The 72,089-nt window shown below is 36.8% G+C and overlaps 1 protein-coding gene across 2 annotated transcripts; it reads left to right on the forward strand.

The window, feature by feature from the left end:
- The first annotated feature begins 18,873 nt into the window (after positions 1 to 18,873).
- On the forward strand, positions 18,874 to 58,042 carry LOC116892758 (vomeronasal type-2 receptor 116-like). Of its 2 annotated transcripts, none has more exons than XM_032894635.1 (6): positions 18,874 to 19,094; positions 32,611 to 32,905; positions 33,254 to 34,080; positions 38,603 to 38,786; positions 40,284 to 40,407; positions 57,114 to 58,042. In XM_032894635.1, the coding sequence occupies exons 1-6, from the start codon at positions 18,874 to 18,876 to the stop codon at positions 58,040 to 58,042; spliced, it is 2,580 nt and encodes an 859-aa protein (XP_032750526.1). The 2 variants fall into 2 exon arrangements, with proteins under 2 accessions (XP_032750526.1, XP_032750527.1); XM_032894636.1 differs by having other exon boundaries at positions 33,254 to 34,039; positions 38,571 to 38,786.
- Positions 58,043 to 72,089: the final 14,047 nt, after the last annotated feature.

Here is a 72,089-nt window from a genome sequence, read left to right on the forward strand (position 1 = left end):
TGATGCTTGCATCTATGATTCCTGATATTTTTCCTAGGTTTTCTATCTCCAGGGTTATCTCCTTTTGTGGTTTCTTTATTGTTTCTATTTCCATTTTTAGATCCTTGATTTTTTTTCAATTTCTTTACCTGTTTGGTTGTGTTGTCCTGTATTTCTTTAAGGATGCTATTTGTGTCCTTCTTAAAGCCCTCTATCATCATGATGAGATATGATTTTAACTCTGAATCTTGCTTTTTAGGTGTGATGGGGTATCCATAACTTGCTGTAGTGAGAGAACTGGGTTCTGAAGATGCCAAGGAGCCTTGGTTTCTGTTTCTTATGTTCTTGTGTTTTCCTCTCTTCATCTGATTATCTTTAGTGCCTGCTGTATCTGTCTCTGACTGGAGCCTGTTCTTCTTTTGATCCTGGTTGTATCAGAACTCCTCAGAATCCAGGTATCTTTGTGATTCTGTAATTCTGGGATCCCATGATCCTGGGATCCCGAGTATGGCAGTGCTCCTGGGAGTCCAGCTGCTTCTGAGATACTGAAGTCCTTATGTGACCAAGCTCCTGAGGTCCTGTTGTATCAGAGCTCCTGGGAGTCAAGCTTTCTCTGACTGTTGCAGTAGTGTGTGTGTGTGTGGAGGGGTGGGGGCCAGAGCCCTGAGTTTGCTCTGGAAACAATACAGGCTGTAAGGATATGCCTCTGGGTGGGTGATGGCTTGCATTTCCCTGATTCCTATGTGGGTCCCAGTTATGCTGGGTGTTGGGGAAGATGTTCGTGCCTCAATTGTGCCTTGAGTGTGTCAGAGCTCCAGTGGTCCTGGGTGTGTCTGATCTTTGGGAGTTGAGTTTCCCTCTGTGATTTGTGTTCCTGTGATCCTGAATCCAGTAGTTGGGCAGGGATTCCCATCCCTGGATCTCTTGTGACCCAGTTACTTTTGGATGTTGGGGCAGATACAGCCTCCTCACCTAGTTCCTGGGCATGCTAGAGCACAGCTGGGTGACAGGCTTCCTCTGGGTGTTGGGGAATAGTTCTGGGACCAAAGTGCCTAATATCTGCTCAGGAAGGTACAAGTTCGGCTGGAAGGGGCACATTGCTTTTTTATTTTTCAGATTAATGTGCATTTCTAGTATCTCTGACCTTTTAGTAAAAAATATTTTATGTTCAGTGTTGATTTATATGAGTAATAGTCAAATTTATTGGCTTCATTTCTTTTTCTATGTTTACTTTCACTGACTTTAATGTTCAGTATTCCTGGATTCCTTTTGCTTGTCAATTTCTTTCTTTATGCTTGATAATGTAACTTGAGTCTTGAATTGTTCATTTATTCAATTTGCTGAGATACCACTGGATTTTGACCATATTGAACATAAGTTCATATTACAGCTCTGTAGTTCTCTTTCTGTGCATTGATTGATATTCACATTTTTTCTTCTCCTGAGAAGATGTGTGTGATGTCTATCAATATCATATCTCCAAGGTAATCCCCATGTTTTCCTTTTGCTCCACCTACCTCAAAGCACATTAAACATACAGACCATGTAGGTAGTATTTTCCTAATTTTCACATTCTTCCCTACATATGAGACAGGATATTTGCGTAGTAGTTTCCTTTTTGCCCACCCCACTCTCTGATAGCGCCATTTTTTTTATGGATATTCACAGACGATTATTATTTAAATCATATTTTATGTTAAACCTAATGTTTATTAGTTTGACTAGTTGTGGTCTCCATGGGTTTGATTAAAAAATTAATACTGTGATTGTGGCAACTGAAAACTCAAAAGTGAATCACATACTTATGAATGAGTGCTGAATTCACACAACTGGTTTGCACAGAAATAGTAGCACATTGTTAGGGAAGAATTTGAGGACATTCTGCAAGGTCTCTACTATGTTTAGGGAATCCAATATATTTGAATATCCTTGCCTTAGCTTATGAATCTCCCATGTTCAATTGTTTTTTTTTGTTTTTATGTGTTTTGTTTGTCGTTTTGACCATACTATTTAAACAAGACTTATAATTCTTTTTGGTTCCTATTCTAGAAAATAAGTTGCAAGATTCCCCACCCACACACCTTCCTGTTAACACCTATGCCAGAAACCAGAGCCTGGTGTTGACCCTCCATCCAGCCCACAATCCAGTTGCAGCTCAACTCCCCAGGTATTCCTGGCACACCCTGCTCCACAGAGAAGACCCAAACCCCACTCCAAAATCCTGCATACTGGGACTCCCCTCCACAAAAACCAGGGAAGCAGTAAAGGAAAATCGACAAATACAACATATAAAGGCAGACTTATTAGAATTACACCAGACTTCTCAACAGAGACTCAAAGTCAAAGATCCTGGAAGATGTCAGAATTCAAGAGAAAAAAATGCGCCAGTCCAGACTACTATACTCAGCAAAACTCTCAATTATCATATAGATGGAAAACCAAGGCATTCCAAGACAAAACCAAATTTAAACAATATCTTTCCACAACCAGCCCTACAGAGTATAATAGAAGGAAAAATCCAATACAAGGAGCCAAAAGACACCCAAGAAAAAGCAAGAAATTAATCTTTCAAGAACCAAAAGAAAAGAAACATACAAACATAATTCCACCTAACAAAAAAAAATAACAGGAAGCAGCAATTGATATCTCTCAACATCAATGGACTCACCACCCAATAAAAATTATATGGGCAACAGTCTGGATACATAAACATGATCCAGCATTTTGCTGCATACAGGAAACATACCTTAGAGTCAGAAACAGACACATTACATCAGGGAAAAGATTGGAAAAAAATTTTCCAAGCAAATAGTCCTGGGAAACAATCTGAGTAGCCATTCCTATTATCCAACAAAATAACTTTCAACCAAAAAGTTATCAAAAAAGACAATGAAGGACACCACATAATCATCAAAGAAAAAACCCACCAAGGTGAACTCTTAATTCTGAATATCTATGCCCCTAAATGCAAGGCCAATCCACATTTGTAAAAGAAATGTTACTAAAGCTCAAAGCACACATACCTACACAACAATAGTAGATTTCCACACCCCACTCACCCCGCAATGGACAGACCATGGAAGTAGAAACTAAACAAGAGACAGGAAACTAAAAGAGTTATAACCAAATGGTTTTAACATATATCTCACAGAACATTTCACATGAAACAAAAGAATATACCTTCTCCGCACCTCATGGTACCTTCTCAAAATTGGCCATATACTAGAATAATAAATAAACCTCAACAGACACAAGAACAACAATTAATCATGTATTCTGTTGGATCACCAGGATCGTCTTCAATATGAAAACAACAGAAAGCCCATATAATGTGGAAGCTGGGAGCAACTATATACTGAATGATAATGTGGTGAGGGAGAAAATAAAGAAAGAAATTAAAGACGCTAGAATTACTGAAATGAAGGCACAACATATCCAAATTGAGGGACACAATGAACACAGTGCTAAGAGGAAACTCATACCTCTGAGTGCCTCCACACAAGAAATTGAGACTACACCTTGTGCAGCTTTATAGCTCATCTGAAAGCTTTAGAGTAAAGAAGCAAATATACCTGAGGAGTAGATGGCAGGAAATAATCAAACTGAGGGCTGAAATCAACCGAGTAGAAAAAAAGGACTATACAAAGAATCAGAAAAACTAGTTCTTTGGTCTGGTTCTTTGAGAAAATCAACAAGATAGATATACTCTTAGCCAGACTAGCTAGAGGGCACAGAAACAGTATCCAAATTAACAAAATCAGGAATGAAAAGGGAGACCTAATAAAAGAAATTGAGAAAATTCAAAAAATAGTCAGCTCCTACTACAAAACTCTATAATACTCAACAAAACCCAAAAACCTGTACGGAATGGATTATTTCTAGACAGGTATCAGGTACCAAAGTTAAATCAGGATCAGATAAAACATCCAAACAGTCCCATACAGAACACTACTTAATTTTTTCTATAAAGCCTCAGTTACACTGAATGCTAATCCACAAAAAGACCCATCAAAGAAAGAGAAATACAGATCAATTTTTCTTATGAATATTGATGCCAATATACTCAAAAATTCTCACAAACCCAAGGAAATAAAAACAGTAATTAGAGGTCTCCCAACCAAAAAATCCCAGGGCCAGATGGTTTTAGCACAAAATTCTATCAGACCTTCAAAGAATATCTAATATTGATACCCCTCAAACTATTCTACAAAATAGAAACAGAAGGAACACTACTTAATTTTTTCTATAAAGCCTCAGTCACACTGAATCCTAAACCACAAAAAGACCCATCAAAGAAAGAGAAATACAGATCAATTTTTCTTATGAATATTGATGCCAATATACTCAAAAATTCTCACAAACCAAATTCAAGAACAAATTAAAACCATTATCCATCATGATCGAGTAGGTTTGATTCCATGGATTCAGGGATAGTTCAATATATGGAAATTCATCAATGTAATTCACTATATAAACAAATTCAAAGGAAAAAAACCCACATGATTATCTCATTAGATGCTGAGAAATCATTTGACAAAATTCAACCCCCTTTCAAGGTAAAAGTATTTTTTTTAAAGATAGATTTATTTAGTTATATGAGTGCTCTCTTTGCATGTACACCTCCACGCCAGAGGAGGGCAGCAGAACTCATTGCAGATGACTGTGAGTGCGAGCCACATGTGGTTGCAGGGAATTGAACTCAGGACCTCTGGAAGAACAGCCAGTGCTCTTAAACGCTGAGCCATCTCCCCAACCCTGGTAAAAAGGCTTAGAAAGATCAGGAATTCAAGGGCAATACCTAAACGTAGTAAAAGCAATAAACAGCAAACCAGTAGCCAACATCAAACTAAATGCAGAGAAACTTGAAGCAATCCCACTATCAGGGACTAGACAGAGCTGCCCACTCTCTCCCTTCCTATTCAATATAGTATTGGAAGTTCTAACACAGAGCAAGTAGACAACAAAGAGATAAAAGAGATACAAATTGAGAAGGAGGAAGTCAAGATATCACTATTTGCTGATAATATGATAGTATATACATAAGTGACCCCAAAAATTCTTCCAGAGAGCTCCTACAGCTGATAAACAACTTTAGCAACGTGGCTGGATATAAAATTAACTCAAATGAATCATTCACTTTCCTCTGCTAAAGGATGAGCAGGCTAGAAAGAAATTAAGGAAGAAACACACTTCACATAGTCACAAATAGTATAAAATATCTTGGTGTGACTCTAAGCAAGCAAGTGAAAGATCTGTATGACAAGAACTTCAAATCCCTGAAGAAAGAAATCAAAGAAGATCTCAGAAGGTGGAAAGATTTCCCATGATCAGGGATTGGCAGGATTAATATAGTGAAAATGGCCATTTTGCAAAAAGCAATCTACAGATTTAATGCAATCCCCATCAAAATTACAACTAATTTTTCATAGTTAGAAAGAGCAATTTGAAAATTCATTTGGAACAACAAAAACCCTAGGATAGAGAAAGCTATCCTCAACAATAAAAGAACTTCTAGGGAAATCACCATCCCTGAATTCAAGCTATACTATAGAGCAATAGTGATTAAAAAATGGCATGGTATTGGTATATAGAGAGGCAAGTAGATCAATGGAATAGAATTGTAGACCCAAAAATGAATCCACACACCTATGGTCACTTGATCTTTTACTAAGAAGCTAAAACCATCCAGTGGGGAAAAAGGATTTTCAACAAATGGTTCTGGTTCACGTGGCAGTCTGCATGTAGAAGAATGCAAATTGTTTCATTCTTCTCTCCTAGCAGAAAACTCAAGTCCAAGTGGAACAAGGACCTCCCACATAAAAACAGATAAGCTGAATTTAATAGAAGAGAAAGTGGGAAAGAGCCTCAAATACTTGGGCACTGGGGATGGCTAAGATTAAAAATGCAGGTGCCAGCAGATATTGGTGAGGATGTGGAGAAAGAGGAACACTCCTCCATTGTTGGTGGTAGTCCAAGCTGGTACAACCACTTTGGAAATCAGTCTGGCAGTTCCTGAGAAAATTGGAAATTGTTCTACCTGAGACCCATCTATACCACTCCTGGGCATATACCCAAAACATGATACAACATATAACAAGGACACACATTCCCTTATGTTCTTAGTACCCTTATTTATAATACATACAAGTAGGAAACAACCCAGATGTCCCTCAACAGAAGAATGGATACAGAAAATGTGTTACATAAACAATGGAATACTAATCAGCTATTAAGAATGAGAACATCCTGAGTTTTGCAGGGAAATGGATGGAACTAGAAAATATCATTCTTAGATAAACCCGTTACAAAAGAACGTACACAGTATATAATCACTGAGAAGTGGATATTAGCCCCAAATCCCACAATGCCCATTATACAACCCAGAGAACACATGGAGCGTAGAAAGAAGGAAGACCAGGGTGTGGATGCTTCAGTTCTGCATTGAGGGAGATAAAAAGGAGGATGATTGTGAGAGGTGGAGGGAAAGGACATTGGGGAGGGAGAAAGAAAGGGGATGAAATAAGGGTGATAGCATAAGGATCTGTAGATGTGAGAGAGCTACAGAGGGTTTGGAAATCGAACAAAGTATGTAGCAGGGGGGATGAGGAACTGGGGATAACCACTGGAGCATCCTGGACACCAGGGAAAGGTGAGATTCTCAGGACCTAATGGGGATGTCTTTAGCTGAAATGCACAGAGAAGGGGGAGATAGATCCTGTAAAGACCTCCTCCAGCAGATAAACATGGACCCCAGTCAAGAGATGGGGATACCCATCCATCTCAAAGTTTTTAACTAGAAATGTTCCTGTCTAAAGGGAGAACAGGGACAAAAATTGGAACAGAGATTGAAGGAAGGGCCAGCCCAGGACTGCCCTATCTGGGGACACATCAAGTCTGCAATCCCCAAATCCAACAGTGTTGCCGTGGTCAAGAGGTGCTTGCTAACAGGAGCCTAGTGTGGTGGGTCCTGAGGAAGTCCAGCCAGCAACTAACCAATGCAGATGTGGATGCTTGGAGCCAACCATCAGACAGAGCTCAGAGAACCTGGTGGGGGAGCTGGCAGAAGGACTGGAGGAGAGGAGGGGGATTGCAACCCCTTATGTTGTTAGAAAAACAACATAGGCTGACCTTACCACCCAGTTCTCCCAGAGTCTAGACCACCAACAAAGGAGTGTATCTTGAGGGATCCATGGCTCCAGATTCATATGTAGCTGAGGATGGCTTTGTCTGACTGCAACGGGAGGGGAGGCCTTTGGTCCCATGGTGTGTGTGTGTGTGTGTGTGTGTGTGTGTGTGTGTGTGTGTTAGTACCCCAGCATAGAGTGATGTTAGCGTGATGGGGTGGGAGAGTGTGGGTGGCGGAGCACTCTCATTCAGGCAAATTCTAGGTAGGAGGGCAGATATGCAATGTGGGACTTGTGGGGGGGTAGCTGGGTAGTGGGATATGAAGGGATGGGAGTGGAGGGGGTAACTGGGAAGTGGGTATCATTTGAGATGTAAATGAGTGGAAAGATTAGTTTTAAAAAGAAAATAAAAAGAAAACAAGTTCCGATTTGAGTGTTTCTCATTTACAACCCCAGTGGCATAGAATAGTGCTTTTCTCCAGTAAAAAAACAGGGCATCAAGTGGAGGGATGGGGTTGCCATCTCACAGTCAAAAACTTGGACCCAGAATTGTTCCTGTCTGAAAGAACTGTAGGAAAAAAAATGGAGAGGAGCTTGAGGAAAAAGAAGTCCAGGGGCAGGCCTAAATTGAGATCTAGCTCAGGGGGAGGCCTGAAGGCCTGACACTATTACTGATGCTATGTTGTGCTTAGAAACAGGGGCCTATCATGACTGTCCACTGAAAGGCCCAAGAAGCAGCTGAAAGAGTCAGATGCAGATATTTACACCCAACCAATGGACAGAAGCTGGTGACCCCTGTGACTGAATTAGGGAAAAGCTGGAAGAAGCTGAGGAGGAGGGTGACTCTACAGGAAGACCAGCAGTCTCAACTAACTTGGCCCTCAGGGATCTCAGACACTGAGCCATCAACCAGGTAGCATAGATCAGCTGATATGAGACCCCTAACTCATATACAGCAGAAGACTGCTGGGTTTGGATTCAGTCAGAGAAGATGCACTTAACCCTCCAGAGACTTGGCACCCAGGGGGTGGGGAGGTCCGGTGGGATGGGGGGGCTTAGGGGCAGGCCTAAATTGAGGACATCCTCTTAGAGATGGAGTGGGGAGGAGGTGTGGGATGTGGAAAAGTTGGAGGGTGGACTGAAAGGGGAATAAAGTCTGGAATGTAAAAAAAAATTAAAGAATAAAATAAACAAATAAATAACAACCAAAATAATAAATATTATTGTTTCTAAAATTAAAAAAATATAGTGCCTTACATGTCAGAATTTCGAAATATAATTTGAAATTTGGAAGGCTATCACAATTTCAGTTGAACAACATACAAAATATCCTCAACATGCAGAGCAGGGTATGGCTCTGAAGTCTTCAAAGTCTTTCTAAGCTAAATTCCATGATGCTCCAAAGTCATGAGATCTTTCTAAAATGTTCCCCTTCTCAATCTCATGGTCAGACTTATAAGCTTGAATCTTCTGGGAAAGTGTTTCGGTTTGTTTCTCTTGGTTCCTAGAAATTCAGGAACCTGCTAATTCAAGCACCAAATCTCACTTGTTGTTCCTGATATAGAATGTCACAGATTATCACAGGCAGGAGGCCAGAACTTGGCCAGGGGCATGCAGACCAAAAGTTCATGGAGGCAGGAGTCATGAACAGAGGGAAGAAGTTTGTATTGTTTTCAACCTTGGTTAGAAAAGTTTTATTTATTTTTTTGCATGTGCACGAATGAATACAGAATTCACACAACTAACTGTACCCTGTCCCAGAAGAATTTGAGGCCATGCTGCAATACTTAGAAGGATTTTGGGTTCCCAGTAAGGACTCTGTTATATACTCCCTACCTTAGCACATCCATCTGCTATGTTCTCTCTTTTTATTTTTGTCTTTGTTTTGTTTTTATTTTTGTTTATGATCTGTTTTTGTCTTTTCCCCCCTCATACTACTCAACCCAAACTCAACTGGATAGTGGTTAATGCAGAGGCCTATAGCTGATCAAAGTAGTCTTGTTTGTTCACCCGAACATGTGTCATCTATACCAATCTCCATCTTACAATTCACTAAGAACGTCACAGAAGGGGAGTTGGAAAGAATGCAAGAACTGGTGGATAGAGAGAATCACTGTGTAATTCTGCCTTCTAAATATAACATGATTGCTGCCCAATTAGTATGGTTACCTGAACAAGGTCAAGCCAATCCATATTCCAGCAGGAATGGAAGACAAAGAGCCTCTGTGGTCACAAGTATGTCAGAGGATCTACTGACAGCTGATGGTTCTTGAGGATAGAGAGTTACTCTCAGTTTGCAATAAGACTGTTGGTATGCTTCTTACCCAGTAGATGTTCACATACCCATGTGCATATTTAAACAATAATTGGACTCAGAACTTATTAATAAAATTAGAAAAAAGTAGCTTTGAAATATGAAAGGGCAAGTAGGGGTATATTTGGATGTTTGGTGGGAAGAAATGGAGTATAAAATTATACTATAATCCTCCAAATAAAAAGAGTGATTTATAATGTTTAAAGAAGATAATGCAGTTAAGTGGGAGGAGATGGAGGGGGCATTCTATGAGGTTAGAAGGAGATAGTGCTGTGTGGATATAATCAATATTCATATTATAATGTATGGAGATTTCACAATATAAGAAAATATTGTTGATAGAGAAATTAACAGATAAATCTGAGATGGTCTTTTCTACAGATTCCACAATTAGGCCATGACCAGAGGCCGAGATCACAGATCAGAAATTTTATGAGTCTACAAGGTATGTCCTTATAGATCACCCTTTCTACAATATTTCAGGGAATGTTACTCTCTTCTTGCTTCTTATCATTCAATTGGATGGATATATTTATCAGATTTATCTCAAGATAACAATGTTAAATCAAACACAGCATGAAAGATCGAAGTCTGTATTAAAGAGGTTTCTGTTACTATAGCAAATATACTACAGTTAAGATAATCAACTAATAAAAAGAAAAGTGTTGGTCCTGGCAATAAGAGTTTTACAGGTCTCAGTCCTGGTGGATTGTGGGTTTATTGATATGTTCTGTTTCCTGCATGCAGGAATGTAAGAACAAAGGTACTTACCTCCTAGCCAGTAAAAAGAAGATTACAAAGTCTCTAAGTACCTAAACCCCTGCCTATGATATGGCTCCTACAGTAAGAATTAACTAGGCTCTATTTCTGGAATGTCTTTAGTATTTCCAAGAGTGCAAATTATGATAGGCAGTAGTTTTTCATGATGATACCTAGATTTTGAACAATAAGGACCAACCTGCAACATGCTTCAATATGAATAACTTTGAAAATATAATATAATTTCAAAATCATATTTTGAAATTTATTTATATTATTCATGCCCCTTAATTTCAAAAACTAATTTGATTGTTTCAAGAAACTTCTACTGATGTCACATGAAATTTGATCCCACATATTTATTGTAAAAATTTGTCCATGATAATACTCTCAGCATTCTTTTTCAACTCAAAACTTCCTAACATTATATCAAAGAGGCTCTTATTACTACATAACTCTGCAAAATAACAGCTGTCTCTAAGAAAATATTGTTTTACCAACCTGTCTCTTCAGAGCACCTTAATTTCATTATTCTGAGACTTGTAGATGAGGGGTTTCAACATGGGGACTAACATATAGAACACAGAGACACCACCTTGTTCTGGTCTGTGGAATAGCTGGATTAAATCATATATACGAATGCAGCAGTCCCAGAGAACAAAGTGACTGCAGTGAGGGGAGGCAGGTGGAAAGGCCTTGTATCGGCAAGACAGTGGAGCGCATCTTCAGGATGGTGATGAGGATGTAGGGTATAGGGAAATGGCTATGATCAACACTGTGATCACAAATGATCGAGCCAGCAGAAAATGAATCAAGAATCAGGAGGACACTGTTATCAGAACAGGTGAGTTCAACTAAAGGAGTAAATCACAGAAAAGTGATTGACACTATTTGACCACAAAAGAGGAAAGAAACAAAAGGAAAATACTAAAAGGAGGAAGCATTAAAACCCACCAATATAAAGACCCTATACAACTGGATACAGACTTGTAGACATTTTAGTTGAATAAAGCAGGGGTTGCAGATTGCCACAAACCATCATAAGCCATGGCAGCCAGAAGGAAACATTCAATAGCACCAAAGAAAACAGCTGAACCAAGCGGATGCCACATCCAGTGTAGGGAGAGATACTGCTCCTCCCACCAGGAAGTTGACAAGCATATTGGTGTGACAGAGAAGATGAAAATGCCTATGTCAACAGAAGCCAAAAAAAGTGGCTGAGGAAAAGTACATGGGGTGATGGAGCTGAGAAGAGACTCTGATGGGAAGGATGGTGCTGAGGTTCCAAGACACAGTCACCAGGTAGACGTACAAAATGATGATAAAGAATGACTTTCAAGGACTGGCTCATCAGTTAAGCCCAATAAAATGAACCCATACTGCAGTGGCCCCATCCTCCGGAAAGCCATGCAGCAGTGTAGTTCCTCTTCAGACAAGGTTGTGATGGGAGACATTAGAGGAATAAATTCTTAAACTGCTTTTAACTTTCCATTAATACACAAATAATACCCAATTATATATTTAAGGTTTTCAGTTATCCATATTTATTTGCTTGTAAGGGTGGTCTACAATTCACAAAGTTTGTTAGAGGGCAACTTTTACCTAATGTCATTTTACCAAATATGCCTTAAGAAAAAATAAAGGTGAATATTGATTGGAATATTTTGTTTGATTTGTTTTGCATGTAATGTAGCTTTTGCATTAACTATACCTTAAAGACGAAATAAAAATAAAGTATTGTTTTAGAACAACTAAAATAAATCAAAAAAGTATGTTAGTAAGATGAATGCATTGAACTTATAGAAAATACTTGACTAGCAACTAATATTTTACATGCTTCTTAAAATAGGCAAAAACTAAGAATTATGCATTATACAAATAAGTAATTCATGAAATTGCAATAGTTTCATATATTTAAAAAATTTTACATTTCCTAAAATATTATTTTCATCTATATTTTAATAACTCAGAAGAGATTATTTCACTTGCTTTTCCTTTACAAAACATCCAGTAAAATCAGAATAAGAACCCTAACTCTGAAACCCACTGCTTAACATCTGTGTAATAATAAATTTAAATAATAATAATAATATTAGATGCCTATATACCAGAAATGATTGGAATTTGTTTTTGTCAAGTTTTATTTTAAATAGGTATTATGTAACAATTTCCTATCTGACTAAATTTATTATTCATGCACGAAACTATATAGGAATCTTAAATTTATCAATAAAAATGTCTAATGTAAATTAGTTAGATATTTAAATATATTTGAACCAGAAAATGTATTTAACAAGTAATATGAAATATCTATGCAACCTCTATGAAAACTGTGGCAGATATTTACCTCATAGCTTCTAACAGAATTGTACAGTATGTGTATTAAAACCCGTTATGTCTGGCGTTGAATGAAATGTTTCTACAGCAAAACCCTTTGCTATGTTGAGCCAATCAATAGGTTTGGGAACTTGTTGTGGGAATGGTTTGGACATTGAAAAAAATGTAGTCTAGAAAGTCTGCCCTTGGCTTTTGTGAGAGCTTGCAGCTGCACTAGTCTTGAACCCTAAGACATTCCTCACCAACCTGCAGTTCTTACATTTGATTATGCCTGAACATGGTCAAAAAAGGACTGAGATTTGTGTCTTTGGTCTGTTCTTATGAAGAGTAAGACCAAGATAACTTTAGTAACTGGAACCTTTTCCAGCCCCAATGAATGTTGTATGATGTTTAAATAAAGTGACTAGAATGAGCTAGCTGGGTTATCAGTCTTCCCTGAGAAGGCTGTACTCTCTGCTTCTTCAGAAAGTGAAGACTTAGCATCTTGGTGAGGCTTTACTCCCTCTACTGCCGGCAGTACCTTTGACCACCATCAACCAACACAAAGCAGCCAAATGTTGTGGACCAGAAAGTAGAGGGAGTCTGGATAACAAACACCTAAGACCAACATCAATCAATACAGAACATAAGCATTTTTCTCAGATGATAAATAAAAAACATTCAGCTAGATTTATCACAAAAAGCCAGTGTCCTATCTTTTGAAATGAGAAGTCATTTATCTTCAGTGACAAGTCAAAATTGTGTGATTTATGCAGTCATCTTTTTTAGTTTTTGTTTCCTTTGGGGATAAATCCCTGAAGACACTAAAGACTCAAATGTGAATTCAGAGTTATCATGGAATATGATTTCCGTGGTAGAATGCTGAGTGATTCAATTCACAAGTAAGAATAACTAAGTTTCTAAGAACATGTCAATTCTCAAGAGGTCAATTTATTACATTATTTTCTCTGGATGTTCATGCAGAATAATATAGGATTGTTTACTATAGCAAATTTTCTTTCCTAAACAATTTGTTCTAAGTTTACTGATACTTGTGGTGTGTAAAACAGTACTAAACCTCAAGTATCAAAGCTAAAACATAGTTTCCATTCATTCAATGTGTATTTATCAATAAGTATTTGAATTGCTACTTTAGCATATATGCCATCTATTATCCCAGAGAAGGCGAAGTAGATCTTTTATATAAAGTCAAAATTTAAATAACATTTTTGTACATTTCATTTCAAAAGAAGGGAAGTCATGAATGTCTTAAAATTGAATAACAAAGTAGAATTTAAAAAAGACTCAGGTGCCTTCCTAGAATAGGAATACAGTGAAAATGTCACCCTTGAGCATCGCCCTGATATAAGTAGGTCATAGGATAACACTAATTTGTTAGACAAAGGCTTAATTGTACTCTCGTTCTCTTGATAATTTCAGATCCCTTGTAGTTTTAAATTGTAGTATTGGTTTTAACAATCACTACTAAACTACAACCCATATTTCTATCATCTTCTCTTTATACTGAGAATTATACTAAGCATTTTTCATATAGTGAATCTTCACAGTAAGTTAGGATATAGGTGCTTTTCTTATTCTCAGTATTCATTTGATAGAGGTGAGACTTAAGCACTCAAAGAATTTGTATACTGTGATTCTGACCCCTATATGTCTAGTGGTATATTGATACCTATAATCTATAACAATCTTTTTAATGTCTACAGCATTATATTATCATTCTGAAAACAAATATATTAATTACAAATTATATATGGTCAGTAACACCTTACTTGGCAGGACTTTGTTGGCAAGCAAGTGGATAAGTAATGAGCTAATAGCTTTAGACATCTTACTAATTTAGACATCTTACTAATTTATCCTATCCATTTTCAACATAATAGTGAATTACTATGAAAATAAGGCAATCAACATAGAGGGAAAAGTGGCTGAAATGCAACAAAATCTACTGACAAAGACTTGACTGAAGGAAAATTGGAAGCTTTAGTGTTTTATGGTATAATCAGGTAGCTGGACTATACACAATGCTGGGCACATGGTAGGCCTTAAGCACCAAGAGGAATGGACATCATTCTGAATTCAAGGAGTTAGAATATATTTTGGAAAAAGGAAACATGCAAACATTAAAGTTCTACACGAATTTTGCCTAAATAACATGGCAATACAATTCATGACAAAGCATTTTTGTTGGTACATGCTAAATTGAAGCTAAAAAAGTCTAGTAGGAACAGTTTAATATGCCCTGGAGGAGTCAGGAAAAAATTAAAAATAAATCAAAACTGAATGAACAAACAAAAAGTTCTGGAGATGATACATGATCTAAAATGGAATAATTCTCCAGTGTCTAAATTTATTACAAAGTGCCTGTCACTGAAGAAGGCATGTTGCACACTGACTTGTGTGGCATTTGATAGATTGAGAAGAACCAATCAGAAAAGAAACAGCTTCAAAGATTGCTCTTAGCCAATCCATTAGAAAGAAGACATGGAAGAAAGATGAAGCTTGACCTAGTTAAAAACAATCTGGATGCAGATCATTGTTTTAAGCCACTGAGTTGTGGCTTTTTAAGGTGTTAGGGAAGAAATAATTGAGCATATTTATTTTTGGCAAATAAAAATTCAAATTCCACAAGATAAAAAAAGCTAAGCTACCATTAATTTTGAAACCAAAGGGTAAAAATAAATAAACAAACCTGATTTTTTTAAATCTTTTATTGGGTTCTTTATTATTTTTATTTTTTTAAAGTGCAGCTGTTGTCCTTCTCCTAGTCCCCCCTCTTCACAGTTCCATATCCCATTCCTCTTCCTCCCTGTTTCCAAGAGGATGTCCTCCTACCTTCTCTATGCCTTCCCACTCCCTGGGATCTCAAGTTGCTTGAGGGTTAGGAACATCTTCTCCCACTGAGGCCAGTTGGGGTAGTCCTCTGGTACATATGTGTCGGGGCCTCAGACTAGCTCATGCATGCTCCCTGCTTGGTGGCTCAGTGTCTCAGAGATTTCCAGGGTGCAGGTTAGTTGAGACTGCAGACCTTCCTCTTCCTATGGTGTAGGCCTCCTCCTCAGCTTCTTCTAGCCTTTCTCTAATTCAACCACAGAGGTCCCCAGCTTCTGTTCATTGATTGGGTGTAAGTATCTGCATCTGTCTTAGTCAGCTGCTTGTTGGGCCTCTTGGAGAGTAGCCATGCTAGGTTCCTGTCTGTAAGCATACCGTAGCATCAGTAATAGTGTCAGGCCTTGGAGCCGTCCCTTCAGCTGGGTCCCAATTTGGGCTGGTCACTGGACCTCTTTTCCTCAATCTCTTCTCCATTTCTGCCCCTGCAGTTCTTTTAGATGGACAATTTTGAGTCAGAGTTTTTGACTGAGGGATGACAAAACCATCCCTAAACTTTATGCCCTGTCTTTTTTTATTGGATATTTTTATTTACATTTCAAATGTTATTCCATTTTCTGGTTTCCTGTCTATAAGTCCACCCTCCCCCTTCCTCTATAAGGACATTCCCCCTCCCCAACCATCCCCCACTTACCGTCTCCCAACCATGATACTCCCTTACACTGGGGGATCCAGTCTTGGCATGAGATTCTCCCATTGGTGTCCTACAAGGCCATCCTCTGCTACATATACAGCTGGAGCCATGGGTCTGTCCATGCGTAGTCTTTGGGTAGTGGTTTAGTCCTTGGGAGGTCTGGTTGGTCGGTACTATTGTTCTTATGGAGTTCCAAGCCCCTGCAGCTCCTTCAATCCTTTCTGTAAATCCTCCAACTGAGGTCCCATTTGTCGATTTTTCATCTTAGAGAATAAGCCATTTGTGTTCCAATCAGGAAAATTTCCTCAGTGACCATGTGTTCAAGATTCTTCCCCACTCATTCTTCTATTAGTTTGACTGTATCTGGTTTGATGTGGAGGTCCTCAATTCACTTGGACTTAATCTTTGTACAGGGCAATAAGAATGAATCAATTTACATTCTTCTACATGTTGCCCTCTAGTTGAACCAGCACCATTTGTTGAAAATGCTATATTTTGTCCATTGGATGGTTTTGGCACCTTTTTCAAAAATCAAGTGACCATAGATGTGTGGGTTCATTTCTGGGTCTTCAGTTCTATTACACTGTTCTATCTGCCTGTCTCTGTACTAATACCATAATTTTTTTATCACTATTGCTATGTAATTCTGCTTGAGATCAGGGATAGTGATTCCTGCAGATGTTCTTTTATTGTACACAATAGTTTTAGCTACCCTGAATTTTTTTATTCCAAATGAATTTGCAAATTGTTCTTTCTAACTCTATGAAGAACTGAATTGAAATTTTGATGGGGATTGCATTGACTCTATATATTGCTATTGGTAAAATGGCCATTTTTACTTAATCCTGCTAATCCATGAGCATAGATCTTTCCATCTTCTGAGATTTTCAATTTCTTTCTTCAGAGACTTTAAGTTCTTATAGTACAGATCTTTCACTTGCTTGGTTAAAGTTACACCGAGGTATTTAATATTATTTGGGACTATTATGAATGGTGTAGTTTCCCTAATTTCTTTCTCAACCTGTTTATCCTTTGAGTAGAGGAAGGCTACTGACTTGTTTGAGTTAATTTTATACCCAGGCACATTGCTGAAGTTGGTTACCAGGCTTAGTAGTTCTCTGTTGGAACTTTTGGTGTCACTTAAGCAAATAGTGATATTTTGACTTCTTTCTTTCCAATTTTATCCCTTTCATGTCCTCTTGTCATCTGATTGCTTTGGCTAGGATTTTGAGAACTATATTTAATACATAGGGAGAGAGTTGGCAGCCTTATGTAGTCCCTGATTTTATTGGGGTTGCTTCAAGTTACTCTTCATTTAGATTAATGTTAGCTACTGGTTTGCTGTATATGACTTTTACTGTGTTTTGGTGTGGGCCTTGAATTCCTGTTCTTTCCAGGACTTTTATCATGAAGGGGTGTTGAATTTTGTCAAATGCTTTCTCAGCTCCTAATAAAATGATCATGTAGTTCTTATCTTTGAGTTTGTTTATGTAGTGGATTACATTGATGGTTTTCCATATATTGAACCATCCCTGCATCCTTGGGATGAAACCTAGTTGATCATGACTAGTTGAACATGATAATGTGTTCTTGGATTCAGTTTGCAAGAATTTTATTGAGTATTTTTGTGTCAATATTCATAAGGGAAAGTGTTCTGAAGTTCTCTTTCTTTGTTGTGTCTTTGTGTGGCTTAGGTATAAGAGTAATTGTGGTTTCATAGAAACAATTTGTTCGTGTTCCATCTGTTTCTATTTTGTGGAAGAGTTTGAACAATGTTTGCATAAGGTCTTCTATGAAGGTCTGATAGGATCTTGCACTAAGATTAATTTATCTTATCTGGGTGTGCAGTTTATAACCTTATCAATTGGTGGTGAGTTTATTGTTTGGATATATTGTGGATTGAGAATTTAACATATGAATCTGATTGTTTGGTTGCCAGAAAAATAAAAAAAAAGTAATCTTCCCTGGAGGTGGTCCCTTAACCCTCCATATTGTCAAAAGACAACACCACATGATATAGCCCAGATGCTGATGCGTTTACTGTAACGTAACTCTCCCACAAGTTTTTTTTTTAATCTGTAGAAATAAAAGAGTATAGCTTTTGATAAATTACTAATAGCTGTACCCATGGCAGGGCAAACCAAAGGATGGAATAAGTGCAGTAATGCTGAAAAAATAACATAGAATGATGGGAGAACAGGAAGAGTGTCCAAGAGTAAGCAGGGGAGCCACATGGGAGGTACAAGGGGTCAAGGGAGTCAGGTTCTTGAAGTCTAGTTGAGAAAATGGCCTATCAAAAATGCCAACAGCCTAACATTATACAGTTTGCACTGTGTTTTTACTATTAAACCCCAAATGGGGCCTACACAAGACAATACATTAATTTTGCATTGTTATACCTACAATGGTTTGTTTTAAGCCCTTTCATTTTTACTCAGTTGGGCTAAGTAACCTGTGTATAACACCTATATTTTTTCATATGAAATATTTCTTGCTTCATATTTTTAGCCAAATCATCCCAAGAGGAGTTTATCCCTGATCTCTTGCTATTTGTAGTACTGGCTGAAATCATAATGCCTTTGGCTACTGAAGAATAGGAACAAACATTTTCCAAGTTGTTTTTCACCTAAATACAGGACCTCAGATGCAGAGACAAGAGAAAGAAATAGTTTGGAAATACCAAATGTCATCTAGGAAGCAACAGAAAAACCTTGTAATTAATAGTGTGACAGCCTCACGCATCAACAAATTTTAAACTCACATGCTCACAAACTATGACTTGAACATATATCTACTGGATACTTTTTGATCTGCATCAAGCAAACCCATGTAGTAATAGGATGCTCTCTTGGATTTTTATCCAGTTGCTCTTACACCTTCCTAATTTTTTCTGTGCCTTTATAACCTTTAATATCAGTAAATGCTATTACCAAATCACTGATGCTTTTCACCAAAAAGGTGATGTGGTTATTGGTGCATTTTTCCCAATTCATACTTACTACACCGGGAACAAAATTCCACATTCATTTCTACCATACTATTATGTGGACAATTACCTACAGTAAGTATACTGTTTCATTTTTTGAGTTCAGAATTATCATAATTTAGTGGGTGTACTCATTAAACTTAATCCTTGGGGTTTTTATTGTGACAATTTTTATATTAGAGATTCTAATTTTTTCAATTTTATTTTCTTTTTGGTTTTTTTCTTCTTTCAAATGTGAAATGAGTTAGTGATTTTGACTTTATTCATTTTGCTTTCCTCAGTTGATTTGTGACTCTAACTATTAATTCCTGTTATTTCACAATGTCTAAAGAGTTTTAATTTTTATGAGTTTATGGAAACATGATTTAATCTAAATCTGACCTTGTTTTTCATAGCATTTCTGAACTCCAGATTTGTACTTGTGATATTAGATGATATCCCTGAATACAATAAGTTGCCATTGTTATTGTAATATTTAAGTGAAGAGGTTGTCTTTTATTATATGCAGTTGATTCCAGACTTAGGTAGTCACACAGTTGTAAATACTTCTGTTCTCCACAGATATTTAACTTATCTCAAGTTTTGTTATAAATGTTTGTTTACTAATTTAATTTTTCTTCTCACCTTTACTTTATTTACATTTATCTTCCATTAGTTTCAATTATCTGTTCCCATTTTTATGGATGAGTTCCCCAAAACATAGTTACTATAAGGGTATTATCCTTGGGATATTTCTTAGCTTGTGTGATATATTCCAGATTAATGGATAGTGTCAGACAAGTCTGAATGAATTAGATAGAAATATTAGTGCATGAAGGAAATGAGAAGTGTTTATCCTAATTAGAAATTCCTATCTTAAGAAGTCCTTATTTTATTTGTACTGATCCAGGAAGTAAGGCCCTAAATAGAGTAATAACACTTGTAAGTCTCTATAAGCATAGCAAGAAATGTGTTGGGTGTCATCAAATGGTAAATGACCAAATGAAATACATGTGCTTGACAATGCTATATATTTTGTCAAAACTTAGTTATGAAGTAATTAAATCAAAGATAGTGGAGGAGAAAAATGTTAAGATTTAAAAGTGAATTGAATATTTTATTATTTTGACAGATTTATTTTGAAAATTTGTAACAGCATTTATGGCTATCTAAGATTTACTATTTGGATAAACTTCAGTTATTCTAATTTTTTATAGCAATAATATTTCTAAAATAACATCATAGTTTTCTTATATGAATAACAGATGTGGCAAGTTTGGATGTTGAGTGAGGCCTTTTCTACTCTATCATAATAAATGCTCTGTATGAGTTCATTTTTCTTCTGCTCTTTATATCAAGTATTCATGCACTACTGTACATTGGTATATGCTTGACATTATATTGTGCAACATCAAGCCCTTTTCTGAAAAGATTATATTTTCAGTTATGTGAGCATTAGTGTCCAACTAGTTCACTATTAACAAGAGGAAATTTTTCCAGTCAAAAATGTTTATGGGGTCATAGATTCAGAAAAAAAAAACAAACAAACTAAATTTGTGACAGAAATATAATGGATTTTATTAAACAGTATCAACAGAATTATCTTACAAAACTCATTCATTACATGCAATTTTCTAATATAGCATTGGACACAAAAGGCATATATTCCACAAAAATGAGAATCTTTTTATCCTTTTCATTAATCCTTTATTTACCTGATTGGAATTTTCTATGCATTTCAAGGTATGAATATTTTTTATTCTCTTCAATTCGTATTCCTTACTGGATTTCTGAGCTTAAATGCATTCCTTTTAGTTATTAAGTTTACATAAATAATATTTTTCTTTAGTCTATCATAATATAATAGGTGAATAGTGAGCATTTTTGTTTTGTAGAGTGTTCATGAATAATATGTAATAAATTTTGAGAGAAAAGTGGCTTTTACCATTGACATATTCATGGGAGAGTATTTTCACACTTGTTATCACATTCCATTATTTGTGTATCCACATACTTTTGATGAAACTCACATTTTCATGTGAAAATAAAACTGTTAAAATAAATAATCCCATTCTACAGTGAGTGTGCTAAGATCAAATTCAGGATCTCTGAACCAACAGAATGATCCTACACTGGTTAGGACATTTTTTGACCAATATATTGAATACTTTCATTGATCCATCTAGTATAATTCCAAATCAATTTGAGAATTTCCTTGGATGTTTAGGAGGGTGAGGTAACTTCATTCACATCAATTAAAATATGTGTTTAAATTTATACTTCAAAGTGGATTTCATCAACTATATAATCATATCTTATGTACGTTGCTTGAGAAAAACCGATGTATCAGGGTTGGGGATTTAGCTAAGTGGTAGAGCACTTACCTAGAATGTACAAGGCTCTGGGTTCGGTCCTCAGCTCAGAAAAGAAAGAAAAAAATAACAAAACCAATATATTGTAAGAATACACTCCTTGACAATTCAGATTTAAATAGACTTTATTATTTCTTTAAGTTTATGTACCATTATGAGCAATTCACCATAGTAATAGATAAACATCTATGTTGATAGGTTATTTTAAAATATTTTACAGTGTCATGTGTTTCTACACATATTTCACATTTTATACTTATTGTTCAAAGTACATGAAGGTTCTCCTTTGATTAGAAATTATCTATATTCAGTCCCTGAAAATAATACAACTTTATTACTATTTTCAATTGCAGAAACATTTAAAAACAAAAATATATACAGTTAAACAAATGTGGATTACAATTATACCAGATTGAAAAACCCATATAATTTCCATTGCAAATTTTTTCAGAATTTCCAATGTAGACAATGCCATCTTGAATTAGTTCTACTATGTTTTACCTTATCCATTTTTGCAAGGAATATGGCTCCAATCTTAACTATACTATAAATCTGTGTTTCAGTTATGTGGTTTTTCAAACATCAAAGAAAACTGGATTTGAGTGTTCAGTCATTTCCTCCATGGCATTTAATTTATATTGACTATAATGTCCATTTTTGGTGTCTCTGATGTTTTAGCCACTTGCTTTCATTCTGGTCCAGTTTGTGCTTTTCATTGGCACCCAGGTTTTCTTTATTAGATACCTTTTTCCATAGTGTTTTTTTTTCCCTAAGGAATGTGTGATCAGCAGAAGTATGTTTCAACAAAGCCAGAATTACAAGCACAAGCCTCTTATAAGTTATACACTAACCTTTATGGTGTAAGTGTACTCTGCGAGATCTCCCTGAGATAAGTACTGATGGCCCTTATTTGTCAACACTGGAAGGATTATTTTACCATTCATCTTATAGAGATATATGTGTGCATCAAATGAAAACATCCACTAACATATCAGATCTTTGTAGATTTGTAGACTTGTAAAACCTAATCTAAGCCAAAATATATGTAAAAATTGAATTATGTAATAATTCATCTTATTTTATTGCAATTGCAGTAATAAACAAAGAGTGATATTTTCTAAGTATTTGGTGAAAAATTTATGCTGCAAAAATGTATTAAAAGGATTTTTTGGTTTCTAATGTTTCCAAGTGTTTTGTCTGTATATTGTGCAGTCATTATAATTCTTCACACAGTTTTAACAATTCCCAGTAATTTACTTTTTCTGAGCATTCAGAACATTACATTTAAATTTACTAAATCTCTTATTTCTTGACATATTCAAAGAGTTGAAACCTCAACAATTATATACATTCAAAAATGTACGGCACTTTATATATATTAATAAAAATGAATTTCCATTCAGTAATTGAGACACAAAACTCAAATTCTCTGTGGTAAGGAGTGATAAATAATCAGAGTACAATAGTTTTGTTCCTATCATAGTTTTGTCTTTTATTGAGTGTGCCTACCATTCTTAGCACAAATATTCTATTACTTTTTCCTTGGTCTTACTTAAAAATTTGTCCTGAATGAGAGTCTATTTATGATCCTGAGAATTGCTCTATTTTATTTAACTCACATTTTTCCATCACATCTCTGCTTGAATAATATGTGACAGGCTCCCATGCTGTTAACCACTCCCCATGGCTTTTATCATTATAACTTTAATTTTCTAATAGGGAGTTACTAACGTTGAAAGTTTACTCATCTTTAGATTTTTCAGAAAAAAGTCTAGTGAAATTGTTTAGTGTTTAAAAACCTTTTTAGTCTGTATAATTTCATTTGCACGTATACTTTCAGGGTTGGATGCTTGGTATGAAATAAGAAATTGGTGTATGCTTATAGAAGAATAGTATATCTTGGGAATACTATTTCATAGCATTTCTTAGTTACCTACAAGTGTGTGTGGGTGTGTGGGTATGTGGGTGTGTGTGTGGGGTGTCAATAGAGTTGAGTCCTCCAGTGAAATCAAAAAATTCAGTGAATTTAAAAATAAAAAAGGTTTTTAATGGAGCAAAGAAATGGGCAAATTAATGCAATTTTACTATACTTTGAGAAAAAGAAGTAAAAAAAAGAATTTTCATTACAAACATTTTTTACATACAAAGTGCTTTGAAAACTGGTTATGCAAAGACAAAATAGAATGTGTTTTATTAAAGTTTGAGCTTGTCATTGCACTATTTTTGGAGAGATTTTGCTCCTCTGATTTCGGTAGTATAAAGTACAAAATAGTGAATGTTACTCAATTATATACATGTGCAGAATTTTCAAAAATCATTGGTATCTTTAAATGTGTATATATATATACATATATATACATATATATATATGTATGGGAAATAATCATGTATCATTTTCTCACAATTAACCATTCTATTTAATATGTTTCCATAGGCCAATGTTATTTTTTAATATTTTAAATTTTAATTTTTAATTTTTATGTGCTGATTTTCTTTTGTAACAGTTTTTATTATTTTATTTATTTACATTTAATAGGTTTTACATTATTTACATTTCATTATCCCATTTCCCAGTTTCCCCTCTGGAAACCCTTATACTTTTCTCCTTCCCACTGCTTGTATGATGGTGCTCTTCCACTCAACTACCGACTTCCACATCCCTACATTGGCATTCCCCTACACTGGGCCATTGAGACTTCACAGGATCAAGGACCTCTCCTCCTTTGATGTCCACCAAATCTATCCTCTCTAACATATGTGGCTGGAGCCCTGGGTCCTTCCGTGTGTATTTGGTTGGTAGTTTTGACCCAGGGAGTTCTGGGGGATCTGGTTGATTGTTGTTCATTCTGTGGTGTTACAAATCCCATCAGTTCCTTCAGTGCTTTCTTTAACTCCTCTATTGGTGATGCCCTGCTCCGTTCAATGGTAGGTTGGGAAAATCCGCCAGTGTATTTGGCAGGCTCTGTCAGGGCCTCTCATAAGACTACTAATTTAGGTTCGTATCAGTAAACACTTCTTGGCACCCACGATAGTGTCTGGGGTTGGTATTTGTATTTGGGAAGGATCCCCAGAAGGGCAGTCTCTGCATGACCTTTCCTTCAGTCTCTTTTCCACATTTTATCTCCTTATTTTCTTCCTTAAGTATTTTGTTCCACCTTCTAAGAAGGACTGAAGCATTCACACTTTGGTCTTCCTTCTTCTTGACCTACATGTGATCTGTGAAGAGTATCCTGGTTATTTGGGCCTATACCCACTTATCAGAGAGTGCATACCCTGTGTGTTCTTTGCTGACTGGATTACCACACACAGGATAGTATTTTCCAGGTCTATCTATTTACCTATTAATTTCATGAAGTCATTCTTTTTAATAGCTGAGTAGTATTCCAATGTGTAACTGTAAAACATTTTCTGTATCCAATCATCCATTGAGGGTCTTCTGAGTTGCTTCTAGCTTCTGGCTATTATAAGTAAGGATTCTATGAACATAATGTAGCACATATCCTTGTTATATGTTTGAGCATCTTTTGGGTATATTCCCAGGAGTGTTATAGCTGGGTCCTCAGGTAGTACTGTCTAATTTTCTAAAGAACTAACAGACAGATTTCCAAAGTGGTTGTACCAGTTTGCAATCACATTAACAATGGATGAGTGTTCCTTATTCTCCACACCTCACTAGCATATGCTGTCATCTGAGTTTTTGGTCTTATGCATTATGCCTGATATTAGGTGGAATCTCAGGGTTGTTTTGATTTGCATTTCCCTGGTGACTAAAGGTTTTGAACATTTCTTTATGTGCTTCTTGCCCATCCAATAGTCCTCGTTAAAAAGTATTTGTTTAGCTTTGTACTGCATTTTTAATAGGATAATTTGATTCTCTGGAGTCTAACTTCTTGACTTCTTTGTATGTATTGGATATTAGCCCTCTATTGGATGTAGAATTTGTAAAGATCTATTACCAATATGTTGGTTGGTATTTTGTCTTATTGACAGTGTCCTTTGACTAACAGACGTTTTTCAATTTTATGAGCTTCCAATTATTGCTTGTTAATTTTAGGTCATAAGCCATTGGTGTTTGGCACAGGAAATTTTTTCCAGTGCCCATGTGTTTGAGGGTCTTCCCCAATTACTTTCTATTAGGTTAAGTATATTTGGTTTTATGTGGAGGTTCTTGATCCACTGGGACTTGAGCTTTGTACAAGGTGATAAGAATGGATCTGTTTGCATTCTCCTAACGTGCTGACCTCCAGTTGAACCAGTGCCATTTGTTGAAATTGCTATCTTTTTTCCATTGGATGGTTTTACTTCCTTTGTTAAAGATCAAGTGACTATAGGTGGGTGGGTACATTTCTTGGTCTTCAATTCTATTCCACTGCTCTATCTGCCTGTCTCTGTACCAATACCATTCAGTTTTTATCACAATTGCTCTGTAAGACTGCATGAGGTCTGGGTTGCTGATTCCCCCAGAAGTTCTTTTATTGTTGAATATAGTTTTCGCTTTCCTAGGTTTTTTGTTATTCCAAATGAATTTACAAATTGCTCTTTCTAATTCTGTGAAGAATTAAGTTTGAAATTTGATTGAGACTGCATTGAATCTGTAGATTGCTTTTGCTAAAATGGTCATTTTTACTATATTAATCCTGCCAATCCATGAGCATGTGAGGTCTTTCCATCTTTGGAGATCTTCTAGGATTTCTTTCTTCATAAACTTGAAGTTCTTGTCATACAGATCTTTCACTTGTTTGGTTAGAATCACAGTGAAATATTTTATGTTATTTGTGACTATTGTGAAAGGTATCATTTCCCTAATTTCTTTCTCAGACTGTTTTTCCTTTGAGTAGAGGAAGGCTACTGATTTAATTTTATACCCAGCCATTTTGCTAAAGTTTTTATCAGGCTTAGTAGTTTTCTGGTGGAAATTTTGGAGTCACTTAAGTATACTATTATATAATCTGCAAATAGTGATATTTTGACTTCTTCCTTTGCAATTTGTATTTCTTTGACCTCCTTCCCTTGTCTGATTGCTCTGGCTCTGACTTTGAGTACTATGTTAAAAATAGGGAGAGACTGAGCAGCCTTGTCTAGTCCCTGATATTAGTGAGATTGATTCCAGTTATTCTCCATTTTTTTATGTTTGTTACTGGTTTGCTATATATTGCCTTTATTACACTTAGGTATGAGCCTTGAATACCTGATCTTTCCAAGACATTTATCATGAATTGGTGTTGAGTTATGTCGAATGCTTTCTCAGCATCTAATGAGAGGATCATGTTTTTTTTTCTATTGAGTTTGTTTGCATAGCGGATTACTTTAATGGATTTCCTTTATTGAACCATCCCTGCATCCCTGCAATGAAGCCCACTTGATCATAATGCATGATCATTTTGATGTATTCTTGGATTCAGTTTTTGAGAAATTCATTGAGTATTTTTGTCTTGATATTCATATTGGAAATTGGTCTGAAGTTCTTTTTCATTGTTGGGTCTTTGTGTAGTTCAGGTATATGTGTAATGTGGCTTCATAGAAGGAATTGGGTAGTGCTCCTTCTGTTTCTATTTTGTGGAATAGTTTGTACAGCATTGCTATGAGTTCTTCTATGAAGTTCTGATAGAATTCTGCACTAAATCCATCTGGTTCTGGGCTTTTTTTATTGGAAGACTTTTAATAATTGCTTCTATATTTTTAGGAGGTATGGAACTATTTGGCTGGTTTATCTGATCCTGATTTAACTTTGATACTGGGTATCTATCTAGGAAAATAAGGATAGGGGGTATATGGATAGGAAACTGGGAAAGAGAAAAACATTTGAAATGTAAATAAAAATATCCCACAGAAAAGATTCCTTATACCTGAAAAAAAGAGAAAATCTTAACCGTAATAATTTATATCTATAAGCAAATCAACATATTTTTCATATTCTCCATAGTTTCATTTTAGTCCTAAATCTACCCTCTGTGCCCTTATCTTTCTACCCATGCAATTTTAATACTGTTCTCTTCATTCAAGCACACTTTTCTGGTTTGCAAATACTGTTGAGTTGGTACAATTTGAGAATATGATTTGCTTACCATAGATCAGATTATTGAAGAAAGTTGACTCTTCTTAAAGAAGTTATCAAGTTGGAATATTTTTCAGCTTCGAGTAGAAATGGCTACTGTAGACTTGTGTGTTTGAATGCTTGGCCCATAGTGAAAAGGGATATTAGGAGGTTTGGCCTTGTTTGAGTAGATATGGTCTTCCTGAAAGAAGCCTCTTAATAGACCTTAGTGTGGTTTACAGGTCTATAAAACAAAACTCTGTCCATGGTCTTCATTTCTGCTGCTTGTGGATGAAATGTAGACCTCTCATCTCCTTTGCTAAGATCATGTCTGCTTTGACACTACCATGTTTCCCACCAAAATAAATTGGATAAAACTTCTCAAACTATAAGACAGCCCCAATTAAATCTTCGCATACAAAAGAGTTCCTATGGTCATCATCTCTCTTCACAACACTAAAACAAAACTATTATAGAAATTGTTGCCAGAGATGCAGGGATGGGGTTATTGTTATGATAAGTAATGTTTCATTTGTTTATGTGTTTGTTTGTTTGTTTGTTTAGAGATATATTGACGTTGAATTTGGCTTAGGAAAACATTTAAATGCTTGAAGTGTTGATTAATGAACCATTCTAAAATTAAATTTAAAAAAGTGGTGTTGAGTGTGACTTGACCTTGGAATTCCTGCATCAACTGGTTTCAGAGGAGACTAATGTTAATATGTTTCTAAGAGACTGTTCTTGTGATATTTTGTCGATGAATGTTGCCACTTCTTAGTCGTAAACCAAAAGAATCTGCCTGACCCTAAAGTGAATATTTATAAATTAATCTCTTTTGCTGGAAGAAATCTAAACATGGTCTAGTACTGACTCTGTTGTCTGTTTATTAATGTTCACTCTTATGAAGATTTAAAATGAAAAATAGAAAGTTAAGGAAGAAAATCACAAAATGTACAGATCTAAGAAGTGGAATGCAGCTAAATCCTATGTTCAAATAAATAAAGTGATTAACTGAAAACACTGTGTTAAATGGAATAAAGTGGGGACCTCAGGGCAAGATTCTACCTAGTTAAGCTTGTATAAATGGATTAAAGGAAAACTTGATATTTTGGTTTATACCTTTAATTCCTGCTTTTGCATCTCTCAGGTTAGGGACTTCCTGGAATACAGATTGAGGTTCAGGATATACAAATGTAGTCAGAAAAAAAAACTTCAGTAAAAAAAACAACAACAACAACAAAAACAGAACAAAACAATAAAATTAATGTTGGTCAAGATTTAATTGAACACATGGGGAATGCTCCAAACCTATCATGTAGCAGAACTTGACATTTTAAGCAATATGGTCCTGAAATTAGAGTCAAGGGATAGAAGGAATAGATTATGGTATTTTTTCTTTTTCCTTCTTTCTTCTTTTTGTGGCTCAGAAAAAATTTTTAAATTCAGGAGTATAACAGGGATGGCCATGAATGGAGACTCAAAGAAGCCATTATGTTAAGTTCTAAAGGACAACCCTGAATTGCCTTGGAAATACCATAATGTTTAACGTGATAGATTTCTGGCCTGCTTGCCAAGGAGCATTGCCAAAATGGAATAGAGCCCAAGAGAAAGCTGTGTTTTGTAGTCAACAAAAATGAAATGAATTAGTGACCTGAGAAGCATGTTGTCATCCTGCTGGGAGACTGTCTGGTCTATAATGGGCTAAAGTGGTACACAGTATTGGACTTAGGTCAGAAAACAGATGATCCCTGGCCTTTAAGTGCACCAACTATACTGGGTGCTAAAACTGCTTCTAAAAATCTAAAATCTTTTTTGATTATTTTGAGATTCAAAGCACCTAGCTTGCCCTGTTGCTAAACAGCGGGGGATTAAGTAAAACAGTCCTTTGTTCTTTTCCCACATTTCATCTGCATCCAGTGCCCCAAGGTTAGGAGTTTGTTTAACTCCTTATCAGCTAGAGAAAGCCATTCACATGAAAAAATAAAAGACACTTTGAAATGAGAGTCTAATCATGATTTCTAGGAAAAAGTAAGGGAGGGGGGAACCTATGAGACTTTTGCTAATTTATTCTTGTTATTCTCAGTTCTTGTACATTTTCTCAGAATACATGCTAACATCTTATTTATTTCAAAATTTTACTACAAGTTTAAACATAAATTCAAATTATAAATTTAATAAGAAGTTTACAAGACAGACTTTACATGTGCTTCCATTAAGGTTAGATATCTAAGTAGACATTCATTATCTCTCACTAGCACCACAGCTCCATTGAGAATATAAATACATAATTCTTATGTCTAAGTTAACATGGAAGTTTTGCATAGATAAGCCCTGTCAATATTTTATCTTCTGTCCTTGCACCTACAATAAATCCTTCATTCTCAGTTCACAGCCTTATTTAGTTGTTTTACAGCCTAAACAAATGTATTACTATGTTGTAAATGCCTGCTGTCTGTATCAGAAGCAATTTACTCCTGAAATGTGAAGTTTGGTAGAGTTCCAATTGCAGGTTTCATATCAGAGGGACCTCTGATATGAAATCATAATTACAAAGGGCTGAATATTTACCAGTATAATTTTAGGAATTCTTATAGAATTAGTAAAAATTAAAAAAAATCATCATATAACATGACTACAAGAGAGTGCAAATTCATTGATCTGTAGAAGATAGGCCCGCCCTGTACAATGGGCTAGTACCCAGGGATCATATAATTAATTTTTAAAGAAAGGAAAGTCCTATCTATTGCAGAAATCCAATACTGAGATTTGTCATTCAGGCATCCCCTGAAAGAGCTGATCCATTGTTGCTCCATAATGAGAGATGTCTGAAAGATCATCTGCTAGCCTGTAGCATCTCCTAGATGGCCCCAATACCATGATGATGCAGAGTTTAGAGATAACTCAGCTTGTTTTTGTTTTTGTTTTTTGTTTGTTTTTCAATTTTTTGATCTGTTATTTCTTGCTATCTTCTCTTTCTTCTAATTTGTAATGGTAATGTATACTGTGTGCCATTCTACATTGGAAGTAAGTGATCTACTTTTGTAATTTGATTTTATCAGGAATTATATATAAGAAATTGCATGAATCTCAGAAAAAACTTCAATCATTGGATTTTAAATAAATTTGAGGGTGTTTTAGACCATGGGAACTTTTTAAGTTGGACTAAATTTACTTTGAATTCTGTATCACTACAAGCATATGAGAGGCAAGGAATTGAATGCAGTGGTTTGGACAGGAAGGACCCCAATAGAGTATTGTGTTTAAAAGTCTTGCCCATAAAGAGTCACTATTAGTAGGTGTGGCCTTGTTGATGTAGGTGTGGATATACTAGAGGAAATCTGTCATTGTGTTTGCAGGTTTAAAGGTCTAGAAAACTCAGGTCTCGCCAATGTCTCTCAGATTCCCATTTTGGTGGCATTGGTTAAGAAATATACATCTCAGGTCCATGTTGAATTACTTTTCTTTCTGTATACTTCTATGCATCCTACCATGACAATGTACGTTAAATCTCTAAAATCATGAGCTAGCCTTCAATTAAGTGTTTTCCTTTATGAGAACAACCATGAATATTATGTCTCTTTACAGCAGCAGTCTCTAACTAAATATAATACTTCTCAGTCAGGGGTTTGATTTTGTGTCTACCTCCATTCTTCATGCTGGTGTTTTGTATCATTAGAGCATACCCAGATCATAGCAGGTTGTTTTGTTTTCTCTGAGATTATAAGTATAATGCTCCTGTCATATTGAGAAATCATGTTTTTCCCTGACATTATTCACAACCTCTGATTATTAGCATCTTTCCACTGCTCTTCTTCAAACTTTTTTAAAATTTTTTAAAAATTATTTTATGTTTTTAAATCCCAAATGTCCCCTCCTCATCTCCCTTCACACAGTTCTTTCCTTCATGTTGCAACACTTTGCCTCAGAGAGGTATCCCCTGGAATCCCCCCCTCCCTGGAGCCTCAATTCTCTACAGGGTTAGGCCACATAAGGCAGTTCTCTAGTACATACGTGCCAAGGATCTCATGTATGTTCTTTAGCTTGTGTTTTAGTCTCTGGCAGCTCCTAGGAATCCATGTTGGTTAACAATATTAGTATTCCTACTGAGTTGTCAGCTGCTTCAGTTCCTTCAATTGTTCCCCAAAATCTTCCATAAGGGTCATTACCTCAGACAAGTGCTTGGCTACATCTGCATCTGTCTCAGTCAGCTGCTGGTCAAGTATCTCAGAAGGTAGCCATGCCAGGCTCCTGACTGTAAGCTTAACATAGCATCATTAGTAGTATTTTTGCAACACTCCTGAACACCTGCAAGAGCCCATTTCCATTCATTCTCCTGGCCTTCTGGGCTTCTCTTTTATTTCCATGCTTACCTAATCGTACTCACCACCCCCCTCATCAACCACCATGTTCATCCCTTATTCTGTCTCCTATGATTATTTTGTTCCTTCCTCCTATGTAGGTTTGAAGCATCCTCATTTGAGCATTATTTGCTGTTTAAATTCTCATGGTCAGTGGGGTTTATCATGGGCTTTCCTGTATTTTAGGTTAATATCCACTTGTTAGTACATATCATGAATGTTCTTTTGAGTCTGGGTTACCTCACTCAAGATGATATTTTCTAGTACAATCCACTTGCCTGCAAAATTCATGATGCTCTTGCTGAATAGTATTTCATTGTGTAAATGACCCACATTTTTTATATTCATTCTTTGGTTAAGGGAATCTGGCTGCTTCAATTTTCTAGCTACTACAAATAAGGCTGTTATGAACATAGTGAAGTATGTGTCCTTATCATATTGTGGTACACCTTTTAAATATATGCCTGGGAGTGTTATAACTGGGACTTCATATAGAACTATTTCAATTTTCTGTTGAACCACCAGAAATCCAAGAACTCCTATTATGTCCTAGCAGATCTCCTATTATGAATGAAAATGATTCCTAATTTGTAGACAGTTTTTATTAGACCTGCTTCTAAAAGATAAAGTATGCTTTGTACAAGTGCAATTAGAGAATGGTAATGCTAAATTATCTTTCCTAACTGTAATACATTTATCCAATCTAGTTCCAAATACTCATGGTGAAGAAATTAAACTATGTATTTCATAGAAAATAAATAACTACAAAATTTGCAGATAACTACAAATATACAGGCATGTGAGGTAAAGGTAACATGTCTTTTGTACATTTTATGCCATTTACACAGGTATAATTTTAAAAACTACCAGTATATTCTGGCTCTGATATTTGCCATTGAAGAGATCAATGAAAACCCCAATCTTTTATCCAATATATCTCTTGGATTTGATTTCTACAATGTCAGATTCACTGAGAAGGACACACTTATGAATGCCTGTATTTGGCTCACAGCACATAGAGAGAAATATATTTTACCTAATTACAAATGTGGAAAAAAGCATTTGACTGCTGCACTCACAGGAACATCGTGGACTACATCTGCCCAAATGGGCACATTATTTCAACTGTTTAAATTTCCCCAGGTGAGAAAACATGGAGTTTAGCAACTGGGAATTGGGAGTGCTTTGTTGATATTATATGTGTCTTTAAAATTAAAAAAGAGATACTTGAATTATTCAAACATCAAAGCAAATACTCAAACACATCAAGATCAACTCACATTTTTCTTGCTTGCAGGAGAACATATGGTGAAATGAAGGTAGGTAGGTACTTGAAACTATCAGGGTAGCCAAAACTTTTTGTAAAATTCTGGAAGTACAATCTTCTTTAAAATTAGGGAAAATATCTTTTTGCTATTCTCATCTTTTGATTAGGGAATGAAATATTGTTTGATATCAATATTTTTCCTCTTCTTTCTCAATTTCTTTCAGCTTTCCTTTGGCCCTTATGATCATATTTTGAGTGACCGAAATCAGTATTCTTCTCTCTACCAGATGGCCCCCATGGCCTCATCTCTTTCACTCAGCATTGTGTCTTTGTTGGTTCATTTTAGGTGGTCCTGGGTTGGTCTCATTCTCCCAGATGACCACAAAGGCAATACAATTCTCTCAGATTTCAGAAATGAGATGGAGAGAAAAGGAGTCTGCATAGCTTTTGTGAAAATGATCCCTGCCACTTGGATGTCACATTTTAACAAATTCTGGAAAAATATGGATGAGACAAATGTCATAATTATTTATGGTGACATTGATTCTCTAGAAGGTCTAATGAGAAATATTGGGCAAAGGATATTGACATGGAAAGTCTGGGTCATGAACATTGAACCCCATGTTATTGCTGATTATTTCATGTTAGACTCATTCCATGGGAGCCTCATTTTTACACACCATTATACAGAAAGAATTGAGTTTACTAATTTTGTTCAAACAGTTAATCCATACAAATACCCAGAAGATATTTATCTTCCTAAATTTTGGTATTTGTTTTTCAAGTGCCCATTTTCCGATATTGATTGTCAACTTTTGAACAACTGTCAATTCAATGCATCTTTGGACATATTACCTCGTCACATATTTGATGTGTCCATGAGTGATGAGAGCATCAGCATATACAATGCTGTGTATGCTGTGGCTCACAGTCTCCATGAGATGAGGCTTCAGCAAGTACAAATGCAACCATATGAAAATGGGGAAGAAATCATGTTTTTCCCCTGGCAGGTAATATCCTTTCTACTATATTGTAATGTCAGCATTCTGATGTATGAGATTTGCTATAACATTTAATTTGGTATTGTAAAATTTAGTTTAGTTTGTCCAAAATTACAAGAAATTTTGTGTTTCTTTCTTTTTTAATTAATTTATTCATTTTAATTATTTTTACAACCCAGATTTTATTCACCTCCCAGTCCACCCCCCAAGAGTTCCACATCCCATAACTCTTTCCCAACCCCTGTATTCCCCACACACCCCAGTCTCCACAAGGATGTGCCCACCCCACCCACCCACCAGACCTCCAAACTTCTGGGGGCCTCCAGTCTCTTGAGGGTTAGATGTACCTTCTCTGACTGAATCCAGAACCAGGAGTCCTCTGCTGTATATGTGTTAGAGGCCTCATCTCAGTTGGTGTATTTTGCCTGGTTGGTGATCCAGTGTCTAAGAGATCTCAGTGGTCCAGGATAATTGAGAGTGCTGGTCCTCCTACTGGTTTGCCCTCCCCAGCTTCCCCCAGCTTTTCGCTAACTCAAACAGAGGGATCAGCAGCTTTTGTTCATTGGTTGGGTGCACAGATCTGCATCTGACTCTTCCAGTTGCTTGTTGGGTCTTTTGGAGTACAGTTATGGTAGGTATCTTTTTGTGAATGCTCCATAGCTTCAGTAATGGTATCATGTCCTGGTGGGTCCCTGGATCTTCTTTTCTCCAGACTCTTCTCCATTTCCATCCTTGCATTTCTTTCAGCCAGGAAGCATTATGATATGTTTCTGATGGCTGTGTATTCAATACGTTCCCTTTTCTGACTGTAGAGCCTTTCATGTCGTGCCCCCCCCTTTGAGTCCTGAGAGTCTCTCACTTCTCAGGTCTCTGGTACATTCTAGAAGGTCCTCCAAACCTCCTTCCTCTTGAGTTTGCCTGTTTCCATTCTTTCTGCTGCCCCTCAGGGTTTCAGTACTTTTCCCTCACCTAATGCCAGATCATCTTCCCCTCTCCCCCAACCCCTATCCTCCTTCCCTCCCAAGTCTTTCCCTCCCTCCCCCCTTGTGGTTGCTTTCTTCTCACTCCCAAGGCTAAATGAGGAGTACTTACTTGGGTCCTTCAGCTTGTTGACCTTTTTGGATTCTGTGGACTATATCTTGGGTATTTTGTACCTTTGAGTGTGTGTGGCTAATAACCACTTATTAGTGAGAACATACCATGCATGTTCCTTTGGGTTTGAGTTACTTCACTCAGAATAACATTTTCTAGTTCCCTCCACTTGTCTTCAAAACTCAGGATGTCCTTGTTCTTAATAGCTGATTGGTATTCCATTGTGTAAATGAACCATGTTTCTGTATCTATTCTTCTGTTGTGGGACATCTGGTTTGGTTCCAGTTTCTGGGTATCACAAATAATGTTGCTATGAACATAGTAGAACTTGTGTCCCTGTGGCATGGTGGGGCATCTTTGGGGTATATTCCCAAGAGTGGTATTTCTGGGTCTTTAAGTTGGCCTATTTCCAATTTTCTGAGGAACCTCCAAATTGATTTACAGAGTGGTTGTAACAGTTTGCAATCTCACCAGCAATGGAGAAGTGTTCCTCTTTCTCTACTTCCTCACTAACATGTGTTGTCACCTGAGGTTTTTTTTTTTTCTTTTTTCTTTTTCTCCATCTTTATTAAATTGGGTATTTCTTATTCACATTTCAATTGTTATTACCTCTTCCGATTTCCAGGCAAACATCCCCCTAACCCCTTCCCTTCTCCTTCTATATTGGTGTTCCCCTCCCCATCCTCCCGTCACTACTGCCCTCCCCCCAACAATCCCATTCACTGGGAGTTCAGTCTTGGCAGGACCAAGGGCTTCCCCTTCCACTGGTGCCCTTACTAGGCTATTCATTGCTACCTATGCAGTTGGAGCCCAAGGTCAGTCCATGTACAGTCTTTGGGTAGTGACTTAGTCCCTGGAAGCTCTGGTTGGTTGGCATTGTTGTTCATATGGGGGTCTCAAGCCCCTTCAAGCTCTTCCAGTTCTTTCTCTGATTCCTTCAATGGGGGTCTCATTCTCAGTTCAGTGGTTTGCTACTGGCATTCGCCTATGTCTTTGCCATATTCTGGCTGTGTCTCTCAGGATGATCTACATCCAGTTCCTGTTGGCCAACACTTCTTTGCTTCATGCATCTTATCTAGTTTGGTGGCTGTATATGTATGGGCCACGTGTGGGGGCAGGCTCTGAATGGGCGTTCCTTCAGCCTCTGTTCTAAACTTTGATCTTACCCATTCTGATTGGTATAAGATGGAATCTCGGGATCATTTTGATTTGCATTTCTCTGATCACCAAGGACTATGAACTTTTTTTTTACATGCTTCTCAGCCATTTGAGATCCATTTATTGTGTATTCTAGGTTTAGTTCTATACCCATTTTTTGATTGGGTTGTTTGGTTTTTTGGTGGTAAGCTTCTTGAGTTTTTTTTTTTAAATATATATTTTGGATATTAGCACTCTATCAGATGTGTAGTTAGTGAAGATTTTTTTTTCCTAATCTGTAGGATGTCAATTTGTCTTGTTGACTATGTCCTTTGCCTTACAGAAGCTTTCCAGTTTCATGAGGTCCCATTTATCAATTCTTGATCTTAGAGCATGAGCTATTGGAGTTTGTGAGGCTCTGGTGCCTGGGGCTTTCCACGGAGATCTCTGTCCTGGCTAGGTTCAGGTGAGGAGGAGAGAACTCAGGTAGGGATGGGGGGCTATGTCCCGCTGCTGCTGCTGCTGCTGCTGCTGCTGCTGCTGCTGCTGCTGCTGCCGCCGCTGCCGCCGCTGCGCTGCTGCCACTGCTTTGGTTGCTAGACTGCCCTGAGCCAGCAGGAGACTGACTAGCCATCCAGGGGTGCAGTGAAGCTTCTGGCAGAGATTTCAGGAGAGGAGATCTCTTGTCCAAGCAGCAGTGTTAGAGCTCTCATGACAGAAGTTCTCAGACGATGGAATAATTTCTGCATACTTTTAATCCTGAACACAATTCCTAAATACAGTTTTTGGATGGGTCAGTGTCTCACAGCAGGTACTTCCTAATAGTTTGGCCTGAGAGCTTGGGAAGACCACATCTACATATTTGGGGGTGTGGTCTTGTTTCTATGACTGATCTGTCTTGGAGCCTACTGACCTGTGGTCAGTCCTCACCTGTGGAGGAGGGGCTTGGGCATTGCCCTACTTGACTGCTCTGTCTCAAACTTCTCTATAGGGGTGCGTGGGGTGACTGCAGCTAGTGAGGCCTTGATTTCCTGGGAGACTTGAAATGTGCTTGCTGTTCCTTTTAGGCTCTCCAGGGATTCAAACTATCTCCACCAGGAATTGAGGTACCTTTCATAGCGGGCTGCCCCACAGAAGTTCTGTTCAGGAAATTTTTGCCTGTGCCAATGGGTTCATGGCTCTTTCTCATTTTCTCTACTATTAGATTCAGTGTATCTGGTTTTAAGTTAAGGTCCTTGATCCACATGGAATTGAGCTTTGTGCATGTTGACAAATATATGTCTATTTTCAGTTTTCTATATACAGACAGACAGTTAGACCAGCATCATTTATTGAAGATGCTATCCTTTTTTCATTTTATTTTTTGGCTTCTTTTTCAAAGATCATGTGTGTGTAAGTGTGTGATTTTATTTGTGCATCTTCAATTGTATTCCGTTGATCAACCTGTATGTCTCTGTATCCATACCATGCAGTTTCTATCTCTATTGCTCTGTAATAGAGCTTGAGGTCAGGGATGGTGATTCTCCCAGCCGTTCTTTTATTGTTAAGAATTGTTTTCGATATTCTGGATTCTTTGCCTTTCCAGATGAATTTGAGAATTGCTCTTAAAGTTACCTAGAGGTAAGGAGAGATTCACATGTTTGTTGTTGAGATTTGAAGTGACAAGTACTTTGATTTTGTAAAATTTAATTTATGTTGTCCACAATCACAGGAAATTTTTGGTTTCTAAGCTTATGTAGTGATCATGAGAGTTTCCCATTTGTGTTTTTGAGAGATAGGATGCAAGATACCAGGAGGAAATGTGCTTAGTCATCACCAAGTTCATGTCATTAATAGCTAGCTGTAAAATATTCTTATAGTAATAGTTGTAAAAAAATCAACGTTTTCTTTATAAATTCTTACAAATGAAATAAAAAGTAGACATTTAACTAAAATAAAGACAGGGTTTTTTTTTTTTACTTTAATGATGCCTTTTATTTAGAATTAAACATCAAATCTTCATTTTAGTTAATGGTCCTCTGAAGATATTCTGTAAACAAAGAGTATTGGGTAGGTTGCAAATAATTAACATTTACATGAGTTATAAGTCATTGATTTATTATCTGAGCTTGATTCAAGGGTTTCCAATAGAGCTGAATGATCTTTCAGATGGAGAATGGCATCCCACAACTTGGGTTATTTTAGCATTATAGGTAGCTCCATTTATGTTCATATTCACATCAGAAATTAAGAAAAATAAGACAAATTCAAAAACAGAGTTTTTGTCTGACAGTTAGGCATAGTATAATACAAATTTGTGAATCTTTTTCAGCTTAACTTTTTCCTGTATGATGTTGAGGTGAGAGACCAAAGGAGTTTAGATTGGAGACAGAAATTTAATGCAGAATATGACATTATTAACCTTTGGAATTTACCAAATGGTCTTGGAAGAAAAGTGAAAGTAGGATCATTTTCTACAAATGCTCCCCAGGGCCACCAGTTGTCTTTAACTGAGCAGATAATACAATGGCCAGAAGAATTTTCAGAGGTGTGTTATGTCTTATCTAAATGCTTTGAATTTATGTTTGTAATAAGATTCTGCTTTTCCGTATAATAATGCATATTTTTTTACTCAAGGCCTATCAATCTTCTATTATCAATATAACATGCAACAAAACTAGTACTGGTATTGGCTTTTCATCTTTCTTTATGTAGATCAATAAAATTATTGAGTGTTATTTGTTCCTCCAATGTTCATGTGTATGAAGATTAGATTTACTACATTTGTCACAAATTAGGGAAATGAGGGAAGAACAAACACCTGTTTCTAAAATGATTCATGGTTCAATGTACTAAAGAAAACATCACATTTGAATTGAATATAATGGAAAATATAAAAGTTATTTTCAATTGTATAATCAAACATGGTGATAAAAAGCAACCTTTTGAAAACATAATGTTGTTGCTTATGGTTCCAGAACTATAAGATTTTACCATAGATAGAATTATAACAGCATACAGTAATCATGCAGACAGGCACAGGAATAGGAAAGATAGTGTTTCTATCCATACATATTATCAGTTAATAAAATGAGAAAATGGGACCTAAGAAAATGATTATGATTCCCACCCACAGGAACATAATTCCTCAAGCAAATCTGTATCTCCTAAAACTTCAGTAACTTTCCAAATAGGGCCACCAATAGGAAAATAAATATTCAAACACTTTAACATACATGGATCATTTTTCATTCTAAATTCCATATAGTTGCTGTGATAGAATTCCTTAAATCTGTTCATACTCATGTGTTCACTGTCTTTCCATGCTTAGAAGTTTTAATTCATGATCAGTTATTCTTTACTCTGGAGGCCACTTGAAAAGAAGAACTCTATGGAATGTATGTGTCTAAGTTACTGAGGTCTCTGCCACCAACAAATAAATATACATCTGAAATAACTTAAGAAATAGTTCGAGGATACAGCTCATTAAATTTCAAAATGCATGATTTTCAAATGTATGTTGTTGTATAAAGTCAGCAATGAATACAGCAGTTTTGTTCTTCTTTCTATACATTTGTTCCTAAAGATAAGCAAATAATTAGTGACACCAAAGCTTTAGGTGACCCATTTCAAATTATCTACATTCATCTCTCTATTCCTTTTGAGAAATACACATATTTATCTTCATGTATATTTTATATTCTATGAAACTGACACTCAAGATTTACAACCATGCTGGAAGTAAAGGTGATCAACAGTAGTCAAAGGACATAGATTGTATCATTCTGGAGAAAATATCATATCTCCAATCATCTAACTTTCTCAAAATATTCCCTAACTCATTAAGATTTCAAATTCTCTAACACTTTGATAATTTTCAAACCAATCATTAAACATATTTGCCTTCTCAAAGGTATAACCTTTCTAGACAAATCTCTATATTTATAATAATATGTGGGAATTTATTGCATACCATTCAAAAACTGAAATTATTGGATTTTTCATAATATGCTAAGCATTAGATAATTATTTTCATCCTTTTCAGATCCCCCGATCTGTGTGCAGTGAGAGTTGTGGGCATGGATTCAGGAAATTAACTCTGGAGGGCAAGGCTGTGTGCTGCTATAAGTGCACTCCTTGTGCAGACAATGAGATTTCTAATGAGACAGGTAAATACAGCTGTTACAAAAACATTTCCAATTTCTCCATAGGACTCCAAAATACCCTGGCATATGTAAATGATCAAAATCGGTGTCAGATTATTTTCCTTTCTTTGTTTAGGAAATTTTATGTCACAATCCACGTCTATTGCCTTAAAATGGTTCAATATAACCGTTAAAACCATACATGATTCACATATTTGATAGACTTCCGATACATATTATTACAGAAAAATATTCCCTAGTGCTTCACTATACGTTCTATTTCACTTTTTAATTTAACATCTATTAACAAATTTTCAAAAATTTTATTCAAACTGAGTATCAATAATTTTTAAAACTCATAAAATGTTGTTGTTACTCAAGTTAATAAAGAAAAAAATTTTAAAAAATGAAAAAAATGTTGTATCTTCATAGTGATTGTTACCCAAATCATTTTTCATTTCATATTTTTCTAAATGTTTAGGTGTTTGATAATTTCATAGAATGTGTTTTGATCATAGTCAGCACTCTCAGACCTCTGATAGATTTACTACCCTCTTCCCTATATACCAAAAATTGTGTAATTAACATATTTAATATAGTCTGTGATACTCATTTACTCTTGGGTATATGTATGTCACTTGTAGGTTATCAGTCAAGAAGGTAGGTGTTGAAAGCTAATAAAGAAAACAGACACTCCTACAACTAGGTATCAACCACCAATATCTAATTTTCTGGGTATGTTTCTTCACAAATACCAATACCTCCATTTTCTTCGCTACAATTTTGTCTAACTTAAGTTTACTGACATCTAGTGTATTGTTTCATGTGTTATGAATTCATAGGTCCATCTACATTATATATTAAGAAAATACCATTTTCTGTAGTCATCTCCAGATTTTGTTTACCTCTGCTGTCTGTTGGACCAGATTTTTACAAAATGTTTTATACTGTTAATGGAATTTTATGGAAATGTTATGGTGTGTAGTCTCCTAGGGTGAGGTTTGTCATTATGGGCAAGCTTTGACTTTTCAAATGTCCAAGTGACAACTGGCCTCTCTCTTTACATCTTACCTTCAAGTTAGTATGACAGAATTCACTTAGTACTTCAGAGGTTATCACATCCTGGCTGCTTCCATGCTTTTACTATGAAAGAAATGGAAAAATATTCTACAACTATAAACAACCCAAATAAATAATTTTTGTAAGCTTGATTCATGTTGTCTTTTCACAGCAAAACAATAGTAACTAAGAGAGGGTAATCAAACAACTCCTTAAATGCTTTAGAATCTTTTACTTAGAAAGTATCTGCTGATACTAATCAAGACATGATAGTTATTGTCATTACCCCTGACATTGTTGTGATTATTATTTTGATGTCTTTTTCTATTTTATGTAGTTGTATATGTATGATACATTTGATTTTTTAAATAAAATAGATTCACCTGTCTCACAATTCAAAATGACAGAGTAAACATTGTGCTGGTATTTGTGGAGTGAGGATTTGTTTTTACATTTTTATACTTTCAAAACACAGAAAATGTGTATGAAAGGAACACACAATCTTTCAATTTTCAACTCTTGCGATTAATGATATACTTCCAATATTATTGCATAAATTGATGAGTTTGCAACTATGAGCCAATACTCTGCTATGAGACACACATTTCAATTTTTTTCCTTTTAGGAATAAATATCTAACACATGAATTAAAGTTCTAGAAATGACCCACAGATACATACACATATGATAAGCATGTGTGCAGATAGTTAGATAGATAGATCGATAGATAGATATATAGATGAAGAATGAGAAATAGATAAATAAACACAAAAAATTTCCCATTCCAATAAGAAATCAAATTTTATATCAGTTATTTAAAACTGCCATTGCTGAACTTCCATGTTGAATTGCTTTAATTAAGTATGCTGAATTTTATTTGCATGGAATAATAAAATTCATAGTAAAATTCATAGTAAAATTCATTATCTTCCACTAAAATTTTATTGAGAAACATGGATCAATATTTTATTAAAGGTTAGATATGTTCAAATAAGTAAGAGCTAATAAAGTTTTACTGTCAGTTTGAATGTGATAAACAATGCATCTTAGTAATGCACAGAATCTGAACCAATGGAACTGTACAGCATGACTTGGGTGATTAGAGTGGGAACTGTCAGAATAATCTCCTCTAATACTTCTTAGTAAAAGTTTCTTATTCACTATTCCCAACACTTACTAGCTTGCATTTAACTAAATAAAAATTGGTCCCCTTGAGGAGATAAATTTTTTTCCTTTTGAAAGATATGCTCTAACCTTCCTTATTATTGTAATTGTGACTACATCTGTACAGTGGGGTATTTGGTAAATATTGGTCTGCAAGGCATGTTTTTTTATATCATTTTCCAGCCTTAAAGAATTTGTTCAATGTAGTACATTTATTTCCTCAACCAGTTGTCCTTTTCATGTACAGTTTGGATTATACTTAGAATGTAAAAAAAAAAACTGTAGCTAGAATAAAACTGAAGTGGTATATGTGGTTTCATGATCCACTTCAATGTCATATCTTCTGACTTCCAGATACCTAAGACCTCCTACTGAAAAACAGTCTTGAATACTTCAGCACTTCTTAAAGTACAGCCTTTAAACTTGGTTAAATGTTAGGAAAAACTTAAAAGTCAAAAAACAGCCAAACACATCCAAGATATAACAACTGTACATACTAGATCCTTAAATAACTCCTAGAGATTTATACGCTGAAAATATTAGGATATTAATATTCAGGAAACTCACCTAATACTTAGCCAAAATAAAACTTAGACAAACTAATTAAACGACACAGAGACAGTATTCAAATTAATGAAGTCATAAAGAAAAAGTGAGCCATAATAACAGAAACTGAGCAAATTCAAAATAAATCATCAGCTCTTACAATAAAATTTTATCTTCAACTAAACTGAAAAATTTCGATGAAATGGATGATTTTCTAGAAAGATACCATGTACAAAAGGTAAATCAAGATCCGGTAAAATATCTAAACAGTTCTCAAACCCTTAGAAAATAAAAGTAGTCATAAAAACCCTCCCAACCAAACCAAAACAAAACAAAACAAAACAAAAAAACCAAAACAACAACGACAACAAAAGAAACCCAGAACCAAATGGTTTTAACGCATAATTTTACCAGATTTTCTTTTTTTATCTTTATTAAATTGGGTATAATTGGGTATTTCTTATATACATTTCGATTGTTATTTCCTTTCCCGATTTCCAGGCCAACATCCCGTAACCCCACCCCCGCCCCTTCTCTATGGGTGTTCCACTCCCCATCCTCCCCCCATTACCGCCCTCCCATAAACAACCACGTTAGCTGGGGGTTCAGTCTTGCCAGGACCAAGGGCTTCCCCTTCCACTGGTGCTCTTACTAGGCTATTCATTGCGACCTATGAGGTTGAGCCCAGCGACAGTCCATGTATAGTCTTTGGGTAATGGCTTAGCTCCCTGGAAGCTCTGGTTGGTTGGCATTGTTGTTCATATCGGGTCTCAAGCCTCTTCAAGCTCTTTCAGTCCTTTTTCTGATTCCTTCAATGTGGGTCCTGTTTTCAGTTCAGTGGTTTAATAATGGCATTTGCCGGGGTTGGAGAGATGGCTCAGCGGTGTGTGTTCTTCCAAAGGTCCTGAGTTCAAATCCCAGTAACCCCATGGTGGCTCACAACCATCTATAATGAGATCTGGTGCCCTCTTCTGGTATCCTTAATCATAATAAATAAATAAAACTTTAAAAAAAATAATGGCATTCGCCTGTGTATTTGCTGTATTCTGGACTGTGTCTCTTGGGAGAGATCTACATCCGGTTCCTGTCGTCCTGCACGTCTTTGCTTCATCCATCTTATCTAGTTTGGTGGCTGTATATGTATAGGCCACATATGGGGCAGGCTCTGAATGGGTGGTCCATCTGACTCTGTTCTACACTTTGCCTCCCTATTCCCTCCCAAGGATATTCTTGTTCCACTTTTAAAGGAGTGATGCATTCGCATTTTGGTGATCCATCTTGGGTTTCATGTATGTTGTGCATCTAGGGTAATTCAACCATGTGGGCTAATGTCAACTTATCAATGAGTGCATACCATGTGTGTTTTTCTGTGATTGGGTTACCTCACTCAAGATATTTTCGAGTTCCGTCCATTTGCCTATGAATTTCATAAAGTCATTGTTTTTGATAGCTGAGTAATACTCCATTGTGTAGATGTACCATATTTTTTGTATCCATTCCTCTGTTGAAGGGCATCTGGGTTCTTTCCTGCTTCTGGCTATTATAAATAAGGCTGCTATGAACATAGTTGAGAATGTGCCTTTGTTATATGTTGGGGCAACTTTTGGGTATATGCCCAAAAGAGTTATAGCTGGGTTCTCAGGTAGTTCAATGTCCAATTTTCTGAGGAACCTCCAGACTGATTTTCAGAATGCTTGTAACAACAGTCTGCAATCCCACCAACAATGGAGGAGTGTTAATGTTTCACCACATCCTCACCAACATTTGCTGTCACCTTAGTTTTTGATCTTAGCCATTCTGACTTGTGTGAGGTGAAATCTCAGGGTTGTTTTGATTTGCATTTACCTTATGACTAAAGATGTTGAACATTTTTTAGGTGTTTCTCAGCCATTTGGCATTCCTCAGCTGTGAATTCTTTGTTTAGCTCTGAACCCCATTTTTAATAGGGTAATTTGTCTCCCTGCACTCTTACTTCTTGAGTTCTTTGTATATTCTGTGTATAAGCCCTCTATCAGTTATAAGATTGTTAAAGATCTTTTCCCAATCTGTTGGTTGCCATTTTGTGCTAACAACAGTGTCATTTGCCTTACAGAAGCTTTGCAGTTTTATGAGATCCCATTTGTCTATTCTTGATCTTAGAGCATAAGCCATTGGTGTTTTGTTCAGGAAGTTTCTCTAGTGCCCATGTGTTCGAGATGCTTCCCCAATTTTCTTCTATTAGTTTGAGTGTATCTGGTTTGATGTGGAGGTCCTTGATCCACTTGGACTTAAGCTTTGTACAGGGTGATAAGCATGGATCGATCTGCATTCTTCTACATGTTGACCTCCAGTTGAACCAGAACCATTTGCTGAAAATGCTATCTGTTTTCCATTGGATGGTTTTGGCTCCTTTGTCAAAAATCAAGTGACCATAAGTGTGTGGGTTCATTTCTGGGTCTTCAATTCTATTACCTTAGTCTATCTGCTTGTCTCTGTACCAATACCATGCAGTTTTTATGACTATTGCTCTGTTATACTCCTTGAGTTCAGGGACAGTGATTCCCCCGGAAGTCCTTTTATTGTTGAGGATAGTTTTAGCTATCCTGGGTTTTTTGTTATTCCAGATGAATTTGCAAATTGTTCTGTCTAACTCTCTGAAGAATTGGATTGGTATTTTGATGGGCATTGCATTGAATCTCTAGATTGCTTTTGGTAAAATGGCCATTTTTACTATATTAATCCTGCCAATCCATGAGCATGGGAGATCTTTCCATTTTCTGACATCTTCAATTTTTTTCATCAGAGTCTTGAAGTTCTTATCATACAGATCTTTCACTTGCTTGGTTAAAGTCACAGCAAGGTATTTTATATTATTTGGGACTATTATGAAGGATGTTGCTTCCCTAATTTCTTTCACGGCTTCTTTCTCTTTTGTGTAGAGGAAGGCTACTGATTTATTTGAGTTAATTCTATACCCAGCCACTTTGCTGAAGGTGTTTATCAGGTTTAATATTTCTCTGGTGGAACTTTTGGGATTACTTTAATATACTATCATATCATCTGCCAATAGTGATATTTTGACTTCTCTCCCAATCTGTATCCCTTTGACCTTTTGTTGTCTTATTGCTCTGGCTAGAACTTCAAGAACTATATTGAATAAGTGAGGAGAGAGTGAGCAGCCTTGTCTAGTCCCTGATTTTAGTGTGATTGCTTCAAGTTTTTCTCCATTTAGTTTAATGTTAGCTACTGATTTGCTGTATATGGCTTTTACTATGTTTAGGTATGGGCCTTCAATTCCTATTCTTTCCAGGACTTTTATCATGAAGGGGTGTTGAATTTTGTCAAATGCTTTCTCAGCATCTAATGAAATGATCATGTGGTTTTTATCTTTCAGTTTGTTGATATAGTGGATGATGTTGATGGTTTTCCATATATTATACCATCGCTGCATGCCTGGGATGAAGCCTACTTGATCATGATGTATGATTGTTTTGATGTGCTCTTGGATTTGGTTTGCCAGAATTTTATTGAGTATTTTTGCGTCAATATTCATAAGGGAAATTGGTCTGAAGTTCTCTTTCATTGTTCAGTCTTTGTGTGGTTTAGGTAAAAGTGTAATTGCGGCTTCATAGAAGGAATTTGGTGGCGCTCCATCTGTTTCAATTTTGTTGAATAGTTTGAATAGTATCGGTATGAGGTCTATTATGACGGTATGATGGAATTCTGCACTTAACACATCTGGACCTGGGTGCCTTTTGGTTGGGAGACCTTTAATGACTGCTTCTGTTTCTTTAGGAGTTATGGGGTTGTTTAAATGGTTCATCTGTTCCTGATTTAACTTTGTTACCTGGTATCTGTCTAGGAAATTGTCCATTTCCTGCAGATTTTCAAATTTTGTTGAATAATGGCTTTTGTTGTAAGATCTGATGATTTTTTGAATTTCTTCTGACTCTGTAATTATGACTCCCTTTTCACATTTGATTTTGTTAATTTGGATACACTCTCTGTGTCTTCTCATTAGTATGTCTAAGGGTTTATCTATCTTGTTGATTTTCTCAAAGAACCAAATTTTGGTTCTGTTGATTTTTTTATACTCCTTTTTGTTTCCACTTGGTTGATTTCAGCTCTGAGTTTGATTATTTCCTGCCTTCTACTCCTCCTGGGTGTATTTGCTTCTTTTTGTTCTAGTCCTTTCAGGTGTGGCGTAAAGCTGCTGATATATGCTCTCTCCTGTGTCTTTCTGCAGGCACTCAGAGCTATGAATTTTCCTCCTAGCATAGCTTTCGTTGTGTCCCATAAATTTAGGTATGTTGTACCTTCATTTTCATTAAATTCTAAGAAGTTTTTAATTTCTTTTTTTATTTCTTCCTTGACCAGGTTATCATTGAATAGAGCATTGTTCAATTTCCATGTATATGTAGGCATTCTTCCCTTATTGTTATTGAAGACCAGCTTTAGCCCATGTTGGTCTGATAGGATGTATGGGACTATTTCTATCTTTCTGTATCTATTGAGCCCTGTTTTATGACCGATTATATGGTCAATTTTGGAAAAAGTACCATGAGGAGCTGAGAAGACGGTATATCCTTTTGTTTTAGGATAGAATGTTCTATAAATATCTGTTAAGTCCATTTGGTTTATGACTTCTCTTAGTCTGTCTATGTCTCTGTTTAATTTCTGTTTCCATGCTCTGTCCATTGATGAGAGTGGAGTGTTTAAATCTCCTACTATTATTGAGTGAGGTGCAATGTGTGCTTTGATCTTTAGTAAGCTTTCTTTTATATATGTAGGGGCCCTTGTATTTGGAGCATAGATATTTATGATGGAGAGTTCATCTTGGTGGATTTTTCCTTTGATGAATATGAAGTGTCCTTTCTTATCTTTTTTGATGACTTTTAGTTGAAATATATTTTATTTGATATTAGAATGGCTATTCCAGCTTGCTTCTTCAAACCATTTGCTTTTTACCAGATTTTCAATGAAGAGTTATTACCAACACTGTTCTAACTATTCCATATAACAGAAATAAAGGAACACTATCTAATGTATTCTATAGAACCACAGTTACTCTTTTACCTAAATTAAAAAATATACAACAAAAATGAGAATTTCAATCAAATTCAGTTATGAATATTGATGCAAGTATACTTCATAAAATTTTCTGAAAATGAATCCAAAAATACACAAAAATTATATTCTCTGTGATCAAGAATGCTTCCTCTCAAGAATCAAAAATAGAAAAATAATTCATCATAGTAATATACAATGCAAATAAACAAAATGAAAAAAATCACATGATCTTCTCATTAGATGATGAGAAAACACTTGTCAAAATACAACATGACTTCATGTTAAAAGTTGTGGAGAAATGAGGAAATTTTGGCACATACTTAAACCTATGAAAAAGTAATATATAACAAACCACTAGAAAAGATCAACTTAAATGGACAGGAACTATAAACAATCCCAAACAAGCACAAACCAGGGTAGAACCTCTCTTCCTGTGTAGTCAATAAAGTACTCGAAGTTCAATAAAGAGCAATAACACAACAAAAGGAGATAAAGGGGATACAAACTGGGAAGGAAGAAGGCAGTCTATCACTATTTGCAGATATGATAGTATATATAAGTGGCCTCAAATTTTTCCCAGAGATCAGCTGATAAACACCTTCAGTAAAGTGGCTGGATATAAAATTAACTCAAACAAATCAGTAGTTTTCCTTTACACAAAAGATAAACAGGCTGAGAAAGAATTAGAGATCCAACTCCCTTCACAAGAGCCACAAATAGTATAAAATATCTTGTTACTCTTACCAAGCAAGTCAAAAATCTGGTCTGGTCTAAATGGTGGTATGCATGTAGAAGAATGCAAATTGATGCATATTTACTAACTTATACAAAGCTTAATTCCAAGCTTATCATGGACCTCAACACACACACACACACACACACACACACACACACACACACACACATATATATATATATATATATATATATATATATATGAAACTAATAGAAGAGAAAAATGGGGAGTAGCTTTGAGCATGTTGGCACAGGGAAAATTAAACAGAAACCAATGGCTCAGGTTATAAAATCAAGAATTGTTAAATGGAACCTCATGAAACTGAAAAGCTCCTTTCAGATAAAATAAAACAAAATAAAATAAATTTTTAAAAGAACAAATTGGCAACCTACAGATTGGGAAAAATTAGACACCCTACATCTGATAGAAGGTCAATATCCAAAGGCTCTAAGCCAGTCCTTCTATTGTTGTCATTACAAACTTCTGAGTTGATTACCCCTGTGACTTAAGATTCAAATAGCAAAGTCATGGCTGTGAATTTGTGAGAAAACTTTCAAGATAAAATTCGGGTTATGGAGACAACAGTTCAGATTACCTTATATAGACAGATGGTTTTCAAAGACGTCAGAAATCCATAAAATTTGAGATTTAAAATTATTTATCTTTTGTTGAGACACATCTTCTCCTAACAGTTCCCCTTTTTCGGATTTAACAAAGAATTTGAACAACTCTACCTCCAGATGAGGCAATACTTTGTGGCTAGGCAGCCACTGGCCAAAACTGCCTGTTTCATCTGCAGACTAATACTATCCAGAAAAGAACACGTTATGCAGAATAGTTGACTGATAAACTCTGCCAAGACAGGGTGATCAGCCCTTCAAAATCTGCATTTTAAGAGTCTGTCAGATAAAATTTTGGGCCAGAAGGCTGAAGACTTGAACTCACATGTTGAGAACAGAGGACTGTGGTAGTGGAGATTTGTCTCTACAACCTCTCGGTTCTGGAAGCCGTGTTAGGCTTCCTATGTGTATAGATATTTGGTCATTCTCAGATTTCTGATGGGGTTGAAGATTGATTATAGTCTCATAGCCTATCAGGCTGTATAACTCTGAATATACATATTTTATTGGATAGTTATCAGATAGTATACAAGCTAGCCAAGGTATAATACCGATTTTAAGCCTTCCTTAAGCTGGAATGGATAACTAAATGTTCTGTTTAGTTGATATAGTGATGGACTGGGTGTTGAGTATATCATATGCTTTATAAATTGTAGAATGGTAATAATTGTACTCAATTTATATATAAGTGAAAAAGCTTTTTAACTGGACAAAAAGGGGGAAATGTTGTAGTTTGCCCTGAAGTTATCTGTATTTTGATGATAATTCCACTGCCCCAAGGACTGCTGCCTAGTAACATACTCAGAACTCAAGTGACTTCACCAGAACCTTCCCATTGAATTTGTAAAGTACAGGTGAGGGGCAGGTATAGGATAAAAGGAGACCTGTCATTGGAGGAGAAGGAAGGATGGGCGGGAGAGAAGTTCGAAGGAAGAGGAGGAGACTAGGCCAGAGAGGAAGAGACAAGAGAGGACAGGGTGAGAAGCCATGGCAGGTGATGTTAAGATTCTGCTCTGTGTATTTGCAGGTTGTTATTAATGTACCGAAGGGATAGATGGTACCAGGTTTTGTATGTTTAAGTGGGCAAGTATATCTTATCAATTGTATTTTTTTTTAAAAAGTAAAGGAGTTAGAATCCCCAAAAACAAATAAACTAATTAAAATGGGTTATGGATATAAACAGAGAATCTCAACAGAGGAATCTTGAATGACCAAGAAATAACTAATGAAATGCTCAAAGTCCCTAGTCATTAGGGATATGAAAATCAAAAGGACCCTGAGATTTCACCTCACACTAACAGAATGTCTGAGATCAAAACCTCAAGTGACATCACTTGCTAATGAGGATATGAAGGGAGAAGAACACTCCTCTGTTGTTGGTTGTGATTGTATACTGGTACTACCACTGTGGAAATCACTGTGGCAGTTTCTCAGAAAACTTGAAATAGTTCTACCTAAAGACCCAGCTATACCACTCCTATAGATACTCCACCATATCCAGAAGACACGTGCTCCACTATATTCCTAGCACCCTTATTGGTAGTGGCCAGAAGCTAGAAACAACTCAGATGTACCTCCACCAAAATATGGGTACTAAAAATTTAGGCTATTTACACAATAGAATAATATCCAAGTATTAAAAATGAGGATATAATAAATTTGGCATACAAATAGATGAAACTAGAAAAAATATCCTGAGTGAGGTGACCCAGGCATGAAAAGACATGCATGGTATGTACTCACTGATAATTATATAAACAGTACAGAATAACCAGGCTGTAACAAGTTTAACAACCCACAGACTCTAAGAAGATTAAGAGGAGAAAAAACCCAAGTGACAATGCTTCAATCTCACTTCAGAGTGAGCAAAATGATCACAGGAGGCATATTGAAGAAGAGATCTGGGTGGAAGAGGGGAAGAAGAGGAGAAATAGGGAGCAGAATTAGGTTTGAGGTGGGGAAATATGAGAGAATCCCAGAGGTACAGGAGAAATATGCAGATTCTGGGGATGGGAACTGGTGGACCATCTAAAGTCCCAGAAACCCAGGATATGAGATATTCCAGGATTCAATAGGGGTGACCTTAGCCAAAATGCACCAACAGGAAGAGGGAACTTGAAGAAACCACCTCCAGATACTAGAGAGAGTCTCAAGTGGAAGAACTGGATTACTAGCCCACAGTAATAGAAAACCAGCTGTCTCAACAAATTCTGAAGTCTAGGAGTTCCCAGAAACTGAACTTCAAACAAGGAATCATACAGGCACTGATCTGATTCTCTCCACACCAACACTCATGTATAGCAGAGAACTGCCTTGTCTGCCTCAGTGGGAGAGGATGTGACTAATAGAGACATGAGATATCAGGGAAGGGGGATACCAGGAAGAGCATGCACTGAGGAGCAAAGGGGAGGAGAAATGGGAAGGGGAACTGTGGAAGGTGGGATGAGAAAAATGGATGAGGTCTGAAATGTAAATAAGTAAAGTAACTAATTTTAAAAAGCTGAAAAATTAGCCAAAGACATCCAAGGTAGAGCAGATGAATGTCTTTGATCCTTGCATAACACTTAAAATTTTATATGCAGAAGATATTAGGATACAATATCTCAAGAACGTCACCTAACTTGCCTTAGGTTCAATATCTAGTATTTTAATACAAAGCACTACAAAGAAGTGACATTCTAGCATTCCTAAGTAAATTTAGATAAATAATGAATAATTAATAATAATTAATTATTAATATAATGCTCTAGCAGTTGTAAACTTAACTACATTAATTTCTATCTCATTTCTTTTATTCTTTATAAATTCTTTTCTTCTATTTTTATTGGATTTTTTAATTTACATTTCAAATGTTATACCTTTTTTCTAACCTTTTTCATAAACCCCTTACCCCATGCCCCACCTCCTTCTATGAGGGTTTTCCACCATACAATGAACCAACACTTCCTTCCTTCCTACCCTGTCATTCCCCTATACTGTGGAGTCCAGCCTTGTCAAAACCAAGGGCTTCTCCTCCCACTGGTGCCCAACGAGGCCATCCTCTGCTACATATGATACTGGAGCCATGGGTCTGTCCACGTGTACTCTTTGGATGGTGATTTAGTCCCTGGGAGCTATGGTTGGTTGGTATTGTTGTTCTTATGGGATTGCAAACACTAGGAGTTCCTTCAATCCTTTCTCTACCTCCTCCAATAGGGACCCAGTTCTCAGTTCATTGTTTTGCTGTTAGCATTCGCCTCTGTGTTTGTCTTGCTTGGGCAGATCCTTTCAGAAAACAGCTATATCAGGCTCCTCATAGCAAGCACTTCTTGGCATCAGGAATATTGTCAGGGTTTGGTAGCTGTAGTTATATGGGTTGGATGTCCAGATGAGGCAGGCTCTGAATGGCCATTTCGTCACTCTGCTCCAAACATTGTCTCCATATCTCCTATGAATATTTTTGTTCCACTTTCTAAGAAGGACTGAAATATCTACACTTTGTCCTTCTTCTTGAGCTTCGTGTGTTCTGTGGATTGTATTTTAGGTAATCCGAGCTATTGGGTAAATATCCACTTATCAGTGTGTACATACCATGAGTGGTTTTCTGTGATTGGGTTACTTCACTCAGGATTATATTTTCTAGTTCATCCACTTGCCTATGTATTTCATGAAGTAATTGTTTTTAATAGGTGAATAGTATTCCATTGTATTGAATGTACCACATTTCCTGTATCCATTCCTCTGATGAAGAGCATCTGGGTTATTTTCATCTTCTGGCTATTATAAATAAGGCTGCTATGAACATAGTGGAGCATGCATCCTAGTTATATGTGGATATATGCCCAGGAGGGGTATAGCTGGGCCCTTAGGTAGTATGTCGTCTAATTTTCAGGAAACTCCAGATTGATCCCCGATTAGTTGCACCAGCTTGTAATCCCACCAACAATGGAGGAGTGTTCCTCTGTCTCCACATCTTTGCCAGCATCTGTGGTCCCTGGATCTTAGTCCTTCTGATTGGTGTGACATGGAATCTAAGGGTTGTTTTGATTTGCATTTCCCTGATGACTAAGGACGTTGAACATTTCTTTAGGTGCTTCTCAGCCATTTGATATTCCTCAGTTGAAAATTCTTTAGATCTCTACCACACTTTCTAGTAGGGTTATTTGGTTCTCTGAAGTCTACTTTCTTGAGTTCTTTGTATATATTGAATATAAGCCCTTTATTCGATGTAGGATTGTAAAGATCTCTTTCCAATCTATTGGTTGTGGTTTTGTCATAATGACAGTGTCCTTTGCCTTACAGAGGCTTTGCAAACTATACGAGGTCCCATTAGTCAATTCTTGATCTCAAAGCATAAGCCATTTGGTGTTCTGTTCAGGAAATTTTCCCCAGTGCCCATGTTTTCAAGGCTCTTCCCCACATTTTCTTCTATTAGTTTGTGTGTACCTGGTTTTATGTGGAGGTCTTTGATCCACTTGTTTTTTAACTTTGTTCAAGGAGATAAGAATGGATGGATTTGCATTCCTTTACTTACTGAAGTCAAGTTGAACCAGCATCATTTGTTGAAAATGCTATCTTTTCCCCCCTTAATGGTTTTAGCACCTTCAATAAAGAGCAAGAGACCATAGGTGTGTGGGTTCATTTCTGGGTCTTCAATTCTATTCCACTGACCTACCTGCCTGTCTCTATTCAAATACCATACAGTTTTTTTAATCTTGCTTGAGGTCAGGGATGGTAATTCCCCCAATTCTTTTATTGTCAAGGATAGTTTTCTTTATCCTGAGTTTTTTGTTATTCCAAATGAATTTGCCATCTGCTCTTTCTAACTCAATGTAGAATTGAGTTGGAATTTTGATAGGGATTGCATTGAATCTTTAAATTGCTTTTGACAAGGTGGCCGTTTTTACCATATTAATCCTGCCAATTTGTGAGCCTAGGAGGTCTTTCCAACTTCTGATTGCTTTTAAGAGACTGGAGAGATGACTCAGTGTTTAAGAGCACTGACAGCTCTTCCAGAGGTCCTGAGTTCAATTCCCAGCAACCACTTGGTGGCTCCAACCATCTGTAATGGATATCCAATGCTGTCTTCTTGTGTTTCTGAAGATAGTGACAGTGTATGCACATACATGAAATAAATGAATCTATCTCATTTCAATACAAGGAGCAAAATGAAATTTTATGTGTGATTTCTCCATTATATTTACTTTCTACTCTAATTGAAAATTTAAATTTTCTTAATGTGTAGGATTCCTTTCATATTCCCCAGCTATATGTAGGAAAATATATCATTTGCAGCTATAATCTCAAGTAATCATGAACAGTCTTTAATATGGAAATGTACCAAGTTCTAAGAGATGTTATGGAATTTATAATCTGGACCAAGAAGGATATATAATGAGCAAATTTATGGCATCTTCAACACACACGAAAATTAACATTCTGTATTTCTATCTCTAGTAAAACCAAGTCTTGGTTGTATAATACAGAAAAAATTCAAATTCTATTTATTTATTTTTGTCATAATCCAATATGCTATATTTGATAATATTCATGCCCACAAAATCATAAGGACCACATCTCTACCTCTCCACTTATTTTAAGTTTTCTTTTCTCTACTAATTTTTAATTTTTCTCTCCAATTGTCCTACATATATGTTTGAATGTGATACCTGAACTATAGAAATCTATACTTTCTATTGGTCACAATTATGAAGAATGTTGATTCTACTATTCTTACCAACAAAAGAAATTATTATAGCTCCTCAGGTAAAAGTGAGACTTCATGTTAATCTTCCATCCATTATGATTATTGGTCATGCATGAGCTTGTACCTATCATGTACATGCTGTCACAGCCGTAAGTTTATATGTAGAAATGTCATGAAGTTTTTGGATAATACTGATTCTTTAGTTTCCAGAGGTTCCTGATTATTATGAAGTTTCTACACTGTCTTTTATAAATACCATCAATCTTTAATAGTAAATATTACTATCAACCTTTAGCCAAAAATGCATATGTATTATAGATATAGTAAATAAATGTGACTAAATATTCATATAAATATACATATATACATATATGTATATAAATACATACATATTTATGTATTGTGGTGGGGTGTGTGTGAATATATGTATTCATGTGTGTCATCATGTCAGTTTGGGAATGTATTCTGTGTATACATAATAACAGTGTATCACTCAAAAAGACTGAAAAGACAGGAGTTGTGTTGAATAACTCTATTGTTCATCATTACACAGCTCAAGGAAATGCAAAGCACTGCAAATGTAAAAATATTGCTGATTAACAAATATACATTAAAGTAATACCTTCTAAAAGTTGAGATATATTACTATTACTAAAGTAAAATTGGTATTATTAGTAAAATAAAATTTAATGTCTAGTGATCAATTCACATAAGAAATTTAGAGATATTTGGACCTAGTGATAATGTGACACACAAATCTTGGCATATAAATTTTATGTTAATCATCGTTTTTACAAAATTACAAGAGCAGAGAATGATACAACTGTTTTCTAAAGTCTTTCAAATCTTGTAATGATTTCCTATTTATGTGAAATAACTCTTTTTCTCAAATGTCATGAAATCATTATACTGGGTATGTTTTGAGCATTTACTTATGTAATATTAAGTGTAATGGAATAGGCTCTCCTCACTAAACTCCAGCAGAGAATAAAAAAAATTAAAAACAAAGAATTTTAAGAAGAAAACTGAATTTAAGACTCATATATTGTCTCTCACAATTAATTGAAATGTGTTGCAAAAATACTGTCTCTGTAATAAGTTTTGCATGTATAATTCAAAAGTCTATTTTATTTATGAAGTGATATCTGGATACATTTATTCAATATAACTCACTATTCTAGTTACTTCCAAAAGGTATATAGCAATGTCAGAAAAGGCAGAGAAAATTTGTAGAAGAGGAAAAGCATTAGGCTAGTTCAATTTAAATAAATATAATCAAGATGGATTATTGAAGAAGTTCCTGGAAGTACCTTGCAATACAAAGGGAAACACCACATTTCTTTAACAGTGTAGACCCTGAATGTCTGTTGTCCAACTGAAGCCATACCCAACAATGTATACACTGGTAATAGAGAGCAAGAAAGAGAGAGAGAGAGAGAGAGAGAGAGAGAGAGAGAGAGAGAGAGAGAGAGAGAGACAGAGACAGAGACAGACAGAGATAGAGACAGAGAGAGACAGAGAGAGACAGAGACAGAGAGAGACAGAAAGAGAGATAGAGAAACAGAGATAGACAGAGAACACATTATGTTGGGAGGAAAAAATTAGGGAAGGAATAAACATTAAAAATAGAAAAGAGAGATGGATTGGATCAAAACATTTTATGTGAACATAAATACAAAAAGATATATATAAGAAAGAAGGTTACTTTACGAATATACAATTGTACACAACAATGTGCTTATTACTTTGTCCCTGAGAAAGCAAAGAAATGCAACATCAGTAAGAGTGCAGGTATTAAACAATGTCTCAGAAATAAAGCATCAACCCAGCCTGGACTCATGGTCTCATGATAACCTACATTTCTGACCAGATGTGGATCAGTGTCTGAAGTGTCCAGAGAGTCATTATGCAAATACGGAGAAGAACCATTGCCTCCAGAAAGCTGTGAGCTTTCTGGCCTATCAAGATCCCTTGGGGATGAGTCTTGCCAGCATAGCTCTGTGTTTATCTACACTCACAGCCTTTGTTATTGGCATTTTTGTGAAATACAGAGACACTCCTATTGTGAAAGCCAATAACCAAGCTCTCAGTTACATTTTGCTTATCACACTTACTTTCTGTTTTCTTTGTTCTTTGACTTTCATTGGCCAGCCAAACAAAGACACCTGCATCATGCAGCAGATCACATTTGGAGTTGTATTCACTGTAGCTCTTGCCACTGTGTTGGCCAAAGCTATTACTGTGGTTATTGCATTCAAGGCCACTTTTCCAGGGAGAATGATAAGGTGGCTAATGAAATCCAGGGCCCCAAACTACATCATTCCTATCTGCACCCTAATCCAAGTTTTTATTTGTGGAATATGGATGGCAACCTCTCCTCCATTCATCGACCAAGATTTTCATGCTGAACATGGACACATCATTATATTTTGCAACAAGGGTTCATCTGTTGCCTTCCACTGTACCCTGGGATACCTCTGCTTCTTGGCACTTGGGGGTTATACCATGGCCTTCTTGTCTAGAACTCTGCCTGATACATTCAATGAATCCAAATTTCTGTCACTCAGCTTGCTAGTGTTCTTTTGTGTCTGGATCACCTTTCTTCCTGTCTACCATAGCACTATGGGGAAATTCATGGTTGCTACGGAAATATTTTCTATCTTGGCTTCCAGCACAGCACTCCTTAGCTTCATATTTGCCCCTAAGTGTTACATTATCTTATTCAGACCAAATGAGAATACATTTCATTATATCAGAGACAAAATGCATTCTAGAAGAAACAAGTCTCTTAAAACATAGTTCCAAAAACAAATTAACTTTCATATTAATAGCCTCATACATGGTTTAATTGCATTCCATATATTTTTCTAAGAATGTGCTCGAAAATTATAATGTGCATTGAATTCTGTTAGGTTATTTTCTTTATTCAATTGTATTATAATATCCCAGTATGAGAGCCTTCTTTTGTTTTGTTATCTAGTTTTGAAAACCACAACTACTTTCCGAGCCTCCACTGCTTCTAGTCTAGGTGGTGTCATACGTGGAACATGTTGAATTTCTGTGTCTTTCTTTGATATAAACTTTCTTTTCATGTTTTTTTATTTGCCTTTGAACTTGATAGATAGTTTTTCTCTGCCTGAATTAGAAACAGAACTTGGAATATCATTTTTTTTTATTATTTTATTTGTAACATTCTAGCCATTGCCCTAATCCCAGTACCCTCTCCCATACTTTCTCATGCCTTTCTTCCTCAGCCTTACCCCTGAAAGAATGCCCCACTCTATGCCACCTTAGGCTTCCTTGTACCCTGGGGTTCCAAATCTATCAAAAATTAGATGCATCTTCTCCGACTGAGGCCAGACCAGGAAATCCTCTGCTATAAATGTAACAGAGTCCACAGACCAGCCTGGCTGGTAACTCAGTCTCTGGGATCTCTGGGTAAAGGTTAGTTGAGAGTACAGGTCTTCCTTTGGGGTTGCCCTCTTCCTTTAGGTTCTTCAATCATTTACCTAATTCAACCATAGGGATCCCCAACTTCAGTCCAATGGTTGGTTGGGTATAAGTAACTACATCTTCTTCACTCAAATGTTTGTTGGGAGCTATGCCCTTAAGACCCACCATTATTTATGTTAATACTATAATTAGAGTTAAATAAGATAAAATGGAAAAATGGTAAGCTGAAAGTATGATGACTGGGTTCATTAAGAGGGCAGGACGATGGAAAATCCCCAACCAGCTATAGATGCTAATACAAATCTGGTGATCAGGTTACCTAATGACATGACAAACTTGTAACCTTTCTGAGAAACCAACATCCTGTTGATGTCAGCTGACTACCTGACAACAAGAGCACAGTGTCCTTGGCTTGCGTAAATATTTCCCACTTCCCCCTCCCTCTATTACCCCTGCTATGGTATAAATTCAGTCTTGGGAAAAAATAAAATTGGTCGACTTGATTAGACTCCTGTCTTGGAGTCCTTCTTTGTGTCGCTTGTCCTCCATTCTCTCCTAGGTAGTCCCCAATCTCCTCTGACTGCCCTGCTGGTTGGGGCAAATGTTGATATGGCCTCTCAGAGGGCAGCCAGGCTAGGCTCTTTTCTGTAAGAACATAATAGCATCAGTAAGATCATCTGGCCTTGGTGCCCCCTCCTTTCAAAAGTGTTGTGTCTTGGAGAGAAGTACACAATTACCAGTCTACTGAAAGCATATTGGTACAGTGATATCTTATAAGAACAGCAAAGGTCATTAAACCACATTTTTTAAACAACGATCCAGCAAAGCTGAATTGTATGTTAAAATCACCCTTATACTGCCTTCAAAATTTTGTCTTGATCTCCTGTTGTTGCAAGTTTGGGGAAATTTTAATATTTCTAAAACATGAGGATATTAGAAGGATGGGAAATTTCTGATGTATCAATTATGCCTTCTCTTCAGAATATGTTTTATAATGTTCTGCAAGTCTGTCCTGAGGATATTACCCCCCCTGCCTTTAGAAAAATGTCATTATCTGTACACTTGAAGATACCAGAGATCTCCTTATGAGGGTCTGGATCCAGGATAATTTTGGAAGTTCTGCCCCTGTATTTACTCAGAGACAAGATAATCAGAACAAAGAAAACTTTAAAAAGTCATTAAGATATTTTGTGCTAGATGCTGAGGGGCTCTTTGGCTGAAGAAGCCAAAGAGTTGCAGCACCAGGAGGGGGAGCCAGAGGAACTAGGGCTGCAGTGCCTCTTCCAGGCCCCCAGATGCCCTGAAGTCAGTGGCAGGTGGTGGGAAACAGAGCACAAAGAGGAGCCAAGATTGCTGTTCCAGAGTTGTTAGCAGATGGCAGTATGCAGCAGGTGGCTAAGAGCTAAGGAAGTGACCACCAAGCAGCAATTGATGGCAGTAGGGTCTAGTAGCTTCCAGAAAGTAATGCTTTTAAAGAGAATGTGTTTCTCGTCAGGTGTTACAGCTGAATAGAACAGGCACACTCAGATGGTCTTTGATGAAATAAAGACACTTTATTCCTTGCAGAAAGGATCTTATATACATTTGGGTGGGTTGGGGTATAACGGTTGATGCTTTCTACTGACTTGGTCTGATATGATAGGGATGTCACATCTGCATATAGAAAGGCATGCATGGTGTTGCCCCTACAGGACTGATTATCATAGTTTTCTCCATGGGTGTTGTGGTCACATGTTTGAGAATAGGAACCTGGTCAGGAGTATATTTAAACCCCTACAATCTCAATTATGAGAATTGCCACTGATGCTGAATCCACTCAACTTTACCAGATTTTCTTTCCAGAGTCACAGTCCACTGCCACACAAATGATAAATGGTCAGGAAGGAAATAAAGAAATAAGTTAAATTTTCTAGAATTCAATGAACATGAGGGCACAACATGCACAAATATGTGTGCCACAATGAAAACAGTTTTAAAAGGAAAGTTCATAGAACTGTGTGCCTTCATAAAGAAACTGGAGAGTCTACACACTAACACCTTAATGGCATGTACTGGCTGGTTTTATGTGTCAACTTGACACAAGCTGAAGTTATCACAGAGAACGGTACCTCAGTTGAGAAAGTGCCTCCATGAGACACAGCTGTAAGGCATTTTCTCAACTAGAGATCAAGGGGCAAAGACGAACCTATTGGGAGTGGTGCTGTTTCTGGGATGGTAGTCTTGGGTTCTATAGGAAAGCAAGCTGAGCAAGCCAGGGAAAGCAAGCCAGTAAGAAACATCCCTCCATGGCCTCTGCATCAGCTCCTACTTCATGACCTGCTTGAGTTCCAGTCCTGACTTCCTCTAATAATAAACAGCAACACTGAATTATAAGCTAAATAAACCCTTTCCTTCCCAATTTGCTTCTCGGTCATGATCTTTGTGCAGGATTAGAAACTCTGACTAAGACATAGCACATCTGAAAACTCTAGAACAAAATGAAGCATATACACTAAAGAGAAGTAGGTGCTAGGAAACAGTCAAATTCCATGCTGAGAACTATTAATTGTACCAAAGAGAATACAAAGAATCAACAAAATCAAGCGTTTTTTTCTTTGAGAAAATCAACAAGATAGACAAACCCTTAGCCAAACCAATTAAAAGGCACAGAGGCTATATCCAAATTAACAAAATACAAAATTAAAAGGAAGACATGAAAATAGAAACAAGAAAATTAAAATAAAATACAATCAAGATCAAGTAAGCTATCTAAACAGACCTATAAACCTTGCGGCAATGGAAGCAGTTATTAAGTCTCCCAAACAAAGAAAAATCCCAAAGAAGATGGTTTTAGTCCAGAATGTTACACAACTTTCAAAGAAGAACTAGTACCAATACTTCTCCCACTAGTCCAGTAAATAGAACGAAAAAAACAAAAACAAAAACACTGCTAGTGTCATTTTATGAGGTGATAATCACCCTTATACCTAAGCCACACAAATAATAAAGAAGGAAAATTTCAGGCAAATTTCTGTTATGAACAACAATGCAAAAATACTCAATAAAATTTTCACAAAACTGAATCCATGGATTAAAAAAAAATCATTCACCATTTTAAGTAGGCTTCATCCCAGGGATACAGGGATGGCAGAGTATATGAAAATCCATCAGCACAATCTACCATATAAAGAAATTGAAAAAAAAATCACATGATCATCTCATTAGACATTGAAAAAACCCTTTGAAAAAAATCTAACATCCCTTCATGTTAAAATTCTTAGTTTTATCAAGTATAAAATGTACATTTCTAAACATAATAAAAGCAATATACAACAAGTCAATAATGAACATCAGATTAAATGGAGAGAAACATCAGCCAATTCCACTAAAATTATGGATGATAGAAGGGTGATCCCTATCTATTCAGTAAAACAAGAAAAGAATATCAAGGTGAAATAAATTTAAACAAAGGAAGTTGAAGTATCGCTATTTGATACTTATGATTCTTCCAGAAAATTCCTCCAGCTGATAAACTCCTTCAGTAAAGGCTGGTTAAAAATAATTAAAGAAATATGTAGTCATTTACATGGAGGAAAAATGGGCTGAGATAGAAATTAGGGAAACAAACCCCTTTACAGCAATAGCCACACATAATTTAAAATATCTTGATAGAATTCTATCCAAGTAAGTTAAATAGTGGTATGATAAGAATATCAAGTCCCTGAAGAGAGAAGTTGAAGAAGATATCATAAGATGGGAATGTCTACTATGCTTATGGATCAGTGGGATTAAAATAATGAAAACAGCCATTGTACCCAAAACAATCTACAGGTGCAGTGCAATTCCCACCAAATTCCAATGAAGTTCTTTACAGACCTTGACTACACAGTCTTCAAATTCATATGGAAAAAAGAAATGACTAGAAAATATTATTCTGAGTAAGTTAACTAAGAACTAAAAGAATATGCATGATATGTACTCATTTACAAGGGAAATTATCCATAAAATTTAGGATATATAAGACACTCTTCATAAACTACAGGAAGCTAAACGAAAAGGAAATCCCAAGCAAGGAGCTTGGATTTCACTTAGTAGGGGAAGTAAAATTGTCATAGGATGGAGATAGAGGGAAGGACCTGGGAGGGAGAAGGGATGGAGAGAGGAATAAGGGCAATCAAGTTCAAGGTCAGATGTGGAGAGAGACTGGTGGCAGGTACAGAAGGACAGGAAAAGAAATCATTAGTTAGCAGTGTTTCAGTATGTGATACTGTTTAAAATGTGCCACAACCTTGAGATTGGGGAGGCTTCTAGGAGTTAATACATGTGACCTTAGATGAGATAAATACCAATGGAAATATGTCCCTTCCTGCAGAACAGTCAACGAGGGTCCAGAGGGTACCTGGAAGAGAATGGGAGACAAGAGACACAAAGGACACCAAGACAAGAGTCTGATCAAGGCCTCAAATTTAGTGCTAGCCGGCTCTGGTTATATACAGTAACAAGGCAGGGGGAGGAGGAAGCCTTCAGGAGACTGGGAGACCTTGATGTACTAGCCAATAGGGTAGCTGGCTCAATCATGTGGGATGTTGGCCTAGGTTTTGCTGGAAGTTGGCCCCTTGCAGAAGGTCACAATCCATGGGTCTATAGGAAATTGCCTCTCAGCAAAAGGTCACAAGCTCTAGATCTGTAGGGGTCTATAGGAAGCTGGCTCTTTTGCAAAGGTCACAAGTCCTAGGTCTGTATGAAGTGAGCTCCCAACAAAATGTCAGGAACCTCCACTTGGCAAACCTATTGGACCAACAGATTTGCATCAGCATGTCTGGCAAGCCTTGTTACTGAGCACCGCTGACCACCAGGTTGGTATTGGCACTTTAACTAGAACTTTAGGTTTTTTCCACTGAGCTTGTCCTTTAGGTGAATTTTCAAATGTTCTTTTTCTGTCCCAATTAGCTCAGTGTTGGGGTCTTAGGCAAGTCAGCTTTCCACAGAAATATGGAAACTGAAGAATACACCTGGTATAGCGAGATAGGACCCCACCCCTGCCAGTAGAGGGATAAGAGCACGAAATAGCCTACAAATTTTTTGTCCCAATGTTTGTGCTGTCAACAATTTATGCATGGACAAGGATGGAACAGAGACTCAAGGAATGGCCAGCAAATAACTTGCCCAATACGAGAACCTTTCCATGAGCAAGCACCAATCCGTGACACTATAAATAATACTTTGTTATGCTTGCAGAAAGGAGCCTAGCATAACTTTGCTCTGAGAGGATCCACTCAGCAGATGACTGAAAGAAATTTAGAGACCTACAGTCAAAAACTGGACATAGCTTGGAGATTCTTTAGTGTAGGGAAAAAATGAGGGCCCTGAAAGGGTTAGGATTTCCACAGGAAGACAACAGAATGAACTAAGCTTGACCCTTGGTGGATCTCAAAACTGAGCCAGCAACCAAACAGGGACTGAACCAAGGTCCCAGCACATATTTAGCAAATGTGTAACTCAGTCTACATGTGAGTGTCTTAACAACTAGAATGAGGCTTGTCCCTAAAACTTTTATCCCTCTTAAGAATGAATTCTCCAACTAGGTTCCCTTGTTTGGCCTCACTGTGAGAGGAAATTCTCAACAAATCTGCTGGTCAGGTTGTAAAGAAGAGACCACGAGTCAGGGCAGCAATCTGGGTATAATATGAGTAAATAAATAACATAATGAAAAAAAAATTACAGGTGACACAAGTCATTCACTCAGATATAGAACTCAATTGTATTTTTATTTTTTATTTTTTATTTTTTGGCCTTCTAAAATTTATCACCCTGCTTCATGTTATTACTCTCAAAACTATACTTTATTTTAATGTAACAAAATAACAATTGGAAAATTTTGAGTGCTTACAAATATAGAAAGATTAAAAATAAATGGTTTAAATATCCTTTTGTGTCTCCTTTTAGATTAAGAAAGCAAAAGTTCCAATAATTTACACAGCTATGTATTTTTGATGATAATAGGAATTCAGCAATTTGTGTGCCTGATATAGCTGTCTCTTGAGAGGCACAGCAGAGCATATCAAATACAGAGGCAAATCCTAGCAGCAAACCATTGTACTGAGAATGTGGTCTCCATTGGAGGAAGTAGAGAAAGGATTGATGGAGGAAAAAGTTATTACAATCCCATAAAAAGAACAATGCCAACCAACCAGAGCTCCCAGGGACTAAAACATTACCCAAATACTATACGTGGACTGACCCATGGCTCTAGCTCCATACGTAGCAGAGGATGGTCTTATTGGGCACCAAAGGAAGGACAAGCCCTTTGTTCATGCAAAGGTTGGACCCCCAGTGTAGGGGAATGTCAAGTGGTGGTTACAGGGTGTGGAAGGGGAGTGGAACAACCCTTTTAGAAGAAGGAAAGGGGGAGGGGATAAGGAGCTTATGGACAGGAAACCAGGAAAGGGAATACAATTTGAAATGTAAATAAAAAAAAATCAGATGAGTTCGGGTGTGACCAGTGGAAGGGAAAGCCCTCAGTCTTGCCAAGGTTGGACCCCCAGTGCAGGGGAATATGGGGGAGGGCAATAAGGAGGATGAATAGGGGAAATACTCATATGGGGGAGAGGAAGGGAAGGAATGGGGGCTTATGGACAGAAAACCTGGAAGAGGAATAACCTTTGAAATGTAAGTAAAGAAATATATAATAAAAAATTTAAAAAAATAAATAAAAATATGTCAAATAAAATTAAAAAAAAAGAAAAAAATCAACAAAATTTATCCTCTCTACACAAAATGCAAGGATAAGGGATGGAGTAGAGACTGAGGGAATGACCAAGCAATTATCAGCCCTACTAGAGTCCCATCCAATGTGTGAGCACCAATCCCAGATACTATTAATGATACTTTGTTGTGCTTGTAGACAAGAGTCTAACATGGCTGTCCTCTGGGTGGAGTAACTCCACCCAGCAAGTGACTCAGATCAAGAAAACTCACAGCTAAACAGTGCATAGAATTCAGAAACTCTTAGGGAAGTAATTGAGGATACTTAAGGGAATAGAGATTCCACAGGAAGATGAAAAGAGTCAACTAACCTAGATCCTTGGAGACTTCATAGACAGAACCAACAATCAAAGAATATACCGGTCTGGACATAGAGCCCTGCACATATGTAGCATACCTCCAGCTTAGTCTTCATAAGGGTTTAAAAGAACTGGAGAAGGGCAATCAAAAAGGCTTTTGCCTATCTGTAGGATATGTTCTTCTAGCTGGGCTGTCTTGTATGGCCTCTGGTGGAGATGATGCCCATAGCCACACAGAGATTTGATATGCCAGGTTGGGAGGGTACCCAAGGGGTCCTTCACTCTCTCACTGGAGAAGGAGAGGGGGTATAGCGGGAAGGACTGTGAGACTGCATGAATGGCAGGAGGGCAGTAATGTGGACTTAAAGTAAATAAATATAAATAATAAATGAATAAAAAAGCTATTGCACTAAACTTATTGATATGTGTGGTCTGTTTCTTCTTATTTATTTTCCTTTCATTCTATTTTAACAACTACAACATTAAGGACAATACACATGACATGAGAAGTTCAGTATAAATGAAGCATGTGATGAAGAATACCGTATAGCAATTATTATGTTCAAGGATCAAAATAAGGACAAATATAATTTCCTTAAGGAAAATTGAAGAAACAAAGACCACTTAATGTAAAAATGGAAGCAATTTAAGATGTAAAAGTTGAAATAAATTCACTAAAGAAAACTTTAAGTGAAATAAAATTGAACATAGAAAAAATTAAGATATCAAAAAAAATCTTAGCTGTAATCACAACAAAGAACTACAAGACATGCAAGAAAGAATCTAAGGTATTAAAAACAGTATAGTAGAAATTGATACATCGGTCAAAAGAAATGTTAACTTGCCAAAATGTAACCAAATTTTCACAAACGATGTGACATGAAGCAATAATCTATTCTATCAGTGCTAGAGGTAGAACCAAAAGAAAAAAAGGTAACAAAATAATGAAAACTCAACATCAAAGAGACATCAATGGCTATCATGGTAAAACATCATGTAGACAGGACCAGATAAGAAAATCCAAATAATATTTAATAATCAAAATACTAAACACAGAGAACAACAAGAATAAAAGTGATTGCTAATACCTTCAAAGAAGAGTTACTGAGGAATTTATAAAGGCAGGCCCAAATAATACCTGATTTTTCACTGGAGGTTTTGAAAGTCAGAATAGCCTTCATCCAATGTTTTAGAAACTCAGATTCTAACTCAGACTAAGATACCCAATAGAACTTCCAATAACAATAGACATAGAAGATATTCCAGATAAAATATAATTTAATGATTACCTTCCTATCAGTACTGCTCTATAGATTATTTCTAGAAGGAAATCATCACTCTGAAGAGGTTAATCATGGACAGGAAGATAAAAAAAAATGTGTATTACCAGAGGAGTAAATAAAAACAAAAGAAGGAAATTGCAAACCATAACAACAAATAAAAAAACTACATAATAAACTCTCTCAACGAGAGTTGTCAATATCAATTTTTCCAGAAACTCAGTAAATACACAGACTAAATAACTTATTAGAAAATTAGATCCATTTTTATACTACATTCAAATGTCACATAACACCTACAAGGATATACACCACTTAAGTATAAATAATATATCAAACAAAGGAAGCCAATGATCAGGCAAGTTTACCTATTTTAATATCTGATAAAAGAGAAATAAAAAATATTTTACATATTCATTCAAGGAGAAATCTCCTAAGAGGACATTATAAGTCTTAACATTTATGCACTATATAACTAGGGCATATAAGTTTATAAGAACATTACTACGGGTAAAATCACATGATGATTCTCACAAAGCAATAGTTGGTGGCTTCAACTTCCCACTCATACCAATGTACAGGTCATTTAGAAAAAAAATAAAGAGAAAAACATCAAAGTTAAATAATAACACAAAGCAAACGCATATAGGAAATAACTATGAAACATTTCTTTCCAAAAGAACAGAATATATTTCTTTGTAGAAGCTGAGTGAATATTATTCAATATTGAATACATATACAAATAAATCTTAACTTATATAAGAGGTTTAAAATATGTCCTGCATCCAATTTGACCACCATGAATTAAAGGTGGATTTTAACAAGGCAAAAACAGTTGAAGGTATGAATGTTAAGTCAAGCTGAACAAGTCATTACTTTATAAAACCTTTATCAAGACAGACACCAAGAAGGAAATTAAAAAGTATTTAGAATTAGATGAAAAGGCCAACAATATTCAAGCATCAGAGAAAACATCAAGGCAATCCAAGAGACAGATGGTTACACTGAATACACAAATACAGAATGTCAAAAGATCTCATATCAAACCTTACTGAAAGAATTGCAAACTCTAGACCAATATGAAGAAATAACACCCAAAATGAAAAGATAACAAGAAATAATCAAACAGCTAAACTAAATTGTTGAGACCAACCTCGACCAGCAAGGAAGACACGACCAGAAGAGATCTTCTTCAAGCAGTTTACTCAGGAACCTTGATACAATCTTCTGACCCTGGGGAACACCCTACATCAGCTTAAGTACCCAACACCAACCAACCCCAACGTGCCACGTGGGTCATGGTTGTACTCTGCGGAACTTAGCAGGCCAGGCAGGCATAGCCAAATAAGGACTTGTTTACTCACAAGGAGCGCTCACCGTTGGGAGGGTGGAAGGCGGAAACCAGCACCATCTTTGAGGTGTGGCACGTCGCAGGTCCCTACAGTTCCCCCTTTTTGTTTAATTAATCAAGCAGGCAAAGGCACTGCTGAGTGTGGCGCCCCCCTCTCCCCCCCGTCTTATGATCATCTCTTCATTAAATCCATCTCAGGACACCTCATCGCCCACAAGGTTCCATGCCTTAGGTAGAAGGGAAGTTGCCCGTCACTGGGCAGGGTCACTCACACACACTCAGGGGTGAGGTGCAACTAGGTCTTCTGAATGACCATAAGCCAGGCTTGAAGGGACTGTCCTGCCTCAATGGTTGCAAATGCCTGTACCACCATAGCCACGTGCCGCCTCTGGACAAACCTCATTCTACAGAGCCACCACAGGCTCACTAGGGAGACCAGCAGCAAGAGTCCAGCTAGGGCTCCCATACCCGCCCACTCCCTCAGATGATTCATAGCAGCAGCAATCCAAGATGACAATCCCGTAGCCAGTCCAGCATCCGCAGATGTGGAGTTCACGGTCATGATGGCTACACGTAGATGATCCATTAAGAAATTGAATTCTCCAGTCCAATTACCCAGAAGATAACTTGACAACTGTTTAGACAGATTAGCTGCATGCGCAAAATTTTCATACTGAATACTGGTCACACATAGGCCAGAATATCTCCACTGGCAACCTAGCTGTGCAAGCTGCCACAGTGTGTCAATTTGCTTTTGTACCAGGTCAATTCTTTGATTGACCACCATCAGGCCACCTTTATTCAACATATGGGCTGTCTGCACGGAATGACTCATAGCTATGGCAGCAGTCATTGCTCCTATTTTGGCAAGGGATATAGCTGTAATTATGGCAGCTGTGATGCCGAAATCCCCTTTTTGTCTAAATAGAGTTATAGCATGGGGGGCATCCACAGGAACTGGAACCCATCTGGGCATACGAGCAACCACAGCAATAGCAAACTTTTCTGCATCCCAGCATTCTGTATAAAAACAGGTATTATTAGAGCATGACAAGACCTCTCCAAATTCCTGACTAGCATTACTAACAGTAAACATAAAAGGAAGATAAACACGTACAGGAGTGGGCTTAAAGGTCATGGGTCTCAGCATGGGTCTCGGGAACACCGATAGTATCCCCCACCGGGGCTCCATTTGGACCAGCACTTGGGTCACACTGAGAAGTGTCAGCAACAGCAGGATCTTCATTCTTGCTGAACCTCCTGTTCAATCTCTCAGGGACCCACAATGGATCTTGCCGGTCCTGGGGAAACACACAAACAGACCCTCTTGCCCACGCCAGCACAGGATCTGGCCCATGCCATAAGCCAGTGAGCATATCTTTCCACTTCACTTAACCTTTCAATGTGCCCGCCCAACATTGATGTCAGTCAGCGGCAGAAAGGCCATCATCATCCATAATCAAAAAATTAAGAGTAAAAAGGGCTAAGGATATCTGTTCCTTGGGAGTTCTGCCATGGCCTATTCCCCCTTTTTGTTTAATTACGCATTCCTTCAAAGTACGATGTGCTTGCTCAACAATACCTTGTCCTTGGGGATTATAAGGCAGGCCATGGCTCAACTGCACATCCATCTGTTTGCAAAAAGATTTGAAAGAGTGGGCAGTGTACGCTGGGCCATTATCAGTCTTTAACTGTTGGGGCTTTCCCCAGGCAGCCGAGGCTTCTAGGCAGTGTCCAATAACATTGCGTGCCTTTTCCCCACTCACAGGAGTAGCATGAATGACACCTGAGCAGGTATCCACAGAAACATGATTGTATTTTAGAGTCCCAAATCCAGATATGTGAGTTACGTCCATTTGCCAAATCTTTAGGGGCAAGAGACCTCTAGGATTAACCCCTACACTAGGGGGATGGTGAAAAGTGATACACTGTTGACATCCTAAAACTATCTGTCGAGCATCTGCTCACAACAGATGAAACTTTTGCTGTTAGGTTTTGGTAGGCACATGAAATAGTTGATGAAACTGTTGGGCCTCAGGTACATCGATCCACAAGATCATTTCCCTCACTTAGAGGACCAGGCAAGCCTGTATGAGCTCTGATATGCTGGACAAAAATCTTGTGATCTCTTCCCCAGATCAATTCCTGAAGTTCCCTCAATAGCTGGCATACCGTACTGCTAATTTTAATAGGGCCAGCCACTTCTAATATCTTAACTGCATCAACAACATATGAATCAGAGAGCAAATTAAAGGCAAAAGAACAATTTTTAAACACTTCCAGCACAATCTTGAGTTCAATTACTTGTGGAGAGCCTGGTTGATATTGACACAAAATTGGTTCTTGATGGTCAACCATATAGGCTCCACAGCCAGTTTTGGATCCATCTGTAAAAATGTTTGGGGCCATCTGTATGGGAACACTGGAGGTAACCTTAGGAAAAATTACAGGATGTTCCTTAAAAAATGATAGCAAAGGGTGCTTTGAATAATGACTATCTATCCCTCCATGGAACCCACAGCATAAGATCATCCACAGTGCCACATAAGATCTTTATCTGCTGACTTGTATAGGGCACTATAATTGAGGTTGGGGACACACCAAAGAATTGAGTGCATTGTTGGATCCCATTCAGGGTTAATTCTGCAACGACTGTAGGATAGTACTCTACTGATCTAGCTGGAGAAGCCTTGGGATAAACCCAAAGCAGAGGGCCATCTTGCTACAACAATCCTGTGGGCTGCATATAGGTGGCTAGAATGCATAATATGATATCTGCACCCTCCTTCCATCGATGTAAACCGGCACTTTGTAATCTTTTTTCAACCTTCTTTAAAGCTTCCCTTGCTTCATCAATCAATTGTCTAGAAGCATCCAAGGCCGAATCCCCAGCCAAAATATTATACAACGGTTTTAATTCATAATTTGGTAATTTTAAATAACATCTGACCCAATTAATATCTCCTAGTAATTTTTGAAAATCATTAAGAGTCTTAAGATTATCTTTCCTCAATTCAACCTTCTGGGGGATAATGGTGTAATGACTTACTTTTGCTCCTAAATAAGTTACACCTGTCCCAATAGCATGTCTCTATCCCAGGCAGCCTGCCCGCCTCCTGCCGCCAAATTGGCAACAGCCTGTTCATTGGCATATTCAAGTAGAAAAGCTCTCCAATCTAGATACTGCCCTGGGCTGAGGCATGCTCGTGCCAGGTTGGTCCAATCATTAGGAGTCATGCAAAATCTGTGCAGAGCCTCTATCTGAGCAATAGCAAAGGAGGCAGTGATACCATATGTTCTCACTGACTCAGCCAAGGCTTTAATCATCTTGAAATTTAGAGCTCATGATCTCTTTGTTGATTAGCATCCACATAGACAGGATAGGCCAAATGCAGCTCAGTACGAACTGCTCTCCACACTTCAGGGCAGAATGTACTACCCGAAACACTACTTCCTCCCTCTACAACATTTCAGGGAGGAGGAGCTGAGGGGAACCGCCCAGGAGGTTCCTCCACCACTTTAGGCTTTTTCCTTTTCTTCTTCTGTCTATTCCTTAGAGACTGTTTCCCCATTTGATCTATCAACTCTTGTAACTCTTCTTCTGAATCTGTTTCCTCTGTTTCCTCCTCTGTATCTGTCTTTTCTGAGTCTGTCTCCTTTGCACTTCCCTGCTTTCCTGACCTCTCCTCTTGAAGCATTTCTAGGGCAGCTTGCCCCTT

Source organism: Rattus rattus, chromosome 2, assembly GCF_011064425.1.
Source record: "Rattus rattus isolate New Zealand chromosome 2, Rrattus_CSIRO_v1, whole genome shotgun sequence".
Taxonomy (NCBI): Eukaryota; Metazoa; Chordata; class Mammalia; order Rodentia; family Muridae; genus Rattus; species Rattus rattus.

Coding starts and splice junctions, on each gene's coding strand:
- LOC116892758 (XM_032894635.1), top strand. CDS start 18,874: ATGCTCTCTTGGATTTTTATCCAGTTGCTCTTACACCTTCCTAATTTT. Junction 19,095..32,610: donor TATGTGGACAATTACCTACA/GTAAGTATACTG, acceptor CCATTTACACAG/GTATAATTTTAAAAACTACC. Junction 38,787..40,283: donor GGCCAGAAGAATTTTCAGAG/GTGTGTTATGTC, acceptor CATCCTTTTCAG/ATCCCCCGATCTGTGTGCAG.